This window comes from Lepidothrix coronata, unplaced genomic scaffold, assembly GCF_001604755.1.
Source record: "Lepidothrix coronata isolate B3197 unplaced genomic scaffold, Lepidothrix_coronata-1.0 Scaffold1, whole genome shotgun sequence".
NCBI classification, from domain to species: Eukaryota; Metazoa; Chordata; class Aves; order Passeriformes; family Pipridae; genus Lepidothrix; species Lepidothrix coronata.
Genome location: NW_016690181.1, coordinates 12,179,586 through 12,251,674, shown reverse-complemented (window position 1 = coordinate 12,251,674; position 72,089 = coordinate 12,179,586). Strand labels below are relative to the sequence as shown.

The window sequence follows — 72,089 nt, the reverse complement described above, 5'->3', positions numbered from 1 at the left end:
TAAATTTTACTCAGTGCTACTTATTGAACCAAAACTCAACTGGTTTAATTAAAATTCATGGTAAATAGATTTATTTTCTCCAGTGCCAGTGCTCTGTATGGACACATTCAAAGTCATTTACTTCTGTTTGGTTAAACTTCATAACTGACTCTTCTAAATGTTTCCACATGGTGGTTTGAATTTTTTTCTTTTTTTTTTTCCCTTCTTTTTTTTTTTTTAAACTAAATCAATTTTAAACCAATTTTCATTACATTGGTGGTTTTACATGTCCACAAGGCCTGTGGGCCTCTTGGATTTTGAAACCTGGCATGAAATTCAGCCCAAAACGCCAAGTGCTGAAACCCAATGAAAATGAAACCACTGTAATCTATAGGGGAAGCTGCCTGCCACTCACCCCTGCCCACACTGCTGGCCAGGCTGAGAACACCTTCCCCAGGGCACCAGTCCTGCACAGGACTGGGTGCTAGGCATGGCTGACACTTTCCTTTGGACACTGCCACTGCTCCATCCCAAGCAGGTTTGGGATTTGGCAGCAGTGAGCTCAAATCCTGGCTGGTGGAAATTGCTTGAAGTGCAGCCTGTAGGAAGATCAAAATCCTGATCAGGAGCCTCTTTAAAACTGTGGCTTCAAAGCTAACTGGAAACCTGGCCCTGGGTTTCCCTGCAATTCAGCTTGGGTTTGCAAACTTGGCTGGTGTTAGGTTTATTGCACCTAGTTTGGGGCTTTGCTGTGAACATTTTGTGGAGATTCAGGTCTTGAAATTAAATGGGCTCTGTTGTTCAGAGCCTGGACTAGTGTCTCTAACATTCAGGAACTCCATACCAATCTGTTTATCTTCATGAATAAAGTAACTGAGGGTCTGACACTTTAATTTCAAGGGAGAGGTCATTGCTGTGTATTATCAAACCATTAAAATCAATGGATGGTTGGATGTGATGAGGACTACTTACTACTACATACTGGAGGGCTTTAACTTACCAAAGCAACTTTTTAAACTGGTGAGGAGCCGGGTTTCTTATGGTCCTGTTTCCCCACCACTGTGTCCATAGTAAGGAAACCAAAAAGCAAAAAGAAGTCCTGTAGAAGTCCCCAGCACTTGTGATGCTTCAAAGTAAAGGCAGTAGCATTAGAAGAGACACCAGTGGAGATGAAGATTTTCTGCCTCCTGGTAGGTTTGGGGCAACAAAGAAAACCAATAATACTTTTGGTTTTCCGAGACTACTGCTTTTAGTTCCTCTAGAACTAGAAAAGAATGGGTTTATTTACTGTTGAACTATTCTTTCCCCCCCACAAAAAAACCTCAAGAATGGTGACCATTCAAAGCAGAGTGAAGACGGTTCTTGGCAAAGGTTCAGCGTGGCTCTTATTACTGAGGGGAATGTGGTCATGTTGCTAAGATAGTGGCCTGGGAGTCAGTTCTTGGCTATCCCACCACCCCACCGTGTAACCTTGGAAAGTCACGTCTCCCCTCCATGGTTCCACATTCCTTGCCATCCTGCGCCTCTTGGCTATTTAGGCTGCCAGCTTTATGGTCCAACGTCTGTCTCCTACTGTTCTAGCTACCACCATAATTATGAGAATTTGATACACGCTGCGTTCCAGCACCCCTTCCCACAGAGCTTCCTTGGAGCAGCTCTGTCCCCATGAGCAGCAGAGCTGAGGTGGGAGTTTAGGCATGAATTCCATGGGGGTTTCTCACCCTCATCTCACCCTGTCCATGCACTCACGCTGCACCCAGGGACACCGTCATCCCTTTCACCTTTCTCATTCCCATCCAGCAACTCTTGGAGTCATTTACATTTAGTGTGTTCACATGGTTTTCTCCTCATTCATATGTGCCCAGTTGGGATACCATGTTAGATTCTACCATCCCTTCCTGGGACAACCTGCTCCCATCATCCAGCAGAAGCACCTCAACATCCATCCCCAAAGGCACTATGAACCACTGTTTAGCAGTGATAATGCAAAGGTATGCTCTTGACGCACAAAAAATATGAGGTTTTTGCCCTGAGGTGAACCTCTACCCTGGCACACATTTGTCATGATTGATTGTGTAAAGCAACCTGACCTCAGAGGACTGTTAAGCTTTCTGGCAATGCCTTGGACTTTGCAGCCTGACATGCACACACCTTTTTGCAAGTGGTACTGCATTGCATGCAGTCACAGGGTCATTTGTGGCCAAACTGTGTAGCCCAAAGCAAGAGAAAGTCTGGGTGTGACACTAGCACCTCTTTCAACTAGGGCTAAAATTCTGCTCTGCCAGAGGCAGGACTTTTGCAATGAATTAGTGAGACCTTTTTCTTCACTGTTTTGCTCTAAGGATCCCTAACTCCAGGAGCCACCACACCACTAGGAGAGTGGGTTCTCCTTCTGCTCCAAAATATCTTTAGAGTCTGTTCCCCAAGATGCCTTCAGGCACCAGCATGGTCAGTAGTTGCTAACTTATCTCTGGTCAAGGCCTCCCATGCTGGCACTGGGCATGCACATATGAAGGGATCAGTCCCTGCATGAAGAATTTTAGTCTCAACAGAGAAACAACACAAAGGGAAAGAAGTTAAACACTTTTTAGTGAGATCATCCTGCAGGGAGCTGGTAAAGTTGGGATTAAAACTCAGAGAGCACCAGCTAGCTGCCCTGCACACCAGGGCACTTTGCCTTCACTCCTTACATGGCACTTCCATGCATGTACATGGACATATACATGTATATATGTGTGTGTACATGATACATATATATGTGGGTAAAGACTGATTTAACACTTGGACATGCATGGTATGGTGGCAAAGACTAAATGTGCACACACATGCACGTCACGACTGCAAGCGGCATGTCGTGGTTTGCCCTGTGCTATCTGACAAGTGTTCACAGCCCTGCATGGAACATCCCTCCTGATCTCACCCAGCAAGAACTGTGGCCCATTTCAGCTCCTCCAGGTTAAGCCAACACAGCAAGCTGGGATTTCTGAAGGTGCTGGCAGGACAGGCAAATAATCACACATCTATCTCAGCTCCTTCTCAGAGTTTGGTAGTGTATGTTTTATCAACAAATAACATGTCTTTACTACTGCCAACCCTGCTGAACCACTGTAGCTGCAGACAAGCAAGCTGTGTTTGCTTCTCTTTCATTTGTCAGCAACACAATGGCCAGCCAAGTTCTTGTTCCAGCATCTTACTTGTTGGTAACAACAAACACAAGCAAAAAGAGAAAAGCTGATTTTTGGCTGGCTGTGAGGATGCAGAAGGGTAGGTTTTGATAGGTAAATTGAAAAAGCCCTAATATGAAAATCACTGGGGAAAAAGAAGCACCGGTAAGCAAGAATTTAAAAACAAAAAAGGGGGATGGTTCAGGTTTTCAGTTTCCCCTGTTTCTGCTCTCTGGAAGGGTAATGCTCTCCCTTCACCAATATATGGCCAAGTCCAGTTTGACTTGCAACTCCAACAAACATATGGGATTTGCAAGTAGTTATGAAGATGTTCACCCATTTGTTCTCAGACAGTAATAATCTTTCTCTTTCCCACCTCTCTTACTCCTGCCAGTCCCCAAAAGCTGTGAGGACGAAGCTTACACCCACATCACATCCAGGACCACCCTGAGGTTTGTTGACACTTGAGAAGCAGAAGATATTCAGAGAGTAAAGGAAACCAGAATCTTTACCTCTCTGCAGTTACCAGTTTGGATTTCGCTGCTGTCTGACTGTAGGAAAGGAGAAGAAGGTGGGAAAACCATCAGAAATGTAAAATGGAGAGAGGACTGCAGCACAGAAGAGTTGGGCAGCTTCACCCCTACACCCAAACCACCCAGCATGCCACGCCTTCCTCCCTGATCAAGCTGAGAAAAGGCAGTGAGACCTGGGCAAAGCTGGTGAAGCACGGGAAGGAAGGGGAAGTTACCAACAGACTCCTGCATTCCCCTCATCCCATCTTCCTCATCCCACTTCTGAGCCCAAACAGATTCCCACTTAGAATCACAAAACCAGAGTTGGCACCATCTGCCTGTGGTGAGAAGCTGATGTACCTTGGAGCTCTGGACCTAGATGAGTGAAGACAAAGGAGTTCCCAAGCAAAGAACCTTTTCTACCCAGTACCTCTAGACAGGAGGTGTATTCTGGGATAAAATATTAGAAAACAAGATGAGAACGTGCGACAGGTAGAACCTCTCTCCCTCCCCTGGGGTAGCTGTTCTTTGCCAGATGCTTTGCGAGGCACAGAGAGAAAAAAGGACAGTTGTATGGATTGTTACAGACATGAGGGAGAGCACGAACAGCACACCATGGACACAATCATGATGCTTAATGTGTTTATCAAGTATTTTGGGACCAGTGCAAGAATTCCATATGCAGTACAGCACAAGACGGGAAGAGCGGCTCAGATTTAGGTGACAACTGAACTTGGTCAGAAGGAGACCAAAAAGCCTTCCGCAAGTGTTTCAATTCCCAAGGGCTGCATTCAGGGACCATTCCAGGTCTGGATCACAGTCCCACTGTTTACAGCATGTAGAGCTCATGGCAGGGAAAACACAGGGAAGAACTGCAACAGACACTAGTGAGGGAATATCTCTGGAGTATGTCAGGAAGTTGCTGAAAGGTAGGAACAGTTTTGAAACATGAGCACAGAGATAAAAATCTATTCTAAGGTGAGGACGAGCTAAATACGTCAAAGGCCTTTCAGCACAATCTGGACACATGTGAAACCATCTAAACAGTAAACAGCACATTTACTACTAATAGCCTCCTAATTTATTTATGGAGGCCCATCACATCACAAATCTCTGTCATCTCCTTTGCTCAGCAATTGTCTGGCACTGAAGGAGGGTGCAGGAGCCCTGCTCTGCCCTGCCCAGGCTTTGTTACCTGGTTTTGGAGATAAGCACTAAATAGCAGAGCCCTGCAAAACACGATAAGGCCCACGCTTCAAGGTGGTTGACTGAAAATACTCATTTTCCAACTTGAGGATGTTTCATAAGCTGCCTTATTGCCTCAGAGCCCCTTGAGCAAGGGAAGGAAGGGGAAATACAATCACAGAAGCCAACACAATCAACCCCAGGGTTGGGGAATCCCTCCTCACATGTATAGGTGTGCATACATATATATATACCCACGTTAGTCACTGCTATGGCAACTAAGACAACAAAGATATCCTTTTAAAGGCCCTGTGGTAAGGAGGAAAAATATTTTGCTATATATATCATTGCCTATTGACGTCACAAAATAACTTAAAATAAACTAACTTGTAAGTTGGGATCATGCTGGTCCTTTTTTCTCCTCTGTAGATATTGAAATAACGTTCACGTCACAATGAGCATCTGTTACCTTTCATGGAAAAAGTAACTGAAGAGAGCTGAGCTAGAAAGTTTCCTATAAAACCTGCTCACACCTCCTCACTGAAGCAATGTAAAAAAACCCCTCTCCTCAAGCAAGCAACATAAAAACCCCCCTTCTTCCAAAACCTATGGAGCACTGTCTGTGGAGGGTCTCATTAACTCATTCATCAGGCAAAGCCCATGCTGACATCAGAGGGAAATTGCCAATGTTGGTAATCAGTAAAAACTAAGAAGCTGAGGTCAGCTGTGACAATTAATTCAGCTGAACATCTAAACAGCTCACTGAAAAAAGGCAAGCTGACAGAGATGAGTCTGGGCTGAATTGTAAAAATAAAACATTCCATATGAAAGAGATTATAGGAAGTTCATTTCCACAGTCAAGATCTTGTAGATCAGGGCAATACCTATCTCTTGCACATTTATGTAACACAGTGCACAGTAGGACTTTGACATGACTTGTACTTTTGACAGTGTCACCAGTGTAACTATTTTATTAACATCACTAATAAATAATTTGCTGCTATACAACTAAGAAGTAGAGGTAAATGGAGTTAAGAGAGGGAATTTAGGGCCTTAGTTTGCACTAGGCTGTACCAATAAAACCATATGTGTATAGACATAATGGAAGAGCCCCTAGTCACAGTCCAGCATAATCAAGCACAAACAATGCAGTGGAGCATCAGCCCTGCAGACGAACAGGCTGGATATTGGTTATGGTTCACGCATTCAAGGCATGGGGGCATCTTTGGCATGGGACAGCTCTACAGCTCCTTGCCCAGTGCTCAGAATCAACAAATGCATCTCCTATCCTTTGGCTAGCAGGAGGAGGTGAGAAATACACCTCAACTTACTATGTTCCAATCCAAAATCATCTGTTTAGCTCTCCTTAGGAAGATCTAGGAGAGCTCTCTGAAGTCCCTTTTGGCTCAATGTTTTTTTAATCTGGCTTGAAGGATGCTGATCTGCCTGCATGTTCTACCAGGGCCCCACAGAGTGGGTTGAGATGTTCTCAGACCATGAGATATGCCATGATTCTCTCAAAAGCACCATGGATATTTCAAAGCAACAGAATTTATTAGAGGTTTTTTTGAAGGCAAGTGTCTCTTACTCAGTGTGGTGAGTTTGAACAGACACAGCAAATGCAATGAGTCACTTAAGCATTGTGGGCCGTTACACACTATTAAGCCATCTGCAATGCCACGGTGAACCCATTTGCAGTGTGCTATTACACAGCCACTTGATGTGTTGTGGATTTGGGCCTGTTCCTCCTCTCCTCTCCAAGAGTTTGGTCCCCCCCTTTTTTTTTGTAAGCCAAGCTGCAGCATACAAATAAGAGCTAACACAATTCAAGCAGGTTTAAATCAGTCTTATGAAGGAGAATCATCAATTACATGTTTTAGGTTTAGAAAGTTGCCTTCTCCCAACTTCTCCCATGTCACCTGCTCCCAAAATCTCTGGAATTGCTGCAATTCTCATCTCTCTTGCTCATCTGTCAAGTTTCCCTCTAAGCACAAGGAAACAGTGTTCGATTTACCCCTGGACTGCTGAGGAGCACTGACAGCCCACACCCAGCAACATGATACTTCAGGTAGGTGCAACATCCTCATATTACTTAACTCCCAGTTGTTGTGCATTAAGATACACATCTGATTTTTCTCACATCTCCTGTTATCACCCAAATTCTTCTGCAGTCTCTTATGCCATCACCCACTTCAGCTCTCCTCTACAACAATTTCCTGAAGTATTTTGCCTAGAGATTGTCTTCTGTGGTTCAGCCTGCAGGTCTTCACTTGCTGACTGCATAAAAGACATAATGGAAGAGCCCCTACTAATTTTAAATTCTTTACATCACCCAGTCTCCCTACATATTTTGTCTCATGATAGAGGAAAACAGATAAGCATCTTTCTGAAGATCTCAACCCCACCTTTCCTCATCTGCCTATATGAATTTAGGAAGACAACATGCTAATATTTCTACTTACTATAGTCTTCTTCAGCCCTGATTTGTGGAAGCTTTCAGAGAAATCTCTGCCACAGCACCATCGCTCATCCTTTTCCAAGGAAACATTCACAACACTCTCCTTCACAGAAGATTACGTAGACATCCAAAAACCCTTCTTACTGCTTTTCATTCCTTTTATTAATGCCAGGTGCCACCTCTTCCCATCACCCTAATTAGATCCAGATGGGATGTGCCAGGCTTTCAAAAGGGCCCTGCACCTCTCTTTTCAAAGACTAAACTGCCCTTGCAAGGTCTGTTCTTATTTTTTGGATGAGATGTAGATAAGACAGGTTCATCTAGGTGGTTGCTGAACACCAGAATAAGAAAAAAAATGTTGGATGAACAAAGTAGTTGGATCTTTTACCAAGGCTGAAGTACTAAAAATATGGACAGTTTTTATAGTACTCCATACTGTACCTAGAAAGCTATAGGATTGCTGTGGGACGAGTCAGACTGGCAGTCTTATGACTGAGAGCTGCTAGTCCTGAGGTGCTTGATCTACTTGGCAGGGAGAAAAGCTAGTTCTGACACCACAGGCCAGAAATTAGAGGAATGCCTTTATCCACAAAGAAAAAAACATATAAGTAACATGCTCTAAAGCAGAGATTGCATAAAAAAGGCTGGCCACAGAATAATTTACAACTGATCTCAAGCTGAATATGGAAACAGGTTGCTTTGAAGATGTCTGTCAAAGCCCCTGGTCGCAACGCCAATTGTGGTTAAGATCGAAGAGAAAGAGAAACAGAGAGGGAATATGGGGAGGCCTAGACTGAACAGAGTCATTTGTCAAGAGAATTGAAGTAGAAAAATAATGTGGAGTTCGAAGTCGGTGTCCAGAAAAAAAAAATTGTATATATAGCTACAAACACAGCTGAAACAAGCCAGAAGAAAAACTTGGTGGGAAAATGCTACAGCACAACCCCTGCTGTGTGAACAGCAGCTCCCTTACCTTGCTGAGTTCCTGCTTGGTGCAGTGGGGGTACCTTGTTGGTGGAGGGAAGTGCTAGGGGAGAGAGCCAGGCTTGGGTGGGATGGTGACAAGGAGCCAACTATGCACATACATGGTTTGATTTTCTTGATCTTGGGAAAATCCAGAATGGGTGGATTCGTTCTCCTCTTCAGGTAAAACTCCCCAAATCAACCTATTTTGGATCTTTACTCTCTTTGGGGTGAACCTGGTCTTGGCTGTGGATATTTTTGAGCGCTAGCATGCTGTAGCTTTCTCAGTCCACACATGGTACTTCTTATCTTTTTGACTCTAATTCCCAACTTTACAGCCTGGGTCATCTAAAAGCAAATGCCGTTTGTGCTACTTGAAGTTGGCAACACTATTTGCTTAGACACCAGTGTCCAGAAAACAGTGGTTATGCTGGTAAGCGTATTTCTTTTAAAGCTGTGTACAAACTAAACACATAAAAGTACAAAGTGTAGCTGAACCAGGGAAGGGAGTACTCGCTGAAGGACTGAATTCTTGCCATGCCCTTGATGAGAAAATATTAGAGAAATTGAGGAAAACATTGAGACTTGCCTTTAGTAGATAAGAAAGCCCTAAATGGAGGTTGTAGGAGCCCTAAAACCATCACAAACAGCACATTTAGAAAAGCTCCCCTTGCCTAAAGACACAAAGGATGGGAACTGGGTGGGTTCAACCTGTGGACCAAAAGGGGATTAGAGGAACTAACTGGCTTCTCACAAAATACAATAAGATGGAGCCTTCTCCACCTGCATGCTAAAGCATTAAATATGTCAGAGGAGGATTATCCAGAAACCAGCATATGCTGATTCAGTTTTTTTATGCTGGATGTGTCGGCAAGGTCTTGGTAGACTGTGGGGAAAAAAACATAGTGTCTATAAGATTTCAAGGTTGTCACAGATCAGTGACCTCAGTTGAGGTCTGTTATAGTCATTCAGCAATGACCCCATCTCTTCTTTCATCCTAGGGATTCCACTAGTTTCATCCATTTGCTTGCTTTTCTCCCTTTTTTCTGTTTGTTCTGCAAAACACAATACCACTGCCATGTTCCTTCGCTGGAGTTTCACTAAGATTGGACCTTATCAGTGGAGCTTTGCCAGATAAGTCATGCAGTGCATTGCCATGGAGGAAATGTCATGTAACAGGATGCTGAGAATCTGACATAAAGGTGAGTCACTTTAAGCAGGTTGGTTTAGAAGAGATGGGTAAAGCTCTGCAAAACCAAGTCCTCCTGGGTGGGTATCACTTGAGTTGGCCAGCTTCTTAGTGGATATAAATTGTCATAGTTCCATGCAAATCATCTGGAAAATGATACCACGGCTGGCAAGCTTCTAAGGTAACAAGTATACCACAGGGCAGTGCCAACTAATGCTGGCGTGGATCTGCCCGTTAGCTGTACTGGTAGCATCAGCTTATGTGAACATATTTGTGGCTCCGGTAAACCTGGAAAAAATGACATTTCCATGGGTTTCATGAGAAGTGAAACATTTGATGCTTTGGTCTCAAATTTTCTGCTGTCTTCCACAAGAAACAAAGGGCAAGGTTTTAGGAATGGCCTTCTCCTTTTTCCCCCTTATGGGGCAAACGTAGGAAAAAGTGTTATCTATGGAATTTCAGAACTTGTTCTTTAACACAAAACACCAAAACCACCAGAAATAACATTCTCCTGGAAAATGTAAGCTTTAACTTTGCCCTAAGCCAAAATTGCATACTGATTGCTATTCATCATTCTGCTCCCCTCCCGTGTACTCTACATGTCTCCAAAAGTCTTACCATGGCAGTCAAGGTTCAAGGAGTAGCTGGATGAAGCCACTCTTTCCAAAACAGGTATTCCCCACTTCTCTGTTCAAAAACGTCCTTCTCCAGAAGAGACTGGACAGCGGTTCTTTGTTGATATCCAGTCTCCCAGGACCTTCAGCAAACACGTTCAGAAACCTGGATACAGTCTAGGATAACATTTCCTTCCAGACTTGTTATGACAGGTTTTTTCTGAGTTACCAGTGCATGCATGCAACCTGAAGTCCAGAGCACAACTCCATAGCCCTAGTGCTGTTTGTTGAGCCTGCAGCCCACCATATCTATCCAGCTGCAGGACAACTCATTAAAGGATGATGTTCCAGTACTGGAGCTGTGAAAGCCTCTACAGACCTTGGTGAAATCCAGAATGCTATTAGCTGCTTCTCCCTATCCTGGCAGTAGGAAACTTCAAAAGGCAGATGTGCATTATTGATTTCTCCTCCAGCTTCCACCAGCAGGGCTTTTCTTTGTCCCCTTCTCCATCTACTTCAACTTTTATAAAATGGGAACAGGATTATCTGTCTCCCTTAAGACGATCAGATTAATTAGGTCTCTCTTCCCTAATTACTCACCCCTCTGTGAAAGGATTCCTGCAGGTGTGACTATAGCATGAGCATCAAGGAAGGGCCATGCACAGCTTTATAGGTGTGTCCCATAGCATCATTATTTACCCTAGGGAGATATGAAAGTAGTTCTTGCTCAAGGCTTGACTGCAATAAACGGTGTGGGCCCGTGTGCTTTGCATAACAGGACACCACAAAGAGCTGCCAAGGTCCAGCTTACTCAGAGTACATTATCTCAGCACAGCCCTGCACCACTGCACCTCTGTCCTCTGAGCCCTACAACATTCACAGGGCACTGGAGACATTCTGCATTGCACTGGGCTCAGTTGTCCTCTCGGTGTTCAGCACCAGCTGAGGACAGATCTATGCATCACTTTGCTTTCCTCTCCCTGTGTCTATTTCTAAGCCAACCAAAACACTCTTTGTGCTGCAGAGCAAGTCACCTATGACATGGGACCCTTATTTTTGAGCTAGAGGTGAACTGAAGACATGAGTTTGCCAGATCATCTGTGGAACATGCTGTTTGCAGATGGTATATAAACATTTGTTTTCTTATTACTCAAGAAGGGAAAGCAGTTGGGAAAGCAAAAGTTTCTTCATTTTTTTTTGCAAAAATTTAAGTTAATGAATGGAAAAAAATCAACGAACTTCTGAAATTCTTTTAGATAAACAGGATTTTGTCCTCAAAAAAAAAAAAAAAGAGGGACTTGGCAGGGCTGAAAGCTGCTATTTTTCATTAGGACAAGATGATGGTATGGCAGGAATGCAGGACAGAGGGGTGCAGATGTGTGAAAGCATTTAGGAAAAGGCACCTAGGGATTAGAGAAGTGCCTGTTCCCAAAATGAGTTGATCTGAGGTAAAGGAAACCTTTGGGATAGGAAGATAGTAAACCCCTCCCCCCGCCCCTTTTATAGTGGATATAAACAGTTTTACGGTATTTCCACCAAACTGAAGAAGAAAAAAAAATAAAAAGATTTCTGCAACACACACATGTTCCCCATTAATTAGGACTGCTGTTAACAACACGTTGCGCCAGAGCTGCCAAGAACTGTCAGACGAAGGACAGGGAAGCCCACAGCAGAGGCTCTGCTGCCTCCCGGGGGGGCCAGCCACCCGACCAGCAACCCAGTCCCAGCCCTTCAGCCGGGTCAGCCCCCCACCGCGGCGGGGTGGCAGGGGGTACGACAGGCAGCCGGGCTGGGGGCAAGGCGAAGTAACCAACTGCGCAGGCAGCCCCTGCCCGAATTCCTCCCCCACACGCTCCCCTTCAGCTACAGACATTTTCCACAGAAATTCTGGCAGTGTTCACTTTTGGTTGAGACTTTCGGACTATTTCTGCCTTTTTTAAAACATTCTTAGGGGAGGCGCCTGCTACTTTTATTCACGTAAAGGATCCTTATTTTTATGTATTAAGGGATGCGAACAGAGGAAGTGAGGCAGAGGAGGGGAGAGCTGCTTTATGCTTTCATTCAACTACACAACAACACAAATCTACATCCAAGCTGCCTTTCCTCCTTAGCAGGCTACAAATACACACTTTGCTGTAGACTTTGCTGTAGCAGAGACCACCCCTAGGATCCCGGTTTTCTCCAGCCATCTCTGGGACAGAATGCTGACTCCTGACTTCTAAGCTCCTCTCACCTTCTTGCCTCCTGGCAGCTGCTTCGAGGGCTGAGAGCAGCTTTGTCCTTCCCCTGTCTGATCTTCTCAACTCTCTCCTGAACTACTCTTTTCCTTCAGGGTTCCTGAGTGCTGGTCTGGGTTCACCACTGCATGTGACTGAGGTTGCGCACTGGTGTGCGCACAGGACTGACTCACATTAGGATTAAAGCAGGGTCTCGAAAAATCTTTTACTCTTTAAACAAATGTAGGAAATAATGTTGGAACAATGCAGCAAAGTTCATTGCAGGATCTTGAAGGAGGGGGAGATGATTATATTTTAAAATAAAAATCATTTCCCCACACTTGTATACTCACAGGCAGCACGTCCAAGCAGCCAGGCCATCAGCAGGCATCAAGACACATATCTTCAAGTCGCTACTCTAGGATCCCCTTGTGAGGACATGAAGGATGAGGACATCAGCTATCCACCAGCATGTCTCCTAGACTCCTCAGAGTTTGTTGATGATCTGCTTGTTCTGGATCTTCCTTTTTGTACTCTTTAGGAGCAGACAGGAATTAGTCTCTCCACCCTGTCCCACCACTGAGTCATCCAAATGTACTCACTGTCTTTAGTCTCTCAGTCTGGTCATCCTGACAAGTTGCACTAGATATGCTGAGATCTTGATGACCTGCTAATTGAGGAGGGTTTTTGTAGCCCTTCTCCTGTTGCCTCCACACCTGCTTCGGCCTCACTCAGACCAAAGAGCACCTCTGCTACAGGTATCCACAGTAGGAACAGTCAAAGAAGGGAAAGCTAAAGACTGCCATCTTTTCAAATAACTACCTCACAGATGCCCATGATGGTGGCATTTCTGTACACGCTCCAGCCCTCAGACTGCTGGGATGCAGGATTGTGCAGCTGTGTACCTGTATTTCACAAACTGGGCCAAACAAAACATCTAAATCATAACACTCATTCATGGTAAAAAGTTTGGGATACTGGGACACTTTGCTACTCTCATTCTTCCTTTCAAATTCCTAAAATGCTGCTGTTGGAACTGCAGCCCTGCAGTTTTGTGAGGCTTTATAGCTACAATGGTGCACACGGTTTTATGCCAAAAAAAGCATTGGTCCATTAACTACATACATTCAACATCATTTCTACAAATATCATGTGAGGAAATCCTTGTAGCTGCTGTCCAAAGCACTGGTGACTTGTTCTTGAATGGAAAGTCCTTTCAGACATGCAGGAAAACATTCTGGTCTAAAGTTTCAAGAGCAGGTAGCGATTTGAGTGGGTTCCCTCTTACACATTCAAGGTAAGGACATCCAAAGGGCATTATTTTCAGATTACGCTGAGTGCCTTTCTGTTAGCAGCTTTCCTCCTACACATCTTGAACTAAGAGTGGAAAAAGCCACCAGAAGCACAAGGACTTCTGAAGTACTAGAGCAGACTGGACATTTTTCTAGGGTGTAAGTTAATAGGAACCATTTAACAGTGTGAATATAGAACCACTGGATCTTGTGCACTTTGGGGAGCTCCTCGGATCACCTGTTCAGATCCATGTGTAATAAGGAGAATGTTCAGACTGAACTCCAAAAGGGCACCACAGTGCTGTTTTGAAGAACATATACTAAGGCTTTTGGTTAAAATACTTCAGTTTGGGATAGCTTATATTTTTGAAAATATAAAGAACTGCTGTAGAAATCTAATTATTTTCCTCTTATATACACCTAATCCATTTATTAAAAAAACTTTTTCTTTTTTCTTTTTTTTTGGGGGGGGGGGAAGAAAGCAACCTATGCAAAAACTTTCAAATATCTCTCCAAATATCCTTTCTAATGACATTTGAAAATCTAATTTCCCATTTGGGACACATTGCAAGAATCAACAATAGTAACAGTTTGATGTCTGTCTTGTTTCAACCCAGAGGGGTTGGGGGGGAGGGAGGTTTGGCAGAAAGTACTATTGTCATGTGGGAGTCTCAGAAATGAGTTGTCTCCTGGCTAATATTCTTCCACTGGAATAGTAAATCAAATAGGCTAGTAGCCACGGCAACAGCCCAGAATTCTTAACTATCTCTATGGTTATTTCACATCATTTTGGGGCTACCCCAGTTCATACCACTATCACTCAAGACATTATTTCATAGTGTTTTCATTAATTGAGTGCAATTTGATATATGAATAACACCCACATTCGTTTTAACAGAGGTCATGTTATCTGCACTTCTGCCTGAAAATGTAGACAAGTCAAGCTAAAACAATGTCACAGTTTTAAAATAGATACACAGAGACAGACTATAGTTCATAGGTGCAAAACAACTGTGTGATTTCTCTCCTTTTTCTCAGCTACAGTACATACCCTTCAAAGGAAGATTTGGGGAAAAATCCCCCCATTTGTGGCTACAGCATTCCTAACCCTACACCTCTCTTGCACCCTGCAAGAAAGGCTGCACTGGGCAATGGCATGACTTGTGAACAGTCAGTGAGAATACTACTTGACAAAATAAGGAGCACCAAAATGGGGCTGTGGCTCCTCTGTCAGCCTAACTACCCCCCTTAAGAAAATTAAGTATCAAAATTTGATTTGAAGAAGTCACAAAACACCACCAGCCCTGAACAAACACTTAGTTTAGGAACCGTTCCTGGTCAGACAATGCAAAGAAAGGACAGAGGTAAGTGCGCCCATAGCTGATGGAGTAACTGGACCATAAACAGAGAAAAGACCACGAGCAAAATGACAAAAAGGGCCCAATTTTCCAGGACAGCATATTGCAATGGCTGAGCGTTGAAGTGCTGGAGGGATAGCACTGTCTTGTATATACTATTGATGAGATAACAAATCCAAAAGGCTTCTACATGGCATGTCTTGAAGATGTTTCCAGTCAGAGTTTTCTTTCCAGTCTAATGGCACTGATGCCCGAGAAAGCTACAACACTCCTGAGTTGGTGTGTTGTGCCAGTGCTGCACAGCTGATCAAACAACAGGAGATTCCTGGTTTATCTGCTATGCTCATTTGTATTGCCATTGATTACTTTTTAAAAATGTAGACCAGGTTTCCCGAAGCAAACCTTTGGAGGACCATGTGTCAGATTACATAATTTGACTAATATCTGGGCCTTCTCTGACCAAGAAAGCAAAAAAACCCACCCAACGAACCAAAAAAACCCAACAAAAAACAACAGCAAGTTCAAAAGAGTTCAAAAGACCCATTTTTCAGAGAATTGAATAATGATGTATTCTGAAAAGACAAATCCTTTAAAGTGTTTCTGGTTTCAGAAATATTTTTAAAAACCCAGTGTTCTTGGTGCTTTTCAGAGTTATCTGAATTCCTTCAAAAGCCCACTCAAAGTTAAAGAAGAAAACCAATGTTATTCTAATGGAACAAAGCATTACTTTTTTATTTTATTACAAGATTTGAAATACAGTTGCAAAAGAAGAGCTAGAAAAACAGAAAGATTCAAGTTTATCTCGTTAATTTTTTGCTTTTTTGTCACCTGGGATTTTTTCTGTGGTGTTCCTCCTCCACAGAGGTGCTTCAAAGCAGCTCTCAAACCACCCCATTGTTTCTCTTCTACTGTAATGAACCACATTTTATTCTGCAGCCTTGCTTTAGCAGCTTAAGAAATATGCAGGGCAGTGATTTTTCTACCTAAGCCCATCATTTCATTTAGGAAGTCACAGAAATTGCAGCTAGCAGCTCACATTATAAACATCCTAACTGTATGCTCTAGAGATCATTTCTGTGTACAAACAATTTCAGTCCAGTTTCAGCTACTGCAATTTCCCTGATAACAACTTGCTATGTTTACATCCATCTGAAACATTAAAACTCACTGGAGAACAGTGTGGGTTCTTGATTATTTATCTGTTTGATCAACCTGAACAATCTACTCAGGATATTTTCAAAAGTCTGACTTCTAGGCAGCTAGAACACTGGGGGGTTTGGTGTTACTTGTCCTTTTTTCCTCAGCTGCCTAATCTCCCTTCCTGCTCCTTTAGTGAAGATGTTAATTCAGAGCAGAGCTGGCAGCGGTCCCCCTGCCACCCCAGGGGGTTCCTCCTAGCAGTATGCAGGCAGTCATTAGTCTCTGACTATAGTCTGTCAGGCAGTCCAAGCCACTGGTCCCTCGTTCAAGCCAAACAGGGATGTCACATCATGCCAAGTCATGCCATAAAATAGCAATCGAAATAGCTTACGTTTGAAATCCCTAAAGGGCAGCTACCCCATCAGGCTGGTGGATTTGAAAAGAGACACTAAAGTGTAAGGAATGGCACTGGGGGCTCTGGCTTGCACAGGAGTGAAAAGGTTTAACAACAAACAACAGAAGAACAAAAGAGTCTGAGCCAGGTTCAGCCTAAGCCATTTTACGCCCCCAACTGATCTGCCTAATTGAGGATCTTTTCTACGTAGGAGGTTAATATACCACCTTAGTTATCAGGGGGTGAGACAGCTACAGACAAGGGGCATCGGATCCTATGGCAGGATGAGCCACTTTCTAAGAACACACCTCTGTTTTCAGTGACTATAGGAATCCTTGGGCATTTTGTGACATGCAGCATGAATGGGTGCCAATTAGAGTACTTTAGGCATTCTAATATTTTGGAAAAATAGCTTGCATTTAGCATGAGGACATGGTCGTAACCTTCAATGTGCTACTGTTATGAGCAGAGTCGCATGGAAAGACATATCCTTTACAAAAGGAACACATGACATTAAGAGGAAAAACAGCAAAAAAAAATTCTCCAATAAAATAACATTTTTTTCCCTCAAAATGAATTTTTCCAAAGTCTATAGGGTTTCAAAAGCTAACTGGGTACTTTTGAAAACGGATTTTCTGGTAGCAAACCGTTTCTGTAAAAATGTGGACATAGCTCTCCCAGGGATCAGGATGATTCAGTGCTGTTGGAAATATTTAGTAGTTATCTGTAGTGAGATGGCAATATTTTGGTTATTTAGACTTCTGACGAGTATGGATCATTACAAATAGTTCATTATGGAGCATATAAAATGAGGTGGTAACTGGATAACTTGACAACAAATTATTTTCACTATACATAAGTGCATGACAGTCTATATTGGAAAATGACAAATTACATCATTCATGTGCCCTGAATTCACTGACTCTCTCAAGGGGGAGCAAAAATCTACGTTAAATAATGGGCAACTAAACAGAGACACATGTTCAATGTGCACCACAGATCAGAAAGGCAATGAGACACTGGAAATCCTGCAACAATAGCTTTTCTCAAGCAGGAGCTGCCAGTTGAAACTGAGAAATTCAGAAATTTCTTTTTCCCCGATGAATCCTCTAAAGGATCCATCTCTTTCCACTCCACTGAGGCACGAAGTTGGTAGCACCACACGGTGCTGGAGGAAGTGTTGCTTTGATTTTCGTGCTACCATGCATGGCAGTTCAACCCCATTCCACACACCCTGTGCTGTGACTCCAGCCATTCATCTGAGGCTGCTCTGCAAACTAACAGGTGAGAAAGCAGGTGTCTGATCACCTCTGATGAAACCATCCCTATCACTTGTGCATGCTACCTGCATTTGTGAGGAAAGGATGTAGAGCTGACCCTTGGAGAAAGGTTTTTTGCTGCCTGTGGAGGCAGTACTGCAGGATGACGCTGGAGGCAGATGCCATCCAGATTGTTGGGGAAGCAATGGGAGAAGTAGTTCCTCCAAAAACAACCCAAGCTAACGGAACACCTCCCGATTTTTTATCTCTATGCCTTCTTGCCGGGTGCACCTCTGGGTTATCCGTCCAGATGGAGGGTGGGCTCCAGAAGGGAGAGGCATGGGCAAAGGCGGCTGGCTGGGCAGTGGGTGGACAGGGTCAAGCCGGCCCTGAGATGCATGCGTGGCTCTGGCCCGGCATTTCGTCTGAGCAGGAGGGGGGCTGGCGGCAGCAGGCAAGCCAAGTCAGAGCATAGCCAAGCGAGAATGTTCTGGCAGCCCTTCCTGGCAGCCTAAGCAAAGTTATTTATCACTTTGTGCATTTTCCTTCTCATCTGTGTACAGCCGGCTCCAATGGCTCAGCTTGCATTTTGCCTTCCAGAGCCAAGCCAGTCCCTTGGCTCTGCTCGGTCTTGGCTGTCCATTCACGCCTTCTGTCTCCTCCAGCTCTGCCTGGAGCAGTGCAGGATCACAAAATAGGAGTAGGTGTCTATAGCCAGGGAAGAGACCGAAGCATCAACAACCTACATCAATGGCAAAGAGCACATCTCTCCCCTGGATGGGCTAACGCCGAGCTGCTGTTTACTGTGGCTGCAGAGTTGAGCACAGTTGTTTCTGCTGCTCCCAGGCAGCCTCTGCTGGGGAGCTCCAGTGCCTGCCGGCAGCTATGAGGCATTTTCTTTCATTTATTTTAGGGATTGTGCCTTTGCAATGATTTTTTCCAAACTGGTGGATGTAACAACAGCGAATTTACAGCAAATTTTTCCAGTTCTATGGACTCTTTTCCATACTGCTGGTGTATTTTGCCAAAATGTCTAATAAGGGTGCCTAAATTGGGCTTGAAAATAATACCAGCTGCATTCAGATATTTATAAGGCTCACATTTGCTCTTGCTGAGGGCACACCACACTCTTCTAAGCACTGAACATTGGAAAAGCAGATCAATACTTACTCTACTACACTTTGCATCATCAAATGTCTGGGCAATAGGTTTCAGGCAAATATCTAGGTTTCAGGACTTTGCCTAAAGAGAGAACCCCTGAATTTAGCTATCATTCCTCTCCTCCTCCCTGAGCTGCCCATGCAGTTTTCTCTGGGGCTGCTAGATTTGGTGGCAAAGTAAACAGCAAGGCTGCATTTGACCTTGCCAAGTTTCAGGCAGAGTACTTAAAGATTTACATTTCCCTACTGGATGTCACATTCTAGAAGCTGCCTTGCCAGCTATACAAGGCCAGATCTTGACTACCTTCTAGCCAGATTGGTTCCAACAGGGCAAAACCTCCTATCGTTCTGATCAGACAGTTCGGGTTTTTTTTAATAATTCTGATCAGACAATGGAAGGCTACAGAACAAAACAAAGTGAGGCTGAAGGAGGCACCTGGTCTGCGGTGGCTTCCCAGAAGCATGTATGACAACAAAGTGCGTTGAATAGCAGCTTCCCACCATGAGCCCCTAATTTTCACATCCTGAGAACTTTCCAAAACTGGACTGCAATTTCTCAGATTTTGTCTCTGCCTGAAGGTAGAAGAGGAAGTTGAGTAAAATCCCTTCAGACCTTCTGAAATGAGGAGAGAATGAAAAATTGCATTTTCTTATTGTAATAAAAATTCTAACCATTTTTTTCTCTGTAAAAGGCCACATCAAACTGCTTGGAATTTGAAACTTGGTGTGGGTATAGCTCTCATTACAGGCCAGATTCAAAGCAAGCTGAGGTCAATAACTGTGCCTCCTTTGATTTTGCCTGACGCTGAAGAAGACCCTACAGCTAGGTAAACAAATCATAGAGAAAATCGTTTGGAACAGTTGTGCCTATTTTCTACTTGGGAGTTGCCTGGGAACAAGCTCAGTTTGTTTGCAATGTGTCTATGGTTTAGATGTATTCACCAAAGCCCAGCTTTGCTCCATCCTCCTCAATTTTTATTTTAGAACCTTGCTCCATGAATAATCTCCTCAAAGAAAATATCCACCAGCAGATGAAAGGACATCTTTAGGTAAAGAATTTGTAACTAAATCATTTCTACACCTTTTTTTTTTTTTTATAGCTGGGTCACAAGCAGATGATTTGTCAGTATTATGCATCACTTGTACATACCTCAGTGTATCTGAGGTCCTGAAAGCTGTTAACATTTCAGTGTGCTGCCAGGTAGAGAGCTCCCACACGGAGAGTTGAAGGCTAGCACTGCTGACTTCCCCCCCCCAGCAAAGCCCTTGGTGGACCAAGGGCTGACTTGCACATCTCCCTGCAGCTTAAACTTCTAGACCATCCTTTCTCTTGGCATTGGAGCTCAAAGGTCTTTCTTTGTTAAATTCTACTTCAGTTGTTTTAATTCTGTTTTCTTGCTGGAAGAGGATTTGGTAAAACAAACAAAACATCTTACCAATGTGAATATTCACAATTAATGACAAAACACTAAAACAGGAAGGTCATTCCTTGGGGAGGGAGACTGATATTATTTTGAATGAAGGGAAGAGTGCAAAGATCTTGCAATATTTGCTGTAAATGGGTTGTTATGGTGAACATTCCTGTCAGCAAGTTCATTAGCTCAGAGATCTGCTAGTGAAGAGAGACCAAAAAAATATGTTTAAAACTTCAAGAGCAGATTAGTGGACAATATTTTGCAATCTTTGTTTAGCTCTGCTTCTCACTGAGAATTAGTAACTTTACTCCAGGCCAGATTCAAATAGTCTTACTCATGCAGAGCATCACCATGTTTTATGAGTAACCCCAGTGATATTTAGGGCTATATTTTGGAATAAGATTGGAATCAGAGAAAGACAGTGGGAGGCATGGGCTGAATCACCTTGATTAATAAGTGTAAGATTGTTAGTCTTATGTGTGTCTATATAAATAAACATAACGGGAATAAGGAGGATGTCTGGATTGACAGGCATGTGAGCGAATTTATAAACATCTTTTTGCAACATACAGCAGATTCCTCTTTTAACAGAAGAGAACAACACCCAAAAGTTACTTAATATCAGGAAAAGAGGAATTCACACCTTCAGAAACAATAGAAGATCAGGCCATTTTGCGGGTTATACTCTCAACAGTTCTGGCTGTTGCCTGTGATATTACATAAGATCTATGCTGCTCTTCATAGAAGTGATGGATGAAGTTTTCAGAGCTGCTCAAATGTCTTGAAAGCATGTGGTCCATTTTCCAGAATAATAGGGTCCTTGGGATTCTAAATCCCATTGAATTTCAGCACTTCCGGGAATGGTCTCATTACCTTCTAAATCAGTATGCATCTTCCAGTTTGTTATGCTTCCCATTTCATTTTATCTCTGGGCTTCAGCCAACACCATACATCAATAACAAGATCATCAAAAGGCAGGATTAAAAAAGAAAGCACAGTTGTGCCTGCCTGCTCTGTCAAAATGTCTCCAAGACTCATTGCAGACTCCTGACGTTACCAGTGAGCAAGGAAGGAACCAATCCAAAGCTCGCTGATGTAAAGGAAAGTCCACTCATTTCTATGGATTTCAGTGGGGCTTGGATCAGGCCCTGGAAGAATGAGGATGACATAAAAATAACATGACATCTGCCAGATTCACCAATATGCTCTGATGTTTTGCCCGGCTCAATGATGCAAAGCAGATGGAGAGTACTGACAATCCTGGCCCTCTTCAATCACTTACTCCATCTCTCGGATTAGTTTTCATCAGGCGTTTTATTCACGACATAAATACATTTATCTCATTAGTGCTTCTGCTACAGTATTTCAGAAGAAAAATCACCACTTTTTAGCTTTATCAGAGAAAAATTTTCTGTATTTTATCATTTGGGGACTACCAATTTTCAACAAGGTTTCTAAGAAGCCTATGATTGAGCCTCTGAGTTTTGCTGTACTTATGCAGGACTTGTAACTAGTTGAGTTTAGCTGCCTTTTTCTTCCATACTACTTTGGCCCAAGCAGAATGCACAATTGTGCCATTTGATGGTTGCACCCTCAAATAAGGCATTAGGACAATTATTCTGCAAAATACAAAGCTTACCTTTAAGTTCAAGCACATGCTTACATCACATCAAAACTATCACAAATAAATATGTGTATAGTTTGCTGAATCAGTGCCAGAAGATGCATTTAAAAGAAACTAGCCCACTTTGAAAATTACCCCACTCTGTCCCTGCCCTCTCCTGGCTATTGCTACACAAAAAGGAGATAAGATCCATTGGGAAATACTTACACATGAGAAGTTTTTGCACTGTGTCTCAGAAAAAAAAGAAAAGGCTTTGTCTATGGGTGACTACGTCTAACATTATATGCCAGGAACAAACAAGAAAGATGTAACACAGACTGGGCCTTTAGTATGCATGGTTACAATAAATATAGGTATTAATAGACATTAAAAGTTGCTGAATGACTGAGAAGTTGAGTAAATTGGATGATGTCCCTCAAAATGAAATAATCTATATTTGGCTGGTAATTCATTTCTTCCGAGATGCTTTTTGCTTGACTCTGCATATATTCGTCATTGCAGAAATAACTTGGGGAGATTGCAGTCTGGCTCCAGCCTCAATCCAGCTAACCCGGGAGTGAGCACTAGTGCTGAAACGTAAGATCCGAGTTTCCATATTCCCAACCAGACACATCTCTACGAAAGTGTCCCACATTATTTGGATAACAGCTACACTGCTCAGACCTTGCCCCCTGGCATAAGGACTTAACTGCATTCACACCACACAGGGGCCAAATTGGCCCTGAACACTTTTACACCCACATTTCACAGGCATTTCCAGAGCATGTCCTGCTTCTCAGAGCTGAGTGTGGCTTGGGGTGTCTCCACCCTGGAGCAACAATCTCCGGCCAGCTATAGCACATCCATGGGTTTTGGCCTGCAGTGGCATGTGTATGACCATGCTTGAACACACAGAGGGATAACAGGCAACATATTGTGTGCATGAGATCATGCACAACACTCATGCACAAGCCTGGGTTACTTAAAGATATCTTTACTTTACAATGATCCATCATACTTTAGAGGTGAAAACCAGCCTATGTGCAGAAGGATGAGTAAGGCACTCAGACAAACATGCCACACACACTTTGGCCAAATGACTTACAGTGAAACTCTAGTCCTGTAGCAAAGATCCTGCTAACTTACAAAGGAAAAAAATTAACCCTGTGTACCCAAATTTTCCCACTGAAAAGAAAGGACTGCTTGTCATATCTCACTTGTCATCTTTCTGGACTGTCAATTATTCAAGTCAGGAACTGTCTCTCTATGAGCACAGCCCTAGCACAGCCAAGTCCTAGCCATGGGTGAAGTGTTACACATCACAACTCTTCTTCCTTTAGACTGAACTGCAATTTTGCCATGTCTAATTTTGTCTTACTGCTCCTAATATTATAACACTTGGCCATACTTCCTCTCCCCTCCATTCTGTTTATTTGTAGAAAGGAAGAAATGCCACAGAAAAATGGTTTTGTGCTGTTACATAGAGGTTAAGCCAGAATCAAGATATTACTGGAACAAATAGTTAGACAGAGCTGAGATGTTTATTTTCCTGTTGGGGCATAGTGATGATGAGATCATGTCCTATCACAGTCCATTTTAATTCCACTGCACCAGTACCACACCTAGATCCAATCAGTCAGTAGCAGTCCAGTTCCCCAGTCTTTTGGGCAGATTTCAAAGTCCTAATTTTGATATTTCATACCAGATCCACTGTGGGTGAAAAAAATCATTGAAATACAATGGAGCTGCCCTAAATAGACCACCAGAGAGTCACTTTACTACATGAACAGCAGCCCATTGGCAAGGGACCAGGATGCAGTACCTCTGTATAAGCTAATAGCATGGTTATGACTCTAGGAACTCACCAATTCTAGGGGCATCCAGCCGGGAAAATTATTTCCCATCTGATCTCCTAGAGAAATCTCTATTTTGGCTTCTGTCCACCATAACTGGTCCCACTCCTGGGCAGTGTGAAGAAACAAGAAAAGCTTCAGGAAAACACTTCCGTGTGACTACTACACTGCAATCTCTGTTCAATTTGAAAGCAAGTCCTTGGCCCCAGATGCCTCATTGACTCCTGCTTCACCCCCAGGCCCAGCCATATGTATCTATCTTGTTTATTTTTGGAGGCAGAATATATTTTACATGTTTGGAATGACCTTGGGTGAAGCAGTCTTTCTCCAAGGTTTCCCCACCCAGACAGGACTATAAAACAATTGCCCTGTCTTCCATGACAACTGCACCCAACAGCAAGTAAAGCACAATCAAGAGATTATTCAAAAGGTCTCGTGAACAGTCACTGGAGTAGATTTCACAGGCAGCGATCTCATGACTGTAAAACATGTTTGATGGAGCATTTTACACTGCTTTAAATTTAGAATTCTTTGGGGAGCATCTGAGGATTTCTCAAGAAACAAACACTACGCTCGTCCTCCATGCACATGCACGTACGTACAAAAAGCTCCTTCATGGCATGGGGACGGGCATCCTGAGGCTCTGACCTCAGCTCACTCGGCTTTTATCAATCACACTATATAATCAGTGCAGACTGAACGGCATTTGGAAAGTGGATTGGGCTGGCTTTTTTCTTTCTCTTTTTTTTTTTTTCTCCTCCCCTCCATCTAGGGTATTCAAGGAAGAGAGCCTGTAGCCCAGATATGGCTTGGGAAGCATTTAATGAGAGATCTTAGCTCACTAAGATGAGGTGCTGCAGTGGTACCTTAATAGGAGGTTTGGAGATTTCCCTCCCCTAGGGTAGATTCTCTGAATGTTTTGAGGTTGTCTCTTTGGAAATGAAAATGAAAAGGTAGCTTTGCTGCTTCACAGATTCTTTGTGTCCTTTCCTCTCAGTAATCAAGTGAGGGCTAAAACCACCACGCAGGACAAAACCCTAAAGGGAAAGTTCAAGATATAATAGCACTAACTCGCAAGAGTATCAGCACATCAGGGTAGTGCCTTGGAAGACATAGCCTCTAAAATCCTGCTGCTGAGAGGAGCAAGCCCCACCACTTCCACTTTCACCTCTGGCTCCATGGAGTTACCAAACCCAAACCTCCGCACTCCTTACTGGAGAAACTAGCAGCCAAATGTCCCTTCTCTATCCACATGACATTTTCACAGGAAAACCAAAATAAATTGGTTGAAGACAAGAGACGTTTGAGACTAATTTTCACAGCTCACCCTCACTTCATTCTTCCGCTGCACATCCATCCACAGCCACTTTGAAGCCTTCTTAAACCTCATCACTCAACTTCCTCAACTTTCCACACTCACAGCTCGGTACAACATTTCCCACACACTCTCCTTGCACTCTGAAAACACACTTTGTTTGAAGTTCAATGCCCAAGCCTTGTCAATGGCAAGGAGACTAATCACATATCATCATTCAATGCTTCATTAGCAGCTTTCCCAAACCAGGGATCCCCTTCACTGTGAGCAAAGTGCTCAGAGTTTTGATCTGGTGACAGCTGCCTCAAATTATGTATTGCTGCATTAAAACTTACTGCAAGTTAATTTCTGTACTTAACTCAACTCACCACATGTTAACACACAAACTAACAACCAATACTTAAAATGTGCCCTCTCCATAAAACCACCACTATTACTGTCAATGTGGGCAGCTGGAGTGTTGCTTGCTGCAGAGCAACACAGAACTCTAGCAATCCCACTTAGATCTTGTAGTTTATTATACAGTTAGAGATATGTGACTACTGCAGACAAAACAAAATCATAGCCAAAACTTCACTTAAAATCTCAAAAAATATAAATCTTTATTATGCGTCAAAGAAGTTCGACTAATTCCATTGATTTTAAACACATTCTTTGTTACTTCCTCTCAGCTGGACACAGATACACAGAGGGAAAATCCCTTCTGATACACTCACAGCTCACAGCCTGACCCAAGTTGTTCTTACATGAATTCCAATTTCTGTTCTGCATCAAAAACATGTATTATCCATGAGCCATTGGCAGGACAGAATCCAAGACTTCGAGCAATAAAAACCACAGCGTTTGGGGGGTTTTTTGCTGTTGGAGTTAAAGGGCTTAAAACTGGGGTAAATCCTTACAGTTTCCTCTAGGTGCTAGAAATGAAAACCTTAACCACTAGTGATACTTTTGGCTAGCAGGGAACCTGATGTATTTAATGAATAGATTCAGTCACTATATTACATCAGTCACTCTTATTAGCAAATGGACTTCACAACTCAGGTCACCAGGAATAGTCCAAGATCATGAACATGTATAAAACTGAGCCCTTAAACCACACACAGTCCCTGTGAGGTCACACTACTGTCTTCATTTTATAGGCAGGGAAAGACAAGTACACATCTGCAATTACAATTTCAGATATACTTCTCTGGACCAAGGTGAAAATTTTGCCCTTTCAAATGAGCTTGTTGTCACAAATCCCCAACAGAATGGCCTTTTTGTTTGGTGTTTCTGATTTCTTTCCAGCTTTGCATATTCTGTGGCTTCACAAAAGTACCACCTTCACCCCTAGCACAGCACCCATTTTGGCAGCAGCTCTGCCTGCACCAGGTCATCAAGATCCCTGCTGCCAGCAGGGAGCTGATGAGCAGTCATCCAGCTTGAGAACCTGCTCAGAGTTGGGGGCACTCAAGCCCATTTCTTGGGTAGGTCTTTTCCCTCTCCTTCTCTTCCAATGGGACCTCTGTGCTTCAGCTGTATGGACCAGATAGTCCTTCAATTCTCCTACTCTTAACAGTGCCCATCTAGATGACAAACTCTTCTACTCTCTGCTTTTGTACAGCAGTGGATGAAATGGAACTTTAATGTCAGCTGGAGCCCCTTGGCACTATTATATAAAAACAACGATAATAACAAGAGAGGTTTGCAAATTAGCAACCCTTGCTACAAACAGTGATACACCCAATTTAGCACAAATCTTTGCAGGCTCTTGCCTGCTTAGTGGCTATTTTAATCACTGGTGACTAATGCCTGTGAGGGCTATTCCAGGGTTTGACGTGCCTTAAACACAAGAAAACAGGGAAATCTTGTAGAGAGAGGAGAGGAAGAGGGCAAGAGAAGGAATTGGCCAAAGCCAGAAGGTTCATCGCCAAAAAGCGTTCAGCTCGTACCATCCATTTTGCTGCCATTGTTACTGCATTTGCTGGGGTCACTGACCGATTCCTCCTCTGAATAACAGCATCATTTCTCTTCTTTTGATGGGAATCTAGGAAAAACAGTCATGCTCTGAAACACAAACAAAGGCTACCTGTCCCTTCCTTGGTTATGGAAATGGGGGTCAGCCTTTTTATTTTCAAAGGGGGCAGAGTTGGAATGCTCCTTGGCACACCACCAGAAAGGAAATATCTGCTTAAATATTTGACAGGAAGAGAAAAAAGAGAGGAGAGGAAATAATGCAAAGGGGGGTGGGGAGAGGGAACTTTTGTTTCATGCAGAGGAAAAAGGCTGCATGGCAAACGAAGCTGCAACTCACCTCTGCACTGGCCAGCCCTGAGCTTCACCTTCATGAGGTGAGCACCTTTCTGTTAGACCACTACACTTATTTTTCTGCATCTGACCTTTCTAAGGACTAAAAAAGTTTTCCTAGTTGAGTAAAGCTGAACAAAGAGCCACTAAGCACCACAACCCTCAACTAGACATGTGTTTACCTAAGCCACACTGATCTTTTTTCCTGACATAGGTTAAGGCTTACAAGTACTTGAACCTACCTGACAACATCCAGATCACATTAAGCAACGCTCTGTAAAAAATACCCAACAGCTTTCTGTTCTGGAAAAAAAAATTAATTTAAAAAAAATAAAATAAAATTTCAGGGGACAAAAAAGGCATTCTTTGGAGCTAAAGGGTAAGACAGTGTTTGGTAACACAAGTGACCAAAGCAGATTTCGCTAACAGCATCCAAGCAACATTATTTATCTGAAAGCCATCAAAATCATAGAATGATTTGGATTACAAAGGACCTTAAAGATCATCTAGTTCCAAACCCTATACCATGGACAGGGACATCTTCCACTAAAACAGGTTGCTGAAACCCCCATTCAGCCTGTCCTTCAACACTTACAGGGATGACACATCCACAACCTCTCTTGGCAACCTGTCCCAGTTTCTCATTGCCCTCATAGTAAAGAATTTCTTCCTAATATCTGATTTAAATCTACTCCTTTTCAGTTAAAAACCTTTACCCCTCATAATGCTCCCTGATAAAAAGTTTCTCCCCATTTTCTTGTAGTACTTCCTTTAAGTATTTGGAAGATTGCTAGAAGGTCTCCCCAGAGGCTTATCTTCCCTTCTCCAGACTAAATAACCCCAACTCTCTCAGCCTATCCTCAGAGGAAAGGTGTTCCAACCCTCTGATCATCTTCATTGCCTCCTCTGGACTTGCTCCAACAGGCCCATATCTTTCTTATGCTAGGGGCCCCAAAGCTGGACACAATTCTTCAGATGGGGTGTCATGAGACTGGAGTAGAGAGGAGGTTAACCTCCCTCAACCTACTGGCCACGCTTCTTTTAATGTAGCCCAGAATGCAGTCGGGTTTCTTGGCTGAATGCACACATTGCTGGTCATGTCCAGTTTTTCATCCACCAACCCCCCCAACTCCTTCTCTGCAGAGCTGCTCACAATCCACTCATCACTCAGCCTGCATGCATCTTTGGGACTGCCCTGACCCAGATGCAGGGTCTTTCACTTGGCCTTGTTGAACTTCATGAGGTTCACATAGGCCCACCTCTCTGGTTTGCCAAGGTCCCTCTGGATGGCATCCCTTCCCTCTAAGGTATAAGTAGATGACAGCTTGGTGCCATAAAAGATGACAAGAATGGGAGACCAGGTCTTCTGCTTTCTCTGGTGTACTCTGCCTGACCAACCAGCACCATGAAATCCCTTTACTCATCTCATGCCTGAGTAGAAAGCCACCCCTGAGTACTCATGACTATTTCCATCAGCACCTGCTAATTTCATGGCAGCCAAGGAACTCCATGAACTCTCCAGAGCTGGGGGGTAGAGATACAAAAAAGTAAAAAGCCTAGCAGACAAATACTGCAAACAGTAGGACAAGAGTTAAAAAATTGCAGCATTCCATTTCTGTTCTTTGAGGGCTAATGTGCAGCTTAACTTTTAAACAGAAGATGGGGGGGGGGGTGGTCCAAATCCTTCAGCTGGCTTCTCTCTCTACTGCAACACTGCAAACACACATATATTTTGTGCCCCCCCAAAATTCACTGAGGTCACTGTAGGTTTGGTTTTACGGTGTTAGAGGCTCCAAACAGGACTGATCATAAACAGCTGCTTCTGTTTTCAACTAAGAGGGGAATCTTTTTGGTTTATTGCTCTTGTGGCCACTGAGTACTAACACTGGAAAGCTAGTAATCCAAGTTGCTTTGGACCTATTTCTCAAAATATGTTGGGTTTTTTTTTCAGTACATGTTTGTTTACCAATGTGGCTCCAGATTGCTGGCTAAGATTTGTAGACCCCTGGTGTAGCTACAGGAAATATTTCTAGAGTGTTCCTTTTCTGAGAAGTCTGCAGCTTAAATAACCAATCTCTTTTCATGAGGCTTCTGCACCAGCTAGTTGCACTAAAGTGGTTTCTCTCTCCTTCCCTCCTCTCCACCTTTCTGTCCTCTTAAGCCATAATTTGGTGATAGTGAAGCTATCACCTCTGCAGATGCTGGTAGCAAGGAGACTGTTGTGTGGTGCATAGTGCAAGTCCCACTTTCATTCTTGCAGTTGAGCATTTTTGAGCTGTTCTTGCGTTCTTGAGCTGTTTCACTTGGATCTTCTGTTTGTTACTCCCTGTATATTTTTTCTTCAAACAGTAGATATGCCTGTACTTGTACCTCACAGATCAGACAGTAACCTCTTAATTGACAAGAGGAAGAACTGGAAGTTCTGGTGGTGGCCAAAGTTGGCAAAGTTCACACATTTGCTGATAAGCTCTCCAGGAAAACGTACCCTACAGCTTGTTCTGGCCTGCAACTTGCTAAGTACTTCTGAGTACAGAGTCTTCTGCGGTCACTCCATCCTTGGCCAGATTTTCAGGAAAACTCAGTGCACTGGGATGCAACATTTGTGATTTCATTAAAGGATCCTTTGGAAACCTGGCCTGTATTTGGTTGCAAAGAGGGATTATCTTGGAAATCTGGTCTTAACAATTATGAAGAACTCTGGAAAAATTACTTTTGCTTGTTTTGACACAAAGTGTAACTTTTGCAGGTGCTGCAGGCTCCAATGTAACTGTTTCAATGAGGCCTGTGCTCTGCAAGGTGATGACAAAAACTCAAAATATCTTTCTTTTTTTTTTTTTGTCATCCAGAGATGCAGGGGTTCCATGCACAAAACTGTATCAAAACCAAAAGGGTTCCAGTCCTAACTCAGCTGAACTTTCAAAGCTGCTTGGAAACCTAATTCACATTAAACTTTATGGGAACTGGACATCCAAATTCCCTAGGTGGCTTTGCAAAACACAGCTGTAACTAATTGCTATGCAGAAAGGTTTGGGGAAAAGATTTTGATCTAGAAAAGGAGGGAGATATTTCAATGCCAAAAAAGCTTTTGCAATAGATTCTCGCATGGTATCCACATTGCTGATTCTGGGCTATCTCGTCAATGAAGTAAATGGAGCCATTTTATAATAGCTAATCCTCTCTCTGTAACTCTTCCTGCACCTGCAGATGTTATAAACTAAGTGGGAGAAAGAATTTCTTTTGCTGAGTTTCTAGTAATCCCTGCCACTGCAAACTACGGGGCTGAAAGGTTGAATAAATCAAAACGACTGATGAACAATTCACGCCCAACTCATTCCTATTGAAGAAATTGTCACATTCCATCAGTGAGGCTGGTAAAATCTGTGACCATCTCAACCCTTATCAAGCCTTAATTTCTTCTTCCTGTTTTGGCAATAATTTAACGTTAAAGGTCACAGAGTGAAATGCTCAGAGTCAGGAAGCTGAGGAGTTCTGATTTGATAACAACATTATTTAGCCCCACAAAGCCCCACTTGGTATTTTCTGCTCCTTTGTTCCTTTTCAAGACCATGATCCATCTTCCACTGAAGACAATGGGAGCATTTCTACTGAATTTAATGAGACTTGGATCAGGCCTAAATGTCAGTATTACTCTATTAATATTTATGCTGTTGGAAGTATGTCAGAAAATACACAGGATGTGCAGAGTGGCTGAGTGATGAGAATCATAAATTTTCCTGACAGTCACTTCTTCACAAATCCTTAACATTTCTAATCTTACCATAGCAGTAATAAAATAGCAGGATTCTAACCTTCTCCTCTTACTGTACAAACCTTTCTCCACTGTAATTTGTATGAGTTGGCTCCAGAGTTGTAAAATCATCTGCATTGAAACTCCCTATCTAGCTCATGTCTCGTCTGTCTTTCTCTCTCACACACATATATAAGAAATTGAAACTGTTATTTTAGAAGTTGCACATTAAGTGGTCAAAATTAAAAGGTTCTCAAAACCGACAAGCTGTATGATTTACTGTGTTTAAGATCCTTAGCTTAGCAGTCTTCACAGCCTTCAAAGTGGAGGAACTAAAGAACCAAACCTGTTACTGCAAGGCTCCCACAAACATGACAAGTGGCGACTGCCCTGAGAAGGTTTCTCCAGGCTGTTCTCTTTGGTGTTTCCTCTCAACATGAGGAAAGGGCCAAGCAGTGTGGCAACAAGCAGAGCCTGCTGGCTTGCCACGGGAATGCCTGTCACCTCAGGGTGTGTGGTAACCACAGTGGTCAGACCCTCTTTGTGCAGCTGCTCCAACCTCCCTGTTGCTGTAGAAGTGATGGGCAGAATAGTCCCAGTGGCCAGAAATTTTTGTTTCCCTTGAATAAGTCTCCAGACGGTCGGATTCCTCCCTGCCTCACCGCCCCTTCCCAGTGAGCAGTGCTTGCCTGAGTGGGTGGAGGAATGCGGGCAAGCTCGCAGCATAATAGTCAACTGACCACCAGAGCTGTAGAGTAAGGTCACTGGGGAGAAACAGTCATTGAAGAATGTGGTTAAGCTATGCCCAAGCTATGCGGGAGGAGGCTTTGTCTCCTTTGGCATGCTGAGCCTGACCAGGGCCACAGACAGGATGGCAAGGGTCTGGGAGGCACTGAGAAACAGGCAGCAGCTGCTGTAAAGAGATGACCTGAAAGGGGTGACTGCCAGATATGTTCGCAGGACATCACCTTCTAACTCTGCTTAGTTACCTACAAGTTGGTCTAGACTGAAATGTAGTATGACAGAACATGAAAATTACATACAAATTAGGTAGGTAGAACATAAAAAGGTTAATATAAGGGAATTCTGTGGTACTGTTAAAGATACGCTGCTTCCAGTATCCAGATTAACTCATTGCAGACTAAGAAATACACTCCAAGTTAAGAGGCTAAATCACAGCATGGTTTAGGTGGAAAAGGACCTTTTGAGGTCATCTTGTCCAATTCGCCCTGCTCAAGCAGAATCACCCAGAGCAGGTGCCCCAGGACAATACAGTGAACTTCAAGAGAGACCTGTTCAAAGTGCCCAGCTTCTTTTGTATCTGAGTGGTGAACTGTTCCTAGGCAGAGTTTCCTCTGTTCCTGTGAAGCCAGAAGTCCAACTTCTCAGCTTGAGCCTATCAGTCCAAAACCCCAAATCTGAAGGATCCATTATTCATTGAGGGACATTTTTGTCAGTGCAAACATGACAGTCCTGGCCATTTCTCATGTTGCTAAACAGCAGTGTCTGCAAAAAGAGAATCTAAGCATTGAGGTTGGGATATTCATCAAAGCATAAAAGATTTCAGATACCGAAAGTCCTGAGATGCCAGGCATCTCGCATCAGTATGATCCCTTTGAAATTCCCGCAGAACCAGCTTTTGCAAGATAACTTTTAATTTCTGAAAATATAACAGAGCAATCAGTTCCACAGTGCCTTCGGATGGGTGTTTTATCACTCTTGTGATGGGTGAAAGGGCAGGAAGCAGAGGGACAGGATGGAATTTTGAGCATGACCCAAGTCCTGCGCCAGGACACAGGGGAGAGGGGAGGGACACTTTCTGAAAAAAGAGAAGCTTTGCCATGGGGGAAGTGGACTGCCTTGCCTCCATATCCTGTGGATCCAAAGTTCCCCCTGAGCGTGACATGTCTTACGAAAATATGCATGCAGACTTCTCCAAACTGCTTCCCGCTCCACTCTGGCAGAAGGGCCAGTTCTTGACAGCCTGAGATTTTAGCAAAAAACAGCCCTGCCACTCAGACCGTGTTAGTGCAATGGAAATGAGGGAAGAATCATGCCTAATATTACATTTTGGCTGGAGATTTCCTGTGGAAAACTTTGACAGGAAGAAAATTAAGTGTTTGATGAGATGAGATGTGTCACCAAAAGTATCAGCTCTCCTGACTGCTTGAAACTGAAGATTCAAATAATGGCAAAAAACCCCACTATGGTTCATATCATCAGGGCATGAGGTTTTTTCGTCTTTCCTCTGCAGAGCCAGCATTTCCTTCAGAAGTATCCCAGACCTGTCCTCCTCACTGTATATCTCTTAAAAGATACTGGTGCTTCACAGAAGCAGTTTTTGGTCTTTTTCATCTTTTTTTATTTCCCACAGAAAATTGTAGTTTTATTTATCTCACTTTGGAGCATCTTACAATGGCTTGACTCAGAAAGCATTAAAAGCCTTTTAGCAGCCTTGGATAAAACTAATTCAAATTTTGACAAGTGCTTATGTGACTGGGGTTAGTATTTCAGGTCCTACAACAGTTTATTGCTTATGAAAATTATCATTCTCCTTGAAGTGTTCCATTTAACTAAAACTGATTTTTTCAGCAAAAATAGTTTGGAATTGTCCACTATAGCACTGAAGGACAGGCAAATAAGTAATTTATTTCTTAGTTGCTTTGGAGCCCTCTCTCTCTAACCATTTACTATTTTCATTCAATGAACCCCCATGAAGTCCTTATCAAGCCTGAAATTACAGCAAAACTTTAAATTTGATGAATTTTTGTGCAGTTTTCAAACTTACGTTGAGATAAATTCAACATTTACAATCATTCTGGGACACCAGTAGTTCTTTCAGGCACTTTTTTTGTTAGAAAACATAACATGCTAGGAATTTAAACAAAGGTGATGTATCAGCAAATGACTCTCAGACAGTCTGATCTCATCTCTCAGCCACGCAACATTTGGGAACAGGAATGAAGTTTGCTGCCCTTTAGCAACAGACTAACAAAGCAGACAATAGTTAAAATACCCATACAATTTAGAACACAAATGCATCTTCTCAAACCTGCCACCTCCCTTCCTTTCCCACCCCACAGAAGATAGAAATGGACTATTCGTCATCTTATAAAAGTTCTCTGGAGCAAGAGGAGGGACGTAGGCAATCATTTTTGGTTTAGACATGGAGGCAAATAGCACCTCATTTTTCAAGCATTAACTCAATGAGAGCATCACTAGCATCATCATAAGCTCAGTTACAATCTGGACAAGATTTTGAGGAGTTCTTACAAGGGCATCTAGAACCGCATGGCCCCAAGGACCCTTGATTAGGGGGAGAAAGCAAACTCAAAGCTCTCAAGCCAGGTTGCAAACCTGGAGTGTGAGTTGGTGACCCAGTTTCCCTCCTCAGTCTGCATCTGGTGTTTTAAACCCTTCAGACCAGGGATTGTCTCTTATTGTGTATGAGATGGAAAGCACCCAAGAACAAAGGGATCCTGATCTCTGGGCATCTCAGATCTGTTGTAATACCAGTCAAAAAAAAATTGTTTTCTTGCTTTTTCCGAGATTCTGCTTCCATTCAGGACATGAACTGGCATGAGTAGAGGTTTAGGGAAATAAACAAGAGAAAAAGCAGAAGATCTAATGAGAGTTGGTATCCTTGGTATGCTTACTGAGCCCAGGAAGCATTTCCCATGGCTGAGTTTTTTCCTAACATCTTCTCCCTGTGTAATTTTTTGTGTCTGAGTAAGTTCTGAGATTTACACCCATTAGTGGGACATGCCTCCTCGCCAGCTCTAAATTTTACTATATCTGTAGAAACCGGATTATTTTTGAAATCTCTACTCCCTTCATAAATTAGATTGAAATCGGCTTAAGAGTCCTAAGGAAGGAAATGGAGGGACAAGCAGGGGCACAAGTTCATATACAATATACATTTGCATAAAGTTTATTTCCTTAGAAAATTGGCTAGAAAAAACATGCAAAATACTTTCTCAGGTCTTGAGTGCTGGAATTAGATCTGCCCTAGTTTGCCTACATCTACCAGTCAAGGCAAACAGGGTTATGAACATGCCCATTAATGCACACTGCACTAAGTTGTGCCTGGTTATCTCCTTCAGAAAGGGGATCAGACCACAGAAAGCTGAGTTAGATGTAGAAAATAAAGAGTGGTCTTACTGAGCCAGACTGAAAGTTCATCTAACTGGGTATCTTGTCTTTAGCAGTGGATAAAACAGACATATAAGGAGGAATAAAATTCAGCAGACATATTTAATACTTTCCCTCAGTGTTCTCTTCATTTCCAACAATTTTTACTCAGCAACTTCTTAAGAATGACATCACTACACATTTAGCAATCTCTACAGATTTCTCTTCAATGAACTTATGTTAATTTGTAGTTCAGAGAAGTTTGCTGGGATATGAAGTTTTGCTGTGTTTCCTGAAGACATGGGCCAGTTTTGAAATACAGTTTTTCAGCTTGCTCACTTCTGAAGCCTTGGCAAAGAGGCAGCGGCTACCATGCAACATCCCAAAACATTCCTCCTCTCCTGCAACACACCAGGGGAGAGCACAGTGCAAAGCAGCTTTAATAACCCTAAAGCTGGACTGGGCTAGAAAACATTAAACCCACACAGCCTTTCGGATACCAGAAAATTTATTAAGATAAGAAGAGGTGCTGTCCTTTTGCACTTAAACTCTCTCCCCAGATTAGACAAACTACAGCAGTTAAAGGATTCTCATCCCACTGTAGGCTGCACCTACAAAGGGTTTTCCTGGCACAACCAAGCTTGTCAAGACTGTGACTCCCCGCGGTACTTGAACTCACGTAACCAAGCGCATAAACCTCTGGAGTGGAGACCTGGCTGTGATTCAGCCCAAAGCAGACATAAGCTCTGAGCACCTACGTTTGCTTTGTGCTTGTTTTCCACAAGCCTCTCCCCAGACAGGGCTCTGACCCAATTCTCACTGAAGTCCACAAAGGCAGCCGACCGGCTTTAGGAGCTGGATGGCACCCAGCGCCTGGATGAGTGAAATGCTATCCCACAGCTCCAGGCCTCCTGCCCCTGCAGCTCAAAGCCACCACGACTTCTGCATTCCCCCCCCAGCTTAGCGGGATGACCAGTGCCAGCCCTGGCACAAACAAAGCTGCTCAAATCCAATGTCACCATCCATGCAGGGCATGATTGCCACTATCCTCTGGCACCCTGACCTCTCCCTGCCAGTCAGCCACAAGAGCATGCCACATCTTGTGCCCACATTTTCTTTCCTAAGAAAGCCCCGAAGGGCTTCTTTGGCACATTTCACACTGCTAGTGAACAGCTCCCTTTGGCTTCCATGTTTACATCCTTGTGGTTGTTAATTTGAGAGAAGCCTTTTATTTTAGACACACACACACCCTAACTCCCTCTGCAGGGGGGGGAAAATGTGACCTTTAAGATTGTTTATACCAATCAACAAGAAGCCCTCACGCTGCCGAATTCCAAGAAACACGAGACCGTCTTGGAGTTTGGAAGAGGGAGGGGAGCATGGGCGAGGAGAAGGAGCAATCAAGGTCAGGAGTTCACAGACAGGATAAAGCAAAAGGCAAGACAGGCAGGCGGAGTGGCAGGGCATGCCCTCTCCATTCAGAGGCAAGGCGAGCGCTGGCAGCTCCATCAACGATGTGTGGCAGACCAGCATCGCAGGGCATGGAGCCGATGTCCCAAGGCGATGGGAGGAATAAGCTGGTTGTGGTGGACTTGCAAAATGAGGGTGGCCATTTCATCCTCAGAAATCCCTCACGGGTCTTCTCCCAGCCTTGCAGCATTTCACTGACGACCAAGAAAGATCCGGGATGAGGAGAAATTATTGCAGTCCAGTTTTGCACTCTGGTGCCCGCTGTGATGAATAAAGTGTTTTTGACAAGACAAGGAGAAGGATGAAAATATTTTCCCACTGCTGAACACAAAAGTAAATAAATAAGTAAACAGACAAGCATTCAAATCCAGGAATTTCCTTTCATTGCCAGCATCAGCTTTCAAGGGAGTAGCACCACAAATTTTTTCCTAGCATTGTACTGAGTCAAATGAGCAAAGGTTGTGGTTTCAGGGATCCAAACTTCAAGTGTCCTAAGAGGCAGAGGAAGCACTGGCAGCTCAGGACTGGCATGAAACCCACGGGTGTCTTGTGCACAAAATGTCAGTACCAACAGATAGGAGGACTTGCTTCAACTTCAAAGGCAGTAACACCACCATCTTAGTAGGTTCAAGACTGAGTCATTGAGGAGAAGAAGAAAAAGGGCAAAGCATCAATAAAAACCACGGGAGAATAAATGTGGTGGGATAAACTGAGATGCTGTGATACAGCACACCACTTTTGGGCATCTGGCCCAGTTCAAGGCAGGGGTTTTCGGGACAGAGGTACATTTCTCCCTCTGAGTCCTCTCCCTAAACAACACATCACAGTGGATGTCAAACTCAGCCCCAAGGTATTTGGCACAGAGTCAGCATTTTGACAATTTCAGTTACTTTTTTGTGGTCAAAGCTCTCTATAATTCTATACAGTTACAATTATAGGGGTGCGTCTTGTTCTCATTTACATGTATCTTCTCCATTGGGTTACACAATATAACCAGAAGTGGTATTTGGCCTATGCATAGCTTTTATTTTTTATGTTGTCTGCTCAGATGTATTATTTGTGACACATTAGATACATTTGTTTCTTAACTAATAAGCCTCAGAAAATATTTTTAATGAAAGACTGTGATTTTTAAACAATCATGTTGCTGCTTCTCTATTAGCACTCAAGGATTAAATAAAACTGTGAGTAGTTGTTAGCTAACAATTGGTTACTGAAACACATGAGGTTTTTGTCTTCCCACTACTGAGGCTAAAGAAACGATGCTCCTACAATCACACTGATATCGCCCATCTGAGTCCTCATTTCAAGGCACATGCTGAATTTGAAACCACCACATAGATTTCTCACCCATACCTTCAGCAGCATTGAACATGCTGTGAAGGAGAATGGCAGATGGATGTCACAGCTGGCCATGCAGACATCAAAAGTAATTCTCTTTTTAAAGGCAGTTAGTTGTTCTTGGGCTTTTTTTCTTTTTTTTTTTTTCTTTCCTTTCTGTTTTTTTAAGCAGTGCTACCACAGTTTTTCTGTCGGGTAACATGGGACTTTGACAGCATCTGGAATTTGTGTGCTAGGACAATCACCCTGTGCAAGCCCTGCACAGCTGCACTGCTGGTGGAGTGACAAATGTACTCACTTTCCTTGCTTGAACAAACTATCAGAAGTCTGCTTATGAATATGAGCCTGTAGTAACGTTTGGAGGCTAAGGCCACTCATGTCATCTCTGATACTTATGTCCACTCATCTGCCAACATGCTGTTTACAATCTGAAAGATACTTCTGTTTTATTCCTGCATTGTCTCATCGGTGAAAGAGATTTGCAGGAGAGAGAAAGCCAGCCTACAGAGCCACTAGTTACTTGTTCTTCCCTGGGTCCTGTTTTCAATATAAGTGCTTGGTTTAGGTTATTGTTCCTCCTTTTTCCTCTTCATTCATTTTGGCATTCCGTCTTGCCATGCAATTGGAGCTATTCAACTCAAAGATACAAAGGATTCATGAAAATGCTTAAAGACCAAACGGGTTTGCTCATCGACACAGACTGTGTGTCTTATTTTATATGATTTAGGGAATAGTAGTTCCTCTGAGAAATTATTCTCAATTCAGATCCTCAGGAAATGTGTCCTGATGGGATGTAAATGAGAGAAATGAAATGCAGATGATTCCTTTATGGCTTCAGCTCCAAGGAGGCCCATGCCACATGATTATCTTTGGTCAGCTACCTTCTGGTTACTTCCAACTCAAGCACTGCTCCTACCTGCTCAGGTTTGCAAGCATTACCCATGTTTCCTGTGACTACTGCACTACTAAGGTAGACAGCAAAAGAAATCTGGCATTTCCTTCTGATTTTCAAGTTCTGATTTTCAAAAAGCTTTGAAAGTCACAGTAGACCAGTTCCAAGAGTCAGCTCATCCTTACAAATGAAAATGCAGATTCAGCCTGCCTAAATATTGCCAAACCCCTTGTACACAGAGTTTCCCATTTGCTGGCAACAGCTCTTCGGAAGTGCCTGTGAAGTAAGAAATACCAGGCACAGAGATTTAGCTGGAAACCAGCAGCAATCTCGTGAACTGTCACTTCTGCTTCTCTTGCTATTTTGACTTCTCCCATAGCATTGGAAAATCAAAAGGAAACAACGTAAAGGAAAGAACACTCAAAAAAAAACACAGACATTGACACAGCAAAAATCATGTTCCTCCTTCTTCCCCAAGACACTGAGATACCAAACCAGAAACATAATCTTGCTATTCTGATAGAAACATTTAATGGAACATTTTTCTCCATTCCATGATACTTGTTCATCTTATCATGAGACAGCATGTACCCCCATCAAAGGAAAAATTGTGACAGAAAGGTCAAACACTATCTTCTCTTTCACTTGTTACCCCATCCTAGTGACCCCTCTGATTCAGTCAGGAGGAAACACCAGAAAACCTCTGTTGTTGAATGGACCTTTTTGTTGTAAAAACAAGGATGTCCTGCTCACACTCTCCCCCCTATTCAAAAATTACAATCTTAAAGAGGACTTTTTGAAAGAATTGTATTTAAACAGAATATAAGTACATATTTAAAAAAAATAAGAAAAAATCAGCATAATAATAAAATTGTCTCCAAAACAGAGTTTAAAATCCCAAAAGCAGGACCAGACAAGGGACTCCATGGACTCCAGTGAGGAGTTCACCCTGCTGTTGAGACTAAAAGCACTTCACACAATGTAAAGATGGATAGTAGAGTCAAACTAATGTAAAGGCAGATAGATCAGTAGTCTGGTCATGGCCAAAATATGGTTCAACCCCTGGAAATCCAAAACCACAAAGGACTAAAGCAAAAAATCTAATGATAAATCAAAGATACCTGATACCTCCCAAGCTCTCTAGCTCAACAATCTTTACAACCAGCAAAGGGGCTCAGAGCTGTACTTTCTTTGTGGCTATATTCTTAAATATCCAGTTTAGGTAAAAGAGTTTATTATTCCCAGGCTATGATAAATATCCTAGCTGCAACCACAGCTGTAAAGACAGGATTATTTTGAGCATCCATCACCCACCTGACTTGAGCCTTGTGTCTCATCACCTAAGTAGGGGGTGCAAATCTCATTATAACCACCAGAGTGAGTCATGTGTTACAACTTCTGTGTGTGTCCATTACACTCAAGAATAACCTCCCAGCTCCTCCAGAGGGAATGGCAGAGATGGATGGACATCTCTCTCTTTCATCTGGGGAGTTCTTCCTCTACCTCCAGTTTGTCTCCAATTGCCTCCAAGGTCATACTATCAGGACATAAACGGCATCCCCTCCCACCCTTGCATATGAATCTCATCTCCTATCCTCAAAAACCACAGGCTACACATGTTTGCTGTTACTTCCAGATGTGTCCACAACTTGAAAAGCAGTGATTTCAGAGGAAACAAAACCTTCAGAGTTAGCAGAGCTGAGTGTCCTCCCTTATCTTCAGTGTCTGCCCAGATTGTCTACACAGGCAACACCAAACAGTTCTGGGGGACTCAGTAACTCACCACAGAAGTGTCAGCATGTGGACATATTAGAGACACAGTGCAACTTAAAGGCTCTGTCTCAGCTCACTGTCTCAGAATTCACTCCTAGAGATCTTCGGCTAAACCCCTGCTAATAGATATCTAACAAGAAATTATTTTGCTGTCCTTCCCCATGCTGGAATGAAACAGATGTCTGCAGAACAATAGAAGTGATGGCACTGACTAGGACCTGATTGCCTCGACAGATGCAGTAGCACGTACAACACTAATATATCTTAGTCCTAATGTCCTCACTCATGAAACCCTGGCAAAAGGCTTTGTCCTGCAGACATCTCCAGCCCTGGGTCTTTCTTCAGTAGCCACACTGGGGGCCCCTTTTGGTGGTCAGTCATGGGTATTGTGATGAGTAAGCACACAATGTCACTTCTGTGTGGTGCTTAATTTTCCCTTGAAGAAGTTAGAAGGAGGAGAGAGAAAGGAGACAGCCTGACTCACAGCAACACCTGGAGTATTTGCTCCACAGCCAGAGTGCTGCTGAAACAAGGATTGTCCTGACTTTTGGGAGTCCTTTTCAGAGCAGCTCTCTTCCTCATCAGCTGGTGACAGCCCACCCCCTCCACACCCTGTGCTGTGGGAAGTTAATTTAGAAGCCAACTTTGCCATCTGTGGACTACCCCATGCTGGGAAAACCCTCAGCTGGGGAGATCTGTTGTCTTTCCAGAGTGGCACAAAGAAACTGGAGCGTGGGAGAGAACATGGACCCAAGAATCTCTCTAATTACTTAACAAATTTCTCCATGCATCTCCCAGATTCCACCTCTTCCACTCAAAGTACCTAAACATGTTCCTGTAGTGATGTCTGCTGTTGACATCAGAGAAGACTCACAGCAGCACTCCTGCTGCTGACCTCAGCTGAGTCATGACTCACGAACAAAGAGGATTTTTACCATTGTTATTTTATTATTTTCATTATTTCATTCATCATCTTAATTTCCTTCTCTCACTCCTGGCCAAAAGAGGAAGAAAGACATACACATACAAAAGAAAAGGGGGGAAAAAAAAAAGGAAAAATCCGCCAACATGGTCCACATCTGGAAACTGATTTCCCAACCCCAGAACAAAGAGTTCTGCAATTGTGGCTCCAAATCTCCTGTTTGTGTACTCCCATTATGTAAAAAGTCCTATAATAAAATCTAATGGAGAAGAAGTCCAAGAGCAAGCAAGATTTATTTGGAATTTATTAGTGAACAAGATCTATTCAGAAATCCTTGCAGAACTATAGACTGGACTAACAAAGTTATTAAGCTAAAAAAAAACCTGTAGGAGCATTTTGGTTTCAGAAAAGTTCTCCCTGTAGATCAGACTTGGCTTAAATCAATTCTTTAATCCCAGCTGAGCTACTGTGCCATTTCTGTTAATTTCCATGTTCAGAAATATCACTCTTTCTAAAGTTTAATGCTATACAGGGATGAGAAAAAATTATGAAGACACAAATAGAATGCTAAGAAGAGAAAAGATAAAAAAAAAACAATTCCAGAAATCATCATTTTTCAGAAAGGAAAATGGGAACAAACAATTCCTAAGAGAGTTTAGGATGTTAGTCATTTTTAACAGCAGAAAGTTTCTTAGAATGGGTTAAAAATCTACTACTGACACTTTTAACAGAAAAGGAATTTGCAAGTCAAAGAAATGCTTGTGTGGGAAAAAATATTCAAACACATTCAGTTTTTAATTTGAAAACTGTAACACCATAGCATTTCAACAGAAAGAAAATGCATGCATTGTTGAGAAATGGCACAGTGCACCCCACTGGGGCAGAAAGAAAAGGATTATTAATTGAGAATTGTTGAGGAGAGGACGATCATTTGAGGACTTCAAAAGAAGATGCTTCTCTAACCTGCTTTATTACGTATAGATATGCCCAAGAGCCATGTGTACTTTGGCTTCCATTTCCACCTCGGGTCTAGCCTGAATGGCAACCTAACTCACTAGCACAACATTGAAAGCCAGGGCTCATGTACAGCATGGATTTGTCCATTAGCTCCAAACCAAGCATCCACAACTGGATGCATATGAAGGAAGCTACATTGTTCAACGACCTCCTGGTCATAAATTCTTTCCTCACTCCTCTCTTTTCTTTGACGTTACTGTACTTATGTTCAGCATTGAATCATTGGACTTCGCCTTACATCTGGACCTTTGGGATGCATTATAGGCATGGAAAGAGAAAGGCACTACTTAATACTTTCCAAGTACAAGGAAGAGGAGATTCCTGGAAAATCAGGTTAAGTCTGTCCAAAAAACTTCTTCGAAGAAACATGCCAAACTGTATATAGCTATTTATGGTGGAGATGGAAGTCAGACTGCTCTTGAAGGCAAGCGGTTGCTGTCCAGACAGAGGTTTTAATTATCATTCCAGTTAGTCACTGAAAACCAAACATATCCTAAGTAGGTGGGGAATAAGGGTTATGCCAAACAAATAGCCTCATTATTCTGCAGGAACTGCTCTAGGTCATATATGTTTACCTACATTTGTATTTAAGAAGAACCATGGATCCACAACTTGAATTTTGAATGTAGAACTTGAATTCTGAAACCAATCTTCTATCTCCATGAAACTACTCAAACTATAACTGAATTGTTCAAATTTTTTTTAAAATTAACAGCATTTTGTCTTCAAAAGAAAACTCATTTACGAGCATTTTCTCTTCCCCTTCCTCATTTTTTTTTTTAATTTTTAAGTTAAAAAAACCTCACAGAACCAAGAAACTTTTTCAGCTTTGTTTTTCTTCATTCTTCCTCTGCTGCCTCCCTTTTCATGGCAAAACAGAATAAAAGTTGATGAGAAGGTGAGGGGGAAAATAAAGAATATTTTAACAAAATATTTTTATTTGTGTCTTTTAAAACTGGAAGTTCTCAGAGCTGTTTTCTACTATTTTTCTGAGATGGTTTTCAAATTTTGCCTTGCTTGCATTTTACTGTCAAATGAGAAAACTGAACTTTTTTTTTTTTGAGCTATGTTCAAAAGCATTTGCAGGAAACACTATCAGATGATCTGTATTTCTCGTGCCTTCCCTAACACACACACACATAATCCACGCACAAAACATTCTTTCTACCTGCAGATATGCTCAGCTCTCAAACCTAGCCCAGATGTGATCCAGTGACTCAGCTCACATGCTATCTGTTCTTCTGTGAAGTATTTTAATGCTGGATCTCAGAGTCAGTAGTCATCAGTCTCTATAACACACGACTGCAATCTTCTGTTACCAGACTTACCTCTGTCATAGTTACCCTGCTCAGAGCAACGCAACTTTAGCAGAGCATACGCTCAGCTTCAGGTCTCAGCAATCTGCAGCCTCCTTCCCTCTAAAGTCATAATTTCTCTTATTTAGAAGCAGCTGAAACACATACTCAATTTTCTGGTTTCCATCCCAAAGACCCAAGTTAACCAGCTGAAGAGGTCTTGCATCTCCCCATCACTTCCCTGAACTGCTTCTGTCCCTCCTAGGATGCCAGCTCACCTCAGCACATAGCAGTGCTCTCCATTTTACCCCAACTGTTGCAACAGTCAGTCCATTTCTGACACTCCAGGTCTTGCAATCAGGTGAAGAGTACATTTTTTTGTTAATAAAAAACATTTTCTAGCCACCTTCATGCTTGCTTAGGAAAACTCGGAGATGCAATTTGCATCTGAATTATCTGAACACACTTACAGGCTCACAAACCAGGCAGCTGCTGTAAAGAAGTAGGTACATATTTCAGTTGTGATTTTTTCATCCAGCATCATGGTGTGTCAAGACTTGCCTCATGACTTTTGAATGCTGACGAGTCCAGCAACCCTGACCACGAGCTCTGAGTAGTTTTGATGCTTTATTGCATGGGAAGTGGGGACTCAAGCTTGTGATGCTGATGCCTTTCAGTGCTATGATCAAGTCTGCTGTGCGTTTCAGTACTGTCCCATGGAGATGGCATGTGCAAGCCCTGCCTCACCCATTCTTGTCCAAGCCAGCCCTCTCCCTTAAGGACTTGCGTGGGGTAGAGCAATCCTTCATGGGTGCAAAAGCAAGACTCAGTCCTGCTCCTCAAAGAAATTCATGAGAATTTTTGCCTTTGGCATATTAACGGAGACAGGGTCTTGCCCAAAGCACATACCAAGGGAATAAATCCTCCAGAAATATGAATTCTTTTTGCCTCATACCAAAACATTCATAGTAAGCCCAGGCGGCACTCCGCAGCAAAACATTGGCAAGAGGAAATGCTAATAAAAAACTAAGACATCAAAAAACACCAAGAAAAACTTCCCAGAAGAAACAAACATTAGAAGAATATGCTGCCCATTCAGTCAAAAAATGCTAACAAACGAATGCTGTCTCATGATGAAACTGAAATATTTACAGGAAGAGAGCACAGAATTTTGGCTGACAAACACAAAAAGTATCTTCTACCACAATTCTTTTCTGTGCACAACAAAGGGGAGACAAAACAGAGGAGGGAAAGTGGGGAAGTAAGGGGAGGGTAAAGAATGGGGACAAAAAAGCAGAAGAGGAATATGGATTAAGAAATTGATGTAAAAAAAAAACAAAACAACAAAAAAACAATAAGCAAGGGGGCACAACAGAGAGCAGAATTCACACTAGGAAGTCTTGCTGCTCCCTAGTTACCTGCAAGTAGCCAGATTCATTGGCAACTCCCTTAGGCAAGCAACAGAGACTTTTTACTTCCCCTACATAAGAAGTGGAGCACTAATAGAGCCTGCCAAGAGCACGCACAAAACATTCGGCTGACCAATGGGACAATTGGGACCAAGTGAGTGGAAAGAACATGTCGATTATTAATTAATTTGTTCTATGTTCATGTCATTCTAGATGATTACATGCATTGGTTCCCCAGCCTGAGCGTTCCTCAGTCACTAATCCCCATGATTCATGACCGACAGTTGCTCAACACGGCTGTCAATGACTTCATCATGTTGCATGGAAAATCCTCTCTAGATACATGCGTGTGCAGTGACTCACTTTGACACCTTGGGTTGACATTTGCAACATGGGCCAAGTCTGTCAATAAGACAAAGGCACTTCTTGTGAGGTTGCCAAGCCATTAGGTTGGATATCAAACAATGGAGCACTTAGGAGAAGGCAGGAAAAGGTAGCCCTCAAATATTCAGTTCACGTATGCAACAGCTGAGTGCATTGGCACAAGAAAATACTCAGTGCAACAGCTCTTCTCTGGCAGCAGTCAGAAACAGTACTACAGAGCACAAGGCCTCTAGTCCATTTTCATGTCATAAGCATGGAGAACAGAAAAAATACTCTGCACAACACTTAAAGTCCACAAGAAGGAACATCCCAGGAAGCTCTCAAAGACCAAGACAGATCTTTCCATTTAGACAGAATAAGATATTTCAGAATTGAGAGTCATCAGGAAAAGCCTGAATCAGAAGAGAAATATTACATAAAATAGCACTCAGATGTCACCTGGGAAGAAGAAGTAAGATATACCATAAATCCAGGCATGTGGGATACAAGAACCTCCAGCCAGGACTGGACAGCAGAGCAGCTGTCTCAATCCATTTCCACCATGGAGGCACACGTGAAAATGGGAGCTGTAAACAGAAAATCAAATAAATGTTTTCTCCTCTCCATTGGAGAAACTGAAACTGAGAAGGTGTTCATCAGTTCCCTCAACCTCTTCTGCAATCCTTTGTAAAGTCTGTAAGAAAAATCAAAGCCAAAAAGAAAGATCTTGGAAGCAGTATGTAGTATGAGCCCAGTATTGCATCCTACATGAAAAAAAGCATGATGTACATAGAGATGCTCAGAGGGAGTATAAGGGAAATGTTTTCACTGAACAATGGTTTTAAACAGTGGATGAAAACTACTACCCTAGTGGTTCCGGTGACTTGGTTCTTTCTGCAAGAAAATAAGCATAAGTGGGTAAAAATCAAGTCATTTTGTTTAGGAAAACCTGAATTTTCCATTTTAAATGAGATTTTATCTTGCTATAACTTTTTTTGTTTGTGTCAAGTCTAGACTCTTGAGTGCTTCATTGTGCATGGAAAAAAAAATCCTTTTTTTAGTTTTTAGTTCAGCAAGGAAGCCAAGAAAAAGTTGTTTGATTCCACCCATCTTCCCTGGTGTATCAGTCATCCACTCAGCCTGATTCTCAGTCATTTCAAAAGCAGATGCACCTGCTTCCCAGGCATCCTGGAACTGAGGCACTCACAAGAGCCTCTCAACCACTATAGAAAAAAAATCTGGCAACAGCATAAGAGACTGTAGGTAGCACCATGATCTCTAAGAAACCCAGAGTTAATGCTGTAAAAAGAGGCACAAGCAAGGCCTGTTGTATCTGCTAGGATTTGCTGCAGTTCTGTTTGTATCATCACAGATGCTCTGCAGCAGAGGAGGAAGGACAACCTGATGGAGGACACATCTCCTAAGTGAGAGTGTCCAAGTATCCTGCTGCTCCTTCATAGGCCTGGTGTTGGTAGCAGCTGGATTTGCAGTTGTCCTCACCTCATCATGTCATCATAGCTATGGGGAAATGCTTTTTTCCATCTGACTTCAAAGCCCCCCAAGCTGGTGTTGACCCCATGGGGAGAGAAATCACAGCTGTTGATTATGGCACCTATTTGTTCACATTTTGCCAAGCTAATAGTTAGCCAAGGGCTATATCACGTCAAGGAGATTTACGTGGCACTTTAAGGCTCTCGCACCTTCCTAAGGGCACAAGAGAAGGCATGACATAGCCAGCTCTCCCCATTGCTCCCCAGAGAATGCTTTACTCACCACAGCCATGCCCATTTCTTTCTGCATCCCTCTGGCCCTGCTTCAATAAGTGACACCCATTCACATGCCAGGCAAGCCATGCTGCTGTTCCCCTGACTGGAGCTACTTGTTACCCTAGATCAATACTAAAAAAAAATATTAAAAAAAAAATAGCTCTCCCTTGGGTATCATGCAGCGCATTCCAGTTCCTCCCCAGTCACTGTTTGTGCAGTGGTTTAAATACATGAAGAGTTACATAAATGCTAACTATTATTATAATGTTTCCCTCCTTCCAGTCAACTCCCCCCCCAGACTCACAGAAACATTCCCCACCTCCCATTTTAGCACGTTCATGGCATCAGAAATTACCCTGTTTTCATTTACCCTGCCCTTTGCCATATGATCCTGGCCCTCAGAAGCTTTAAATAGTCTGCATTATTATGAAGGCTTGTTAGGACTTGTCCCTAATCATTCCAGGAATAATCCTTGATGGGTTGTTTCAGACTGTGTGTGAATATTTGTACAAGCACAGAGCTCTGGCTTGCTTAAGTCCCTCTTAGAAGGGGGATTGAAGCTTCATGTTCAGTACAGAATGAATGGCACATAGTGGGGGCCATGAGTGGCAATGAACCCGTTGTGTCTGCATGTGCTAAAGTTCTTTCTCTTTCAAGAAGATCTAAAATGAAAAGGTACATTTCAGAAAAGAACAGGAGCACCATATTATTATGTGTTGATGGATGCTGAGCGGTAGAAATCAACCTGCCCTTTAAATGCATGGACACTAAAAATGGTGCAGTCAATGCTTCCCAGAACTGTGCTTGTTACAGATGGTCCCAGAGCTCTCACTGTTTGTGCACAAGAATTCCTGTGTTAGATACTGAAATATAAGCTCTCTGCTGGGGCTACAATCCCTGTTGTCTACCTTAAGATGGTGATATAAACTGAGAAAAGAAACAGAGGAATCTGATGATTAATAAGTCTGTTTCTCAAAGGCTGGCAATCGCAATTTCAATGTCATCTGCAGGAGAAAATCCAATGCAGAGATAAATCTGCTTTTCTGACTTGGTTTCCAGATGCAAACTTGAAGAAAAACAAATCACACAGGAGCATGACAATACAAAGACTTATGCCATGTAGGCTGCAATGTGTATCAGGCAGGGCTAACAGACAACTAGGCCTTTGTTTACCTGGGGTCACATTAGTCCACTGAGATAAAACTACTGGTGTTTGGAGGTTTTTGCAGTCATACTATGCATTGACAATATTATCTCACCCACTACATTCTCATGACACCATACATACCAAAATGGTAAGTGGGAAGCAGCTGAGAGACACATGCTCAAACAATATCATGACAAAATGCCTTTGCACCACAGATCAGCATTCAGTCTCTCCAACCATGTAGCCTTCATGTTTTCAGATGATCTTTGAACATTTTTCTGGGCATCTCACCATCTCTAGGACACTAGAAGTGGTATCTGAAAGAACTAAGATCAAGAGAGGAGGTTTCGGTGCTTGTCTTTTCATCTCTCAAGCTTCTCATAGGTATCAAAAAAGAGAAAGACTATACAAAGTCTTTTGGAACCATGAGATGCTGATGTGGTCATCAGCAGGATGGTTTAGAGATTTTATCTGACATTAATATCCTGTAGTTAAGTGCTTGGTAAAAAAAAAAAAAAAAGGCAAAACAAACAAACAAAAACCCAAACAAACAAATACTGCCCTCCCCCCCCCCAAAAAAAAAATAAAGGCAAGTTATTTGCAGCACTTCTATTTATTATGTGGGCTACCAAGATGAAATCAGCACTTAACAAAAGGGGAACGAGGCAAGCTGCCTAAATGCCTGGGTGGAAAAAGGACAGTAAATGGAAGGAAGTGCTACATGAAACCACACAGACTGAAACTGAGATAGGTGTTAAGCCTTGAGACCCTGGGCGTCAGGGGTGCCCCTACTGTGGGCCTATTGAGGGGATCACAAGCTGCCAAACAAAGACATTTGGAAAAGCTTCCAGCCATGCTGAAGACAGTCCATTTTCTTGATGGGGAGTTGGCTCACCCACAGGAGTGTCCACCTTCTTATGTGGACATCGCAGGCAAAACTCTGAAATAATATAAGAAAATTCTTTAAAGGGAAAATTCCTGCATTGCTATAGTCCATGAAAGATTTTGCAAAGGAAATGTCGTTGTTTTGCACTGCAGGCAGCCACACAGAGACAGGCAGAGGTGAATTTATCTTACCTAAGAGCACACAGTTAAACCAATAACAGAGCCAAGTATGGAGGAGCTTTGATATTCTGATCATGGAACAAAATATGGCTCTTCAGTCCCCTGGCATCCTAGGCCACAGATCTGAGGTCATAAAAGTGGGAATACTCAGACTCTTTAGGAAGCCACATATTTCTGCTATAATACAAAGTCAGGCTCAAACGAAGTTGCTGAAGAAGATGGACTTGGCTTCTTCGTGGGCAGAACCTTCTGAGGGCCAGCACTGGCTGCTCTCTTTAAATACAGGTATTGGCAAGCAGGGAAGGAACTTGAGCACACTCAGCACTAAAGCATGAGACATTTCTTCAAGGTGCAAAGTCAAATTTTGCACAAGGGTAAACCAGTGCTGCAATGAGCAGACAGTTACAGAAATTATAGCAGTGACACACTCAAGCAAAAAATGTTCTTCAACATATGCAAGGAGAACAGAGTCTGTAGAGGAGACAGAAAGGAGCTACACCTAAAACAAATAAATACATAAATAAAAATAAATAAATAAATATGTAAAAGCAGGTCCTACTTTAAAGTTGGAACTCAAGGTGAAAAATGCAATAACAACCAGTCATTCCTAGAGAAGATCCCCTCAAAGAGGAGCCTGAGGACACTGTGAGCACAGCCTCATTCTAATGGATGTTCAAGTAAACACGCAGGGGGGTCCTTACACTATTTCACCATGTGGACCGCGCTGAGTTGTCCAAATTAGAAACTGAGACTCCCTGCAAACTCCAGAGAGAAGGGCAGACATTTTTTGAACATGATTCAGAGCCCAGAGGGTAGGAACCTAGCTCCTGTTCTACTTATGTGGTCCAAACCGCCCCCAGAGGTGCCTTCCCCTCTTCTTAGTCCACACTCAATGTTTAGGCTGCCTGACATAGGTTCCCTACACTAAATGGTGAATATTACACAATGACAGCAAATTCCTGAAATCTTCTCTATGTGGTAAGCATGGTATGAGCCCAGAGGGAAATAACAGAATCTGAGATGGGGAACCTGATTCTGCCTCATAGTCTGGAATGGCAGAGCTGTAACAAACACTATTTTTCTTTATGACAGTTATTTATTTTAGAACTTTGATGAAGTCTGGCACATGCTAAAGATGGAAGAAGAAGCAGCTACTTTGTGCATCACTAGATATGTGCATAAAACGGAGTCCTGTTCTCAATAGGAGGAGTAAAAGCTCAGCTATTCCAGATGATAAAATCAGATCTTCTGTAGAGGTGCTATGGAGAGATCATACAATAACTACAAACATGAAATACAAGATTTTACTGAACTCAGAAGGACTAAAAGGTGTTGACTTAATCCATCCTAATAGTTGTGCTGGACACAGCTGAATTTGAATTTTAAAAAAGAGCAGTTTCAGCTCTGGATGCTTTGAGCATCAGTCACTACTGACACACAGCACATTAATTATTTAGCTATAGTTAACTATTGTATTCTTTACAGGTTATCAGCCAGGAATGACACATTCTCTTCAAGTATGAAAAAAATTACATACAGGAACAGAGGAGGTAAAACTGCCGAACAGGATTTTGTATGTTGGACATTGTAACACCTTATCAGGCCTCAGACGCGTGAGATCAGAAATGCCAGCTGGAACCCACAGGGTTTATCTGGGCACTCACAAGCATAGGAAGAATGAGAGCCAAAGGAGTTTTATTCTATATGAATCCCTGAATGCTGCTGCTGTAGATAAGGAGCAAAGTCCCAGGTTCCACTAAGTCAATGACAAATCTCAGTTTGACTTCATTTGGGCTGGGATTTCCTGCTCAGCATCAAGGGGTGAAAACCACACTAGGCACAGGAAAAAGGCAGCAGAAACTACTGAACTTGTGCATGGCTCATAGCTGCAATTGTTTTGCAGCCAGCACAAACCTACCTGCAGTAGATGGGAATGGTGGCTGATGGGTTGTTTGGTTTTGTTTGTTTGTTTTTTTTTGCTCTGCTAGTAGCCAGTCCGGTTTCCTGAGGTTTAGGACCAGACTTTATGGGGGTTTAGGGATAATTTTTGGTATATGAGGAGTTACCCTATGCACAAAGCAACAAAGCTTAACAAGTCACCAATTGTTGAAGGGGCTCCTGGGGCAGAAACCCTGTTCTCATCAGGGACAACCCTCTGTCCACCAGGAAACAGAAAAGGTGTTTACACAAAAAGAAGAACAAACTCCCTGTCCTTTGAGGGCATCCAAAATGCTTCAGGCTACACCTCCCCTGAGTAAGATATAGACCTCAAAGACAACAGCAGAAAAAAAAAAAGGCAGGTACCATCCTCTAAGTATTAGCGTAAAAAACTCACCACTCATTCAGTGCTAACATCCTCTCTGATTGGGGGGCCTTAGTTATTGCCATGAGACAACATGTAACAAATTTCAACCTGCTGTTGACGTTGGGACTGCTTTTGAAAATAGTCCAAATTTAAATCGAAAGAGAGGCAAGCACTTTTTCAGTTTCTTTTGCCTGTTTCTCATGGAATTTTGACTCTCCTGTAATGGCTGTGAGAGCAGAAGGAGCACCCACAAGCGTGGTGCCTGCATTGCCCATAAGCTGTGCCAGCAGAAGCCGTGGCAGGGCCAGCAGGGATCTGGGGAACCTCTCCCACCTCTTTCCAGCCACCACAGTGACCTTCCAGCCCACCCCGGTCACCTCAGCCCAACACTTTGCAGGAACGAGGTCACCCTCAGCCACATCGCAGCTGCCCAGGCTGGTGTAGGACACCCCAGTGCCACCAGGAGAGATAGCAAGGGCTTGTTTTCACCCTTTGGTGTTGCCTCCTCTCCCTTGCTCTGGGTGTGTGGGCTTTTAACATGCCAATTAAGTGCAGGCTGGGGCTGGGGTGGAGGTGCAGCACTCCGAGCCTCTGTCTCACTGCCTCCGTACTGTCACCTTCCATTAAGCAGCTGGCGGCCGAGAGAAGTGGAGGGAAAAGCCAGCGGCATGTTTGGTTTGCTGTTTTTGTGGGCACTTTACAACTTCAAAGGCTTCCCTCTGGTTCACAGGGGGCAAGGGGCAGAGGTCAGTAGGCACGGTTTGACCTCCCTTTCACCTCCTCCCCGAAAGAGAGACACACACACACACACAGGAAGAAGAAAAGGAAGACGAAATCCTGGCAAACACTTTTATCCTCTAATCTTTCTTCGCCTTAGTGCTGTAGAGGCTTTGTCCAGCAGACAAAATGCCCTTCAATGTCTGACACTTCCATGCTGGACTCTTCCTCCTCTTGTCCAAGGAGAAAAATAAAGCAAAACACACCACAACAGAATCGGGGAAAAAAAAAATAAAAAAGGAAAACGTTGCTCTTAGGGGCTGCATTTTCTCATTTTTTATTTTGGGGGGGGGAAGGGAAGGTTTTTTGGTTGTCTTTTTTTGCCCCTAGTTAAATAGCTATTCCTCTATACGTAAGCCCACCAACTGCATATGGGAGGGAGAAAACAGGCATGATTGTTCAAGATCCAGCTTGAGATGTAAAAAATGCATTTTCTTGTCTTTAAAGACAGCATTGTTGTATTTATTTATTTATTTTTAATGGCAAGGTCGCTAGCCCGGGGCACTGAGGAGTATGTTCGAGTTTCAGAAAGCTCTCCACAGCTGGTGATTATATCCCTTGCAGTGCATACAAAGACATTGAGAAAGCAGCAGAGAAAGTAAACAGTATCACTTCTGGGGATGGAGGGGGAGAGGAGGAGGGGGGTGGAGGAGGAGGAGGAGGAGGAGAAGAGAGGCAGATGAAATTTAAACTGGCGGTCAGCCCAGGCACCAACTTAAAACAATACAGTGAGAGGAAGCCAAAAAGGAAAAGAAAAAAAATGAAGCAGAGGGGCGTGTATAGAGACACGCTATGTGTGCACACGCGTGTGAATGTGCGCAAAGCAAAGCTACAGCAAGAAAAGGAAGGGATGAGGTTGCAAGCCCAGGTTTTGAGAGCCATCCCTGGAGGTTCATCACGGAGCAGAACAGCTTGCAAGGGGAGGTTTTGGGGGCAAAGCCATCATCTTCAGTGTAAATACATCTACAGGCATTTCTAATCAAGGATAGCTGTTCATCTCTCTCAAGAATGAGGGAAGGGAACACACATGGTCCAGAAACAGCAGTCTCAGCCCTGTTACCTCCTGCATCCTTAAAACTAAGAAAGAGGCAGGCAAGTCCAGGCCATAATCTAGTGGCTGATGCTCTTCTGTCTGGCACAACACAGACTTGGGCTATGCTTGTCTTTCTGCTTTGGAAATCATGCTCCTCATTGACTTGAGGCAGTTTAATCTTAAGCTACTGCCTTTCTCCAGCATTTTGTTTTGCCAGTTCGGGAAAAAACAGAGTCACGACTGGGTGGTGGTTTGGAGAGCCAAATGTTTTATGGGTTACAGCACAGGGTACAAACTGGATGCAATTTGGTCCAAGCCTCTACAAGCGCTCCTCACACAGACTGGTCCTGGGTGCTGGCTGTGGCTCAATCCTCACCTAACAGTTCTGGCTATGTTAGATCTTCTCTGGTCATGCTGACCTTGAATTCACTGGAATAAGGTTAGTCATCTTAGTGTGGGGGAAGGGAGAGGCAAGCTTTTTGGAACATCCATCTGCCTGGCAAAGGCTAACAAGCCCTCATTTACAGACGTCTATACATGTGCCTCAGCAGAAATGTAGTTGGAAAGCTTCTGGAGAGACAGCATACCTTAAAAAGATCAGAGCAGCCTGTTCTTTGGGCTTCCCATGCAGTTTTCTGCTACCTTTCTCACCCAGAGGAGTCAGGCATCCAGCAGGTTGATGTGTTCTCTAAAGCACTCCAGCACTTGCCCTCTCCTCCAAGAAACAACACAAATCTTGAGACCACAGCTGCAAGCCCTGGCAAACTATGGCTCTCACCCCATATGGGAGAGCAGTGATGCAGCTATATTTCTGGCTGAGCTTCAGCACCCTTGGTGGTATTTTACAGGACAGGTTGGTCAAGAGACATGAACTCCAAGTGCTTGCTACTTAGTGTGTTGTTATTTTGAATTAAAGGCCTCCCCAGACAAACACTTCTGCTAGCTCACTGGCCTCCTGTGCAACAAGACTAGTTGGCTCGGTCCTTCTCTGACCAGAATTTAATCCTTCACTCTATCACCAGTTTGAGAAGGGAAGATGCATAGTAATAGGGGGCCTTTTGCGCTATACTTTGCTGCTTCTACATATGCCCTGGAGCAGAACCAGACAAAGCAGACTTCAATGACAAATGCAGCAAACAGCACTGCACTCTACAAAGGGTTTCTCAATTCCCACCACCTTGTGAAGATTTGGTATGGATTCAACTGATCTGGCAGCTTCTCGGAGGGCTTCTTGCCCTATCTCCTTGACACGTGTTGCATTTAAAATCTTCAACCACAAAAATTTTCAACTCCTACAACTGATTTCTCAAGGGTGATGGTAAATTAGATTCTTAGCATCCCATTAAGCAGGGCCAATGATTCAACATTATTTTGAGACTTAAGTGACTATGGTACTGAAAAGAGATTTCATTTCATTTTCATCAGACACTCTAAAATTTATGCACTGGTTACTCACAGGTAGTTTTTTGCTTGAACAATGCTAGTTGCAATAGGCAAAAATCTAGTTTGATATTAAGAAAAAAGATTCACATTTAAAGTTAGTACTGGAATGGGCTGTTCAGAGAGGTTGTGGAATCTCCATCCTCAGAGAAGCTCAAAATTGGACTGGGCAAGGCCCTGAGCAACCTGAATTCATTTGGCCCTGCTATGAAAGGGCTTGAACTGATGACCTCTGGAGGTCCTTTCCAACCTATATTAATCTGTGACCAGGAAGGCCACGTCAGAACCTGCCCAAGATACATACAGTACCTCATGTCCAAGTACAAACATCAGCATGGAGGCACCCCTGTTGTGGTGTTTCCAATACAAATATTGCCATGGTTACCTTTTGATTAAAACAAACTCAGTTATATTTGTCTGCTTCCTAAGGGTAACTATGCAGTCAAGCTGAAATAAGAGATTCTGAGTCCATTAAATCTCAGGTGCTGAGTCTGTGAGTCCACAACCACCTTATGCATCCAACTGCAACCAGACCCTGCAAAGGGGGAATCCAGGTGGCTCAACCCAGCAGACCAGCACTAGCAAACTCCAGGCAACACTGACACTCCACATGGGCAGAGTCTGGGTTGCAGATGAAGGAAGGGAGCAGGTCACCAGCCTCCTCTCCATTCAAGCATTGACCAAAAGCAATCTCACTCTCCGTTCCTGCACTAAGAGCAAATTGTTTTGGTTTCAACCAAGTGAGTCCATCTTCACTTTCCTTGCAGGAAATGCACTGAGGTCTTTTTGTGGTGAGGAAAAAAAAAAGTTTCTATAAAAAGTAGTGTCTTCGCCTACCTAGGCACGTGGCTAACAAATATAAAGATCACCATCTAGTGGCTTACAGAGAAGATACCATCTGTCATATGTCTGCAAGTTTGATGACCAATAAAGTTGTTGTTACAACATATTACAATTTATTCTTGCCTTCAGCTTTTAAGAGAGTCAGGCATCTACACAGCCACAGACATAGACAAGTTTCTGATCCACAGAAAACTGATATTCATTTCTCCCTGCAATCAAACACTGACCTCTTCCTCATCCCCCTTTTTCCTTTCACCCCTACACAGGATTTGGGCACATGGTAAGGGACTTATGACTTACTTTAGGGCCCAGAAATTAGAAATTAGATGCCTATTATGAACCAAGCAAACTCCTATAGCAGTTAATATAAGGAGGCAGATAAAACCAGAGGTTGATGCATCCCATCATTTTGCATGGAGAAGGAAGACAGCTAGGATGAACCCTCCTTATGAGGTCCCACAGCCTGGAAAACCAGTTACCCAGCAAGTATGAAAGCCTCTGGAAAACTTGGCCTGTGAGCAGCCCATGGGATAGTTTATGCCAACCCTTTTCCGTTTGCCTCACTGGAAATCATCCAAGTTGAAATATTCCCGAAATACTCCTCAATAGAAAGACACATCTCCAATTTCTGAAAAAATTTTCATTTCGCTGGAATAGTTCTGATGAGGTTTAGTTCTTTGAGGAAAGACTGGGAGAAACATCATTATAGGTACCTCTGGAAAGTTCTACTCATTCCAGGGAAGGTCTTACATTAACATGACTGTGATGCTCCTAGTCCATAATCTAGCACAAGTACTCCTTCGAATCTTTGTGCTGGGCCACATAGGCCACCCCTAAAACATCACATCCAACGACATACTTCAGAGGCACATAAAGAGATGAAGTACTACCAGTGCACGGGTCACTCATTTTAGTGGTACTGAATGCCACGTGGCAAGGCCAGATTTGAAGATAACAGAGGACACAGTTTATTTCTAGACTGCATTCTCTGACTACTTCACAGAAGCAGCCCTCCACATTTTTACCAAGCCAGTCTAATGGCTTAGTAACAGAACCAAATCATATATCTAAAGCATCATTCTGGCACATCTTCATGTCAAGTTCTCAATTTTCCAGGCTGTCTAAACCCACACTGCATTGATGGAAATGATAGAAATATGCAATGTATCAGTTATATTGCATATTTCTAACGGCCTCCCTTAAAGCCTACAGGTGGATATCATTCCCTTCTCTCACATAACTAGTGATAGGATGAGAGGAAACAGCCTCAGGCTGCACTAGGGAAGGTTTAAATTGGGTATCAGGGAAAATTTCTTCATCAAAAGGATTGTCAAACACAGGCGGCCCAGGGAAATGGTGGAGTCACCATCCCTGGAAGTATTTAAAAGCCGTGTAGATGTGGCCCTTAGGATATGGTTTAGCGGTGGACTTGGCAGTATTTTGTTAATGGTTGCACTCAAGGATCTTACAGATCTTTTCTAACCTCAATGATTCGATTTTATGATTTCTTTGCATCACCCAAGATGCAGCCACCCGTTACCCATATTTGTGGTTATCTGGAGATAAAGAAACTGAAGTTTCAAAATCCATCTTCCTCTGTGATGATACAAGATAAGGAGACCTGTGATCACTAAGGCACAAGAAAAACCACTTACAGAAGCCACCAAATTTGTATGGCATTCATCACATCTCTCTCTAGCTGACAAAAATATATATCTATGATAGTCAGCTAGTCTCCTGTTACAAGCTCTGGAGAAATTAAGAAGTACAGAACGAAAGTAGCTTGGACGCTTCATATAAGTTGGGACAAACTAATCTCTGGGGCTGCTCATCCCCTTCTCCTCAGAGGGCAGGCAGTCTAGATAAGCAACTTCAAGGGTTGAGGTTAGATTGGAACTCCATGCTTTGAACTTGAAAGGGATATGGTATCTCTTTGTGGTCTTGGGATCTGAACAGCAATCAACATGAACAAGAAATTCATCAGCACTCCTAGTGGTTACATTGTCCTCCAGGGGACTTTGCATCCGGCTCAAATGATGGACAATTTTCCATAGTCTCAGCAATAGCTTTTGTGGGGTATAAAGGCAGGACCCCTGCAGACCAGAAGTAAGATTCAACGCAGTGGGCCTAGAAACCACTGCATGCCTTTAGTTAAATTTGGCTGCTGAAGGGCAGCTCTAGTGGGATGAGGCAAAGAAGTGCTATTTTCCCTCAGGAAAGCTAGCTTTATTTTCTAAAGGTTAATGAGAAATAGAAGAAAATTAGGCTAGCCAAAAGAATGAAAATAAATGGGTTTTTTCTTCTTCTTTCCCCCTCGTTTTTCAGAAAAAATGCATGGCTTTGGTTTTTCTGCAGGCAGTTGCTTCATATCAGTGTACCATGTGGTGACTCAGACATGTTGTTATTACAATCCAAGCCAAAGGGGAGATACATTTTATGAGATACATGACTTCCCCTTGTCTTTCCATACTGTATGCTTTCCTAAACAAGGGAAAAAACACAGTCAAAACTTTGAGGATAGTTTGTAGTGCCTCTTGGCAGGTTGTAGACTGACAAGCTTTCAGCTAGCAAAGCTAAGAGAAACTCAGATTGGCAGCAAGCTCACAGGTAGCATCAAGGGCAGAATTTGGTTCTAAATTCCAAAAAGCATTAGAGGGTAGGGCAGGTAGAACAGTAAAGATTTAGAGCTTTTAACATACACCTAAATGGAACTAAGAGGAAAGGGGTTTTGGTGAGAGCTGATCTAATGCCTACAGACTCACCACTGGGATTCAGCTACTTTTGCTCAGCTGACAAGCAATAAAGCATTCAGATGCAATAAATCCAGTGCACTCAAACTGCATGTCCAGAAGAGCCAAGACCACCTGTAAATCAGATTGCTTCTCCTATATTCCCCCCCCAGCAAAAATTGAACTGTCTTAGTTGCACACCCAGTTGAGAACAGCAAAAAAGTTATATATCCTGAAAACACTCCGTGAAGGGCTGCAAAAGCTCTCAGCAATCTGAGTGCAATGCCCCACATTCAACCCTTTGGTGTAAATGGACAGTAACTACTGTGCAAAACTCATCTATGGTAGGGGGGAAATCTGGCCTCCAGCTGACAAGTTTTTTTTCCTAGACACAGGTCTGCCTTTTGAACTCCAAAACCTTTGACCATTGTGAAGCCACCAGGCCTCAGGGGCACATGAACTAAAAATAAATAAAAGACTCGAGGTGCATCTGGTGGAGCCAGTGGTTTCAGGGAGAGGTTACAGAGGTAACATTTTGACTGTGTTTAAATGCTGCACAAAGCCAAAACTGTTAAGAAACCCTCACCCGTCCCATACAGGTAGAATATGAGAGCTTTTAAAGTTTAAAACAATCATCCAATCAGAGGAGATATCAGATGGCTCCAAGTAACAAAGACATATTCTTTCGAGTCAAGTTATGAGAAGTATTCCCTAGGGGAATGCCATACAAATCATCTGATCTACTAGATGCTTGTGGCATTCACCACATGTTTTCTGTTCCTTCCCAGAGATGATGTTTCTCTGGCACTAAGAACATTGTCATTCTCAGCCTACTCTGACAGGCCAGATGTATGCAAATAAAAAGAAAGTTCAGTAAAAATCTAACTCTCAGATGCCTGAGTTCTTTGAGGGAAGAGAGGAAAATGAATTCCCGTTACATTTCAGGAGGGCTGGGCATCCCAGCACATAACCTCACAGGCCAAAGATTTCGGATAAAGAGCAGAGGAAAAGTTTTGAATTATTCCAGAACTCCTTCCACTACCTCACTTCCAGACAGATATGAAGTGACAACACCCTGAAACAAAGCAACACAGCCGAGTAGAACATTATCAGATTACTCAGAACAATTCCCATTGTTAGTGACCCAGAATTCGTCACTTAGAACAACCTAGAATTGGGATCTCAGCAAGTACTCAAAGCCACTTAACCCTTTCAGTGGTGTCCCCCACACCACCACAATAGAATGGAACATAAAAGAAAAGCATCTCTTATTGCATCTGGAGACAGACTAAAAAGAGGCAGTAGGTGACTTCTACTAGACATAGCACATTCTCAAAGCAACATCACTATAATCCAAGAGTGAGGAAAAGCCAGTGATTACATGCCTGCTAAATTATTTGGAACTGAATAGGATACCGTATCATGACAATGAGTGATAGTATAAAGCTCAAGACACAAAAAGAAATACTGCATGTTTCATGTAACTGGCAGGAACACATTCCACATTTCAGTGTTTTGGCAGGAAAATACAGGTTTGTACTGGGACTATGTATTCAAACTCCTCATTGATTTACAGATACAAAGAATTGCTAATGCAACCTTAACATGAGGAGGATGGTTAGCAAATCTATCAATAATGCTGGTTTTTCGCCATCTTTTTGCATGAGCAAACATACCCACATTTTCTCTCAGTTAAAATTTCAGTTAGAACTCAATCAAAGGGGAAAAGTAACACTAAGGGATTTAATTTTTTACTTTTTTAAAGGCCAGGCATTAATGTGACAATCTGTGAGGCACTAAGATGAAGGCCAGCAAAATTGCAAATGATGTTATTCAAAGCCAAAGGAGAACAGCAAGGAAGAGAGCTGCAGCAAAAGCAGCCTATAGTGACCCAAAAGAATGCTTGCAACAATCTGCTTCTGGCAACAGCCTCCTCTTTGCACAGGATGGGGATCAGAAGTGTGCTTCTGTGCTGCTGACCTGTTGAGGACCGACAGCCTTTGAATTCCAGTCAGGACACTCGGACTCCAGCACTATGATACACGTTAAAAATGAACACTGGCTGACACAAGTAGGATACCGTTACCTCACCTAGACTAGCAGCACAAAAATCTAAATTCCTGGGAGATTCAAGTCAGTGGATGTATTCATGACCTACTTCTAAGGTACAGAACAGTCACAGCTGTTAGCTGAAAATGGTTGTAGAGTGGCACATTCTCTGTTCCACCTGCTCAGTTACTTGGTACAGAGGAACTTTTTTGGTATTTAAAGCCAGTAGATCCTACCTATTTGGACGTCAATGCACATGCTTGAACACCCTCCTCACTCAAAGTTAAACCAGAAATCCACAAGAGTTTTAGGTGCAGTAGGAAAGAATTGAGCAATTCTCCTCATCAGTGATTGACTTGGATACAGTTGAATACTTGGCACACACTCCCTATTCACCTCCTAAATGGTTTCCAGGAGTGAAGAAGCTGGAGCATGAAACAGCAAGCACTTGCACCAAGATCTGTCCTGCTGAGTCATTGGAGCTACAAAATAATGCTACAAGACAATCGCAGGAGATGTGATACTATGAGCTGAGCTCAGGAAAACTCCAAAAAGAGGATTCTCCCAAGAAATGTCTCCCTATTCTCATAATTCTTTACAACATAGCAATGAGCAGATTGACTATTATTTACATATGCAAGAAACACCAGCACAATAGATGCAGATGCACAAGTCAGAGGAACAAGTACTTGACCCAAACCATGGCAGCCACCAGCAACAGTTGCCCAAAGCAGACCAGTCATCTGTGACAGATGTATTTGTCACGCTCCCCTGTTAATAGTTCATGAGAAATGAAGATCTTAACAGAGAGCAGCCAGAGTCACTCTATCAAGGACCAACTCCAGGTCATGTATTTTATTAAGGCCGTTCCTTGAGGAACCAGAAAATGGAGCAGAAAAGAACAGAAATCTCTTAAGAAAGATTAGTGGAAGAAGTTAAAATGCAAACACAGCACAAATGCGCAGCAAACTCTGCTCCTCAGTTGGCACATCCTGCACTCACATGAGTTAGATCTATCTTCACCAAAAATAAGTTGATATGTGAATAAACAATGATAACAACAGGGACCACAAGACAAAACAGTGACTGGGTAATGGCCCTTTAGTATTCTGCCATCTCACATTGTGCATCATGTTGTATTAAAGACCTTCCTCAATAAAATCCAGAAGATGCCACAACTGCCACTTTGCAGTGATTCATGGCAGACAACTCACCACCTGTTCCTCACAGGAGGCCTGTGCGGACTACTATCCTAGACCTCTTACTGAAGAGAAAGTCCCACTGTGGTGAGCAGAGTGGGAACAAGCTGTTCTCTGTAAGAAGTGCCTTCATCTTTGTATAATCTGTTGAGAGAGTGCCTGACTTCAAACAGCCACAGCATGTCTGGGGCACTTGCAGCTGTTTCAGATGTGGGGTACTGAGTCACACAGCAAACACATAAAAAAGGGGGATTGAGAACAAATTTTCTGTGCAGATAAAGTAGAGCTGAGGGCCCCATATATTAATAAAATGGCTGCTAGCCAGGGAGACTTCTAAGCCTGCCTTGCTGCCTGCGGCTAGGGAACGATTGCAGCAGGCAATGCTCAGCCAGGACCCCCCAACAGATTTTATTTATGCATGTCTGCTTTCATCTCCCCCTTGGTACACAATAGCCTAAACATTGTCTCCATCCTGAACCATACAACTTGCATATTTGCAAACATCTCTTCATCTTAAGACCACAGACAGACAGATTGGTCTTGGGTCATTGAATTCAGTCTTTTGTATGAAATCTATTGTATGAACCAACTACCATATAATCCTCCCTGATTTTTATTTTCTTTAAAGAACAAATGAAAAACTGGTTTTGGTGTCAACAAACAATCCTAGAATCTGATATCTTGACTGTTTAGGAAACTCATGCACATCTTGGGCAAATATTCTTCATAGCTAACCAGCACACGCTTTTTTTCTTGGCTGTTAATTTAAGCACAGAAACCCTTCCTTGGCCCTCTGCCCTTACCTGACACACAGATTCCAATGGCTGCAGCACCCTGTACTTGGAGAACTCCTCCACATCCAAGTGGCTGATCTTCTTAAACAAGCTAAGCATATTAACCTCTCCAAGAAGTTCATCCTTTTGAAATCGATAAATTGAGCTGCAAGGGTAGTTTTATTTAGTCTTTAATTTCATTTAAAAATTAACCAACTCACAGTCAGTAGCCATTCTATAGTTTTCTAGTTTCTGTTCCTAAAAGAAGCAGTACCAAACCCGACTGAAGTAGGAAGAACAATCTGAAGAAATAATTCATCAGCCATTTCTACTAAAAATTTCTTTTAATCTATACCTGATAAATCAAAGCCATCACAACACATCAAATGAGTCTGGGGCTATGGAAGACTCTCAGTGCTAGAAACTCATAGCCAAAATTATTTTGACCAACACACATCCATTTTCATCTATGCTACCAGTACCAGTTTCTTCACAGAAATATAGCAATATTTCTATATACACAGACAGGGTTATATTCCATCTCTGCCTTGTCTGAGCAACTGATCACATTGAACAATATTTATGTTTCACCATCCTTTCTTTTCCCCCAAAATGTTCATTTTTGCACCTAGTATGATTAATTCAAGCTTCTACATAATTTTACATTTTATTTATCCATTACCACATGCTTATTTACCTGATTTTATCTCCTGAAACTGTAGATATTATGCTCTGTCTTCACCATCCAGGCTTCTCTGTGTCCTTATTCATTCTTTAGCACCATTCTTCAGCTATCACTCTGGGCTACACATCTTTTTGTGGGGATTAGTTGCTTTTCTTTACTGGCATCCCCTTTGTTTCACTTTCTTCCAACTCTTCAGCAAAACCAACCTTCATTTAAGGTCTCCTCCACTAGTAAAGAACTTCTCCCATTCTGCCCCCATAATCATACAAGTCCCTCACCCCAGGTGGAGACCTACCCTTTGTAGTCTCACCCCCCAACACATCAGCTGAAGATAAGTGGTTTCAGCTGCAGCTCCAGCCTATAAATCATCTCTCCCATGCACTCCAGCTGTGCCAGGTCTACATGGCCTCTGCAAGAAACTCTCAGTAGGATAATATCCACCAACAGAACCTTCCTCCAGTCACACCCCTGTGCTTCACCAGCCTTTAAACTGTCCCAATAACCCTGACTATAATTGATGTCTTCCTCTCTTGAAAAGAAAGGTACAGCCACACCATCCTCCTCTCTAACTATTACTCCCATAGCCACAAACTGTCAATAAGGCCTTGCTAGTCAGTGGTAAAAGACATTTGCCTGGATCAGCTCCACCACTTAATAAACTCACCTAGGAGCAGAGATAGTCCCTCAGCAGTAAGGCTGCTGACCCTCTCCAAAGACCCAGCAGATAGACTTGTGACAATCCTGTCTAACCCCCTAAACTAGGATGGTCTCCTTGTTCCCAAGAACAAGTCCTACACAGCTCCCTCCCCAAACATTACACCAGTTGCTAAACTGCTTGTTGGCTCCCATGGGTTGGACCTTCTTCTACCTTCTACTGCCACAGAAGGGACAAGCAAAGCTGAAGTTTGCTGGAATGATAGATGGGAACTTTCAGTCCTTTCTTACATGGAAATACCTCTGGTTCATGAGGTTCTCCACAGGCCCTTTGGACTGGAGGGAGTAGAGGGTACAGGGAGGTGGCAGTACCTCTTTCCTGAGCAAACAGGCATAAGTCTGGTGCAGACCATGTCTCTACATGACCTTCAGAGCTGACCCTGTGAATGAATGAGGACAAGTGACACCAGGTCTACTTCCACTAACAGCTGCTGTCTTGTGGACCAGAGAACACAGCACCATCATCCAGCATGATCACCAGCTCAGACCCACTACATCATCTAGCAGTTCAGAGTTAGATTAATTTTCTTGTTTACAGGGATGAAGGAAAATGTTTCCAGCTCCATAGTCTTCCTGACTCATATTTAGAATTCAATACTATCATCACACTCAGTACTTATTTTCTAGCATCTCCAGACAGAAAAGGAGAAAGTGACACCCAGGCTCCAGATCCATGGTGTGGCCCATCACTGTCAGCAGCCTCTTCTAAAAAGAGACTTGATTGACAGTGGATGGGCACTAAGACAGCCCTGGTGGAGAGGTAACCACTGTGTTCATTGTTGAGTGAAGACCCAGGAAGGAATCAGAGGAGAAAAACAATATGATTAAGAGAAACTCTGCAGTACAAAGATTCATGTGTGGATCCATTCTATAGAATTATTTCACTTCAATTAATGCAAGCATCTTGCGCTTCTGAATGCAGTGAAAGAATAAAGAGGTAGGTGAGAAGGAGGGAGGATATATTAAGAGACAACACAAGTGAAGAACTGAACGAATGGAAAGAGTGAAAGAAAGAACCAGAAATGCTGAAAACATCTCAAAAGAGACCAGCCTCTCGATGCATCACAAAAAATAAATAAATTTTTAAAAGATGGTGGATCAGAATGAATGTAAGAGTTAACAAAAACAGGCAGTTTTTAAGAGGAATTTCACTACAATGTTGCCCTCAATTAGGTGCACACAAAAGGTCAGATTCTCCACTGATATCGCTCCATTGACTCTAATGAAACTACTAATTTGCACCAATGCTGAGATTATACCTGACCCAATATCTACCTACGCTTCCTAAGATTTATGACAGAGCTCTTTTGAAGTCAATAGATGTGTGCAGCTATGCATTTACAGGTATCCAGCCCCAGGCTTTCCCCCCTTATCTGGAAAGTTTAGAAAATGTGACACTGTTGATGGTGAAGGGGCAATCTGAGGAAATTTCCGCTTTTCTGGTATGGCTGGGCTTTGTCTGTTCTCTTCTCTACATCTGGGTAATTGCATTTCAAGTGAAGGCTTTCTAGCCAGCAAAAAGAGGCCCTGCAAAATGAGTTAGAGGAAACCACAAGTTTGGCATCAGAGCCAGCATCCTTCTCTGAATCCTCATGCCGAGTCTGGCTGTCTGAAAAGCTCTGCTTGAAAAGGAACACAAGATTTTTTTGCATGTATGTGACAACAGCTGCAAATATTTCCCTTTGGTACATCACATGCACGCGAATCTATCTCCACTGACCCCCAGAGATGTGAAAATATGAGCCATGATAATAGATACAACAACACCAAGACACTGAAGAGAGCACACAAGTCCATAGTAGCTCCTCGTGAAGACATGTATCCAGTTTACACACAAAGGTTTCACCTCAATACAACTGGCTATCCAAACAGTGAGCACAGATGCAGCATCTGTGGACATCATGCTAGACCCAGTCCCTGTGATCTCTGTTGCAGCATAACTCATGCTGCCCAGGTGGAGCTTTCATCCTTCTGAATGTCAGAGGGGTTCACAATGAGGCATCTGCTACTGCCATAGGAAAGGATTTCAGCTTCCAGCTCTAACAATAGAGGCTTGTCCTTCCAGATCCAGAGACTCCAGGTTCAGTTCCCACAGATGACCCACCCAGAGTGGTTGTCAGAGCAACCCTGGCCTTAGAGGTAGAGGCTTACTGGAAATGACTTTGTAATCATTTGAGCTCACTCAGGAGAGAGGTCCAAAGTTGTGCATACGCAATCCTCTCCAGAGTGGAGTCAAATGATCTGAAATCCCACCTGGCCACCTGTCTGCACAAGCTTTTACGCAGACCAGACCCACAGCCAAATTGTGCGCGATGAAGCAGGAAATCTTTCCTTGGCATCCTTCCTCCTGCATCCTTCATCCCCACTGCCTTTCCTTCTGAGTGAACACCATCGTGGTGGAACCTGCCAGCCCAGCAGCATTGACATTTTGTGTTTATCCACACCAAGAGGAGCTGTAATCCTTTGCTATCAACATCCAACCTGTATGAGTGGGGACAAAGCTGTGTGACCTCAAGGACTAACTGGCCACCCAACTAACATAAAAATAATGGAAGTAGCTTCATGAAACAAATCAAGGTGACTTAGGAAACCAATGGACAACTTCTCAAGGGAAAACAAACAAGCAACAACAAAACCAAAAAGACTGGGGTTAAAAATCACTTCAAAACCGTGCTAGTGCAAAGCATGCTGTGTATTTACAGTATATTTTAATCATGTAACTGATCAGTCCAGTGTAACATGCACCACATGTTAAGATAGATGCAGCAGATATAAACCCAGTCTGATTCATACAGTAAAAATGTGTACATGCAAACAGAAATATAATAAATGCATTTCATACAAAGCATTTCTTCTTATCATTTTAAATACATATCTCAATTGTTTTGTCCAGTTTGTAACCCACTTGAATATTCTGGGACTGTCCCAAATCCCATGAGGGTCAAGAGCTCACTGACTTCAGTGGGTGTTGGATCAAATCCTACGAGATCAAAATTCATGTAAGGACTAGTGTTTCAGTGTGGCTGGGTTTGCATTCCATACAGAACACACTGTAGTTACACCATCCTTACAGTGTAGCTACAGCATAATGTTACAGCTGAACTGCTACAAATATGGACTAGGAACAAATTTAGCAGTGTGAATGATGAGCAAGTCCAAAATACAATATATCTATTGTCTGCCTCTGCCTAGGCTCCTGTGAAGCATCAGCAGCAAACATTCAGCTAGTGTGTTTTGGCCCCTTCTTACCCATTCGAGTCATTAATCATTCATCTTAATTATCTCGGTGTTATTTTGTGCTACTCCCCCACCCACACCGCCTGTCTGTTTGTGGTATCCATCTGTTGTTCCTAATCATATACTTGGACTGCAGGATCTCTGGAGAAAGGGCCATTTACTCATGGCATGTGCACAACACTTCATGCACTTTAGCCTCAGCACCAGTCGAGGTCACATTTCATTACAAATCGGACTAACTAATGATAACTGTCAGATATGCTGTGCATGCACACACACACACATAGACATAAACCTGCATGTATAAAACTCTACTGGAGGCAGGTATGCCTGCAATTAAGGCAGGTGCCACCAATATCAGGGGAAGGAGGAAAGAGAGAGGCAAGATGAAAAGTTTTGAACGTGAAATTTTAGCTGTAACTATCTTCTGCCTGCTCACCCCCTCTAGCTGCAGCACCAAACAGCGCAGGAGCCTCTTGCTGCACTTGAGTTACAGCACAGGTGCCCAGTGCATGAAAACACCTTTCTTGAACTGAACTGTTGCATTGTGCACAACATAGGGGAACATCTAAGGTGTTCTTGGGGTCTGATGCCAAACACACTAACACTTGCATGGACTTCCAAGGGAGCAGTGTTAAGGAAATGTGTGCTTCCACAAAGCTCACCATGTGCACTGTGGCATGGAAGGAAACAGCAATGTCATTGAGACTGAGCAAGTCTGCCCTGGCTTTAAGCTACTTGTCATTTCATAACTTTCTTTTTTGTTTGTTGGATATAGTCAGAAATGGCTTGAAATGCTAGTGAAATGTATTTTTATGAAATCTGTACCTGAAATGGAACATTTAGCTGGACCTGGTCTGGAATGAATTATTGGGCAAAAATTTCCAGAACTAACTCTCCTCCACTAATACCATTTTCCTTCATATTTTGCTCACCAAGATGCACTTCTCCTGCTTTCCCATATTCACAGATACATAAATATCAAAGTGATCTTCTTCCTTATTACTTACTTTTACTGCGGATCAAACTAAAGCTCACCCACATATTCCCTGCCAGGTCCCAAGATTTAAGTCTGGTCTAGTATTTCAAGCAAACACAAGCAAACTCTAGGAGGCATAGAGCATCAGCGTTTAGCCCCTTTTATAAACTCGTGTGCACTGAAGAGAAGACATTCACACAGCCAGGGCTAGGAGCACCAGCTCCCTCCAAAATCCTGTGCTCTACACCAGCCATATCTGGGATGTGCACGCTCGGAGCTGGTGGGAGAGGCTGTGATTCTGCAATTCAACAAGCCCTTGCAGCCCAGTCTGATGGGTCTTCTCCCAGAAAAGGATATTGAGACATTCTCCATCACTTGTGGGACCATCTCCCATGATGAAAAATATGACTGGAGGGTCAGTTGGAAGGGACAAGGAATTGGTTCCATTCCATGAATTGACTTCCTGCATGTTTTAGAACTAGCAGAGGACTTCACTCTGAAGAGCTGCCATTCTTCTGCCGACAGTGAAGATGGACTCAAGGACTTAAAAAAAAAATAAAAAATTGTCGGGACAAGGCCTATACAATGGGTATGTCTGGTACACTGCTAATGACTATCATCTGGGTGCAACAACGGTAGGATGAGAAACTATTTCTTAGTGTACACAGAGCAAAGGAAACCCCTTAAGCAAACATACCAGTAGAACAATTAGATGGTTAATCACAACATTGGCCATGAGAGGTTTTCTCCATTTTTTCACTTCAAAGGAGCAGTGATTAATAAACAGCATTGATCTTCTGGAGAGATGAGTCAGCCCCCTGCCCACACTGGGGTTATCCTCACACTGTTGCTGCTGCTGTTCAGAGCATATGAGTGTTCCCTGGGGAGGAGAAAAGTTTCATTTAGCTTGTGATGCTCCACACCAGATCACATAGCATTGCTTTCCACAGCCTCCCTTCTAGCATTCCTGGGAGAGCACCATGCGTATGGATGGGGAGAGAACTCTGGCAGGGGTTCTCCTACACAGGGAGCATTCACCAACTCCAGATGAAGACAATAGAGGAAAAGCCGCTGGATGGATCAGAGGAGCTATGGTAGAGTTCAGAGATTTTGCTACTTTGCTTTGATCAAGGACAGTAGCAAGTTGAAAGACATCCATATTCACCATTAAGACCATGAGATGAATCAATCACCTTCTGCTTTTTATCCAAGTCAATTAAAGATGTACAGGTGTTGGGTAACACAGCAGACCAGAAGATGGAGAGAATCCCTCCTTTGTTCATTACTAGCCTGGAAGAAAGATGCCCAGACCCAGGAGGAGGTGAGCCTCAAGCAGCTCCTTCACTTCACACAGGTTCTGCCTAACACATTGAAGGCTGATCATAGATGTGCTGTGATCACAAAAGACAGATGGGTCCCAATCTTGTTTCCACCATGAGAAACACATGCTGGTCCATGGTCTGTATCACTCTGCCTTTCTCTCAAGGAGAGGTGAATACATCTGTGGGGATGATGACACCAGAAGCCCAGGCAGCAGCAGCAGACAAATACACAGTGTGGCTGTTGCCTGTCTTGGGACACAGACCAAAGAGCTGGAAAGGGAAGCCTCTCTTGAGCAGACCGAGAAATCTGTGTGTGTGTGTGTGTGTGTGTGTCTGTGGAAATTTAACAAGGCAGGCATCCTAAAAAGTGAATTCTCTTTTCCCCTCATGTGCCCTTTGCTTCGTCCTCTTACACAAGCAGTAGAATCTCCTGCTTGGGTTTGGTGATGACCCCCACGTGAGCTACATCACTGGTATACACCTATTCCCTGGCTTTGTAAAACAACTACTACTCACCACTTACCATCCACTGTGCCAAAGGCACTGCCACCAAGATGACACACCCTCCTCAGTCCTGTTCCAGCATAATCTGTGCTCAGGTGGTCCCACCTGCTGTAAGGTCTTCTACAGGGTGCTGCCAACAAGCCAGTCTCTCCCACCGTGGAACTATCACGATCAGTGAAGAAACACCAATTCACACCAGCTGCAATACTAGCGGGATGTTTTAATGCACTCTGTCCCTATTACTACCCACAATAACTGCAAGATAGACATTAGGTCTTCCACAAATTTCCTCCCTGCCTCTGCTATGAGGGCCCTCAGGTCCCCAGGACATCACTGCCTGAAGTGCACTTGCCGAGCAGCGCACTCCAGAGGAAGGAGATGGCATCCTGGTGAATCTGCCTGATCCTTGGCGAAGTCTGGAGACAGCAAACTGATTTAACAACTCCATGCATAATAACAATCACATTCTCTACTTAACAAGAGACAGATAAAGTGGTGTGCCATGTTCTAAGAGATGTTTACAGGACAGAGAATGTTGGAACAACCACATGGCTTCAAACCAGGGAGTGATGTACATGAGGAACCTTGTTTCAGCAGTCATCAAAACCAGAAACTAAGCAGTCTGTAAACAAAAAGGATATAAAAATTCTCTTTTGTGGTAGTCAATAAGAAATTTTGCCCACTCAGGCTACTTAGTTCTAAGCCTTCTCACAGTAGATTTATGCCTTAAGACATCAGAATTCCTCACTCAGCCTTGCAAAACACTGCAGTTCTCCTACACAGCGAGTGTAAGCTTATGATTATTTTTACATATGCAGCCAGATCCAATGGGATCATTAGTGTATTAAAAGTTTATCAATTCATTGCTAAGAAATCATCCAGGCAGGATTTTGCTGAACAGAAGTGAGAGAGATCTTCCCCTTTCTCTGTGTGTCTTGTGCTTCTGTGATGCCTGCCAGACAAGAAGGAATCCTCTCATATGTCATATGGATAGATACAGACCACCTGGTCTCAGCCACCTAGGTTCTCCCATGGTGCAGGTGACAACCATCACTGAGGAAACACAGCACTGAAGACATTAACAGATATTAGCCTTCCCCTCACAACCACCTTTCCTAGCCAGCACAAGGAGGGTTAAACTCTCCGGAAATAAGGATTCCACTGCAAAAAGCCAACAAAAGTGCTGCACATGCCATTCATTGGGTGTCATCCGTCCTACTACCTTAACCTTTCATCAGAGTTCCTTTCTCAGCTTATAAGAGTTGTGCAGACATCCAAGGCTTCCAGGCTCCCCCTTCTCCCGGGGCTTGATCTGAGGGCAAAAAGTGGAAATTCAAAACAAACAGTAAACAAAACCAAGCTCTCCTAAGTGTGAGCCACACATTTGTTTGGAAGCTCCTTGGCTAATTTTACTCACTGTTTCCCGCTTGCTCTGGAATTTCTTTTTCCTTCTTTATTTTTTTTTCTTCCCTGCCTCAGTTACAAGAAAAATGGGGGGGGGGGAAGTGACCCACAAAAACATTAAGAGAAAAAAAATTACTCCCTCAAGTATCTGTTGTTCCATGTCAGGGATCCACCCAGCTCTCTAACCATAGAGTCAATGGATAAGTCATAGTAGTATTTTCTCCTGGATGCCCATCAGGTGTCTGATGGCAAATCACTTCAAAGATTGCTGCTTCCTCCAGATTCCATAGGTAGATCTGTTTATGGACAGCCCAAGCCGAAGCCTGAAACATCTGTAGAACTTGGCTCCAAGTCAAAGTCTGATCTGAGCTATCCTAGAAATTCCAGTTTTGTCTGGCCCAG

At 43.0% G+C, this 72,089-nt stretch overlaps 2 long non-coding RNA genes across 2 annotated transcripts; one reads left to right on the top strand and one right to left on the bottom strand.

Annotated features, from left to right (window-relative positions):
• Window positions 1-48,843: 48,843 nt before the first annotated feature.
• On the bottom strand, window positions 48,844-49,769 carry LOC108493899. Its single transcript, XR_001873638.1, has 3 exons — window positions 49,707-49,769; window positions 49,422-49,569; window positions 48,844-48,955 (listed from the first exon to the last, which is right to left on the bottom strand). It is a non-coding gene; the product is annotated as an uncharacterized LOC108493899 (long non-coding RNA).
• Window positions 49,770-49,847: 78 nt separating this feature from the next.
• Window positions 49,848-56,071, top strand: LOC108493909. Its single transcript, XR_001873644.1, has 3 exons — window positions 49,848-49,979; window positions 51,180-51,244; window positions 56,017-56,071. It is a non-coding gene; the product is annotated as an uncharacterized LOC108493909 (long non-coding RNA).
• Window positions 56,072-72,089: the final 16,018 nt, after the last annotated feature.